The following is a 71,476-nucleotide window of genomic DNA, read 5'->3' on the forward strand; positions in this document are numbered from 1 at the left end:
TGTTTTTCCATCAGTTCCAGTTGGATAAGAGTGCATTCACATCAGGATAGTCCACGGGACTCGGCTCAGTCGGTGCAGACCGAGACCGTGTTCACGCTGCTCTTTGGTCAAACCAGCCAAACCATCAGAATAATATATCCCCATTCCCACCAGAGGTGGCGCTGCACTAGTATTTAGCAGAAGAGAGGACCAGACCGGCGTGAAGAAGAAAACTCCACCTGCCAGTTAAACATGGAGACCAAACTATGGCTGTTTTGGGTTTTTATTGTGTCTTATGCAAGTATCCTGCAGAAATCCACTGCAACAATGGACGCAGTATGAACACCAGACGAGGCAGAGGACCCTTAACGCCATCGCTATGGATTTACCCACAATGCAACGCTACGCCACATGCAGGAAGGGACTTTTCCATGGTCCACTTCCTTTTTTTGGTCTGCTTAAAGTGGACTGAGACTTGTGTTTGTAGGCGGACCGAGTCCGCTTCTTTGATCCGAATCAGAATTTCTTTGGTGCGTTCACGTTTCCCTAAACAAAGTGGACTTTCCGAGAAGCGGAATCGGATTCGGAACAAAACGGCTGGTGTGAATGTGTCCTAAGAGCCAGTAAATACTTGTGACTCAGCAGATTTTTGTTAGTTATTTTGTTGTTACTGTTTACTTTCAGCAGTGTAAAAAGAGCTTTTGAAGGATAAATACATAATCAGTGTGTGTTTTTGTGCATCTACCATTTTTTACATTGAGTTTGTTAAAGCAACATTGTGTGCAGGTAAAGCTAAGTCAGGTCAAGCTGTGAAATAAACCTCTGTAGAAACCCTTGATTTGTGCTTCTGTCTGTTTTTTTTTAACCACAAACAAAAACAAACACAAATATAAACTGAAAATGAGAAATAATTGAACTTTTCAGTAGTGATACTGATGTTGCTGCATGATTGTAAACAGAGAAATGAGTGTATTTCATATGTCCCATGACAGCATGATGAGGCGTTTCCAGCTGTTTTTCATGTTAACAAGTGGAAAAAGAACAAACAAAAACAAATAAGCAAAGCAGCTCTTTCTTTTGCAACAGGAGACAAATGCCCGTTTGTATTCCACCCCGTCCTCTGCAAACGGCCTCTTCAGTAATTCGACCCTGTATCTACCTTCCAGCAATAAGAATCATCTTTTTAACAAATGAGCTGACTTTTCTTCACTTTAGTTTATGTCTGGCCACTTCTGACATTTCTGCTTCTGCCAGCTGTTTTCTTTGCTGAAGTAAATCTCTATAAATCAATGGGAGTTAATCTGCTGAGAAGATTGTGTGCTCACCCTGGCTATGGGGGCACTCGATCCCCATTGGTTACAGAGCATCCATCAAGCGCTCAATGAAGGCTCTATGGCGTACTAACACCCCCAGTCCCATCTAACCCCTTCACCCTAACACACCCTTCACTCCACCTTCCACTTCTTCATATTCTTTCTGGGGAAATTAGAAAATAAAACTGGTTTTCTTTCTGGAGAGATAAAGCGTGAGCCCCTAGAAGACATGTAGCGGTAGTTTGATTCCTTGTTGATCCTCTCCCTCCTGAGCTGCTTCATCTTTATCTGGATGTCCTTTTGGCCTTGCTGTGTTACATTTCTTTCTCCAGCTCTGTCTCGGGGGCAGCAGTGCCTCGGAGCATCGGAAAGCTGATCTAGTCTCCCAGTCATTCATCATGTAACTTTAACTCCAGGGACACGGTGCAGTGGAGTTAAAACTTCTTTCCAGGGACATAAAGTCGGGGCTGGACCGGCGCAAATCATCTTCATACTCATTGTAGAAGAAGATGGGATTTGAAATGCCACACTTCTGTCCTGGGTGGATGGATCTCACCTGGCGTATTGCTTTCAGCAACACATGCACAATATTATCAAAGGCAGATCCAATTCTGCAGGGTTGCTGTAATAGAATTGTTTCGCAGAGGAAAAGACAGAAGCCAAGAGGTCAAAAGGGTCTCAAAGCAATTTTAAAGGTGTTCAACAAATAGAAGAAGCCGAATAACAAAGAGGAGTGAGGTGTTTCTATAGAAATCCAGGGTATGAACCCCAAATGACCCTGTTGTGTTTATCCTAGTTGTCCTTCCCACTCCAACCAGGACCTCCATCAGGCTTTTGTCGTCAAGAAAAATAACGGAGAAAATAAATGACAAATGCTAACAGAATACACCCAGATCCCTCCACACAAAGGCGGACTGAGACTTTGTGGAGTCGTTGCATGCATCAAGCAGGACCGCATGTATGAAAATAACATGTTGATACTGACGAGTTGGAAAATAAGTGCTGCTCCATATAAACCAACTGACACTGAAGCCGCAAACTGGTGCAACTGGATCCAAACAAAGTACTGGTGCTAATTCTGACAGTTTTATTGTCATTTAACTGTCATTTAGTTTTAGTCATGATGGCCTCAGGCCAAGGCAGAAGTCATATGTCTGACGATAGCTTGTCTGTCTGTCTGTTAGCAACAAAACTCCAACAGCTATGAGCAGATTTGGATGAAGTTTTCAGGATGTCTCAGAAATGGGACAAGGAAGAAGTGATTAGCTTTTGGGGGCATATCCAGATGACAGGGAGAGGTCTGCAACCTCTGAGTGCTTCTACTTCAATCTTCAGTTCTAGCCTAGACTTCGTCAGTATTACCTTAAAATGTCAGATTAATGCTTCAGCAACGTCTCAGACCATTAGCATTAACATAACATCAGCCTCTTTGTTTTTGCAGCCTTGTAGAATGCTCCAGGCCCCAGGTTCATGATGTAACATTAGCTTTGGCATGGGTTTCAATGACCGGCTTGCAAATGTTGCTTTAAATTTAGTGTTTTCAGTTAAAATTGTTGTTCCAGACTATGTGAAAAGCGTTTAAAAATGTGTCTTTATGTCTGCTTTTCTCTTTCTCCCAGGCGAGGACACCCAGTTGAGACACATGAGAGTACATGAGTGCTAAATGCAGCATCTTCCCTGAGATGAATCAGATTTGTGTTCCTTCCTCTTTACTACACACAGTTATGAACTCTAACCGGATCCCATCGCCCCTCGTCCCAACTTTCCATACAACCAAACAGGTCTGATTGGATCTCTGCAACTGGATGTCTTGTTTATCATATAGTCATTTTTATCCTCATGCTTTTATACAGTAATCATGTTTTCATCAGTAAAACTTTGGGCGTATACTATGATGACAACCATTAGTCAACAGAATGAACACTAACTGGATGGAAGGTAAAATAAATTTAACAGATTAGAAATGAGTTATGGACAGACTAGTTCATCTGATGTCACACATGGCCATTTGCTTGGATTCAATGTGCATCAGATAGAAAAGTTACGTTTGTTCTATCAAAAAATAGTAATTGGATTTTGGCATCTTTGATGTGAACTCTTGGAACTCAAGTCTTTATGAATACTGAAAATGATAAAAAATGGTAAAAGTGAGCCATTGTTTCCTCTGGAACCTAAAAGATTCTATTCTTTTATTCTACAGTCATTTAGCAGACGCTTTTATCCAAAGCGACTTACATATGAGTGAGAACAACACAAGTAATTAGTAGAGGACATCGTAGGAAGATGCTAGTGGACTGTCCACTTGGATGCAGATCCTTGCATGAAGTGCTACAGGCTTTTTTTTTTTTGTTTTGTTTACTCCCTTCCCACCATATAATGTCACCGATGTTACAATACAAAGAATTAATATCATAAAGTTTGTTGCAAAGAACTGGGCTAAGTTCTCCAACTTTCCAATAAATACAGCTATACTAAGTGTTGAAGATGGTGCTGGAAAGCTTAAAGAATGAGCAGATGAATGCATTGATTGTTCCTGCTACATAGGAATGTTGCATTTGGAAGATTTGTGACGACAATGTGGAAGATTGCGAAAGCCTTCTGCCAGTTTTTGTTGTAGAGAAAACACGAGCGGCTCCAAGACGTGCAAACGTGCAACTGAGCAGTTTTATTTTTTAAAGACAAGATGAGTTGGAAATAAAGTTGAGCAGATTACTCGGAAAACAGCGAATGAACAAAGAAGCCTGATGTTACCACCAAGCAAAAGCAACGATCTGGCAGACTGGAGATCAAACTGAACTGAAGGGGTTGATAAAGGGGTTGATGGGATGATGACCGCCAGCTGTGCCTGATCCTGCAGCCAGTCCATGACTCCGCCTGTAAAAAACGCACACCTACAGACACCTGTAGAGCCGTGACAGCTTTAAATCTGCAAATAGAAGATGGACTTTTTCCCAGCATATCATTTTAAAGTTTGTCGCACTGCTGGAATAATTTCCTGATTTAAAGATGAAGAGAAAGATGGGGGCAACAGGTGAAACTGGGCTGAACATGCCTGAGATTTAAGCTTGTTAATGCCCACCCCAAGTGTGATGGCCAGACCAATGGCCACACATAAAGGTGGTAAAAGCACCACATTGTCAGTTAGTTTTCTTTATATTTAAACTTAGTTTAAATGCTTTGGTTTCTTTTTTGTTAGCGCGCACATTTAAGGAGCCATTGCATTTTCAACTATTTGTGTTTTAACCTTGTTTCTTTTTTTTTACTACTGCTGAAGGATCTAGTCTGGGCATTGGGGGGGCAGGAGTGTGCACAGGTGGGAAGCCAGTGAGCAGGAAGAGCCAGAGGCCTTTGGGAAGACCTCAGCCTCAGAGGGGGAGATTAAAAGTTTAGTTTAGTTTCTTTAAATGTTTGTTCATTTTCTTTCCCACTTTTGAGTAGTTTGGGTTTACCTTTTGTTAGTAGTTTTGTTAATAATGAAGCTAACAGTTAGGTTCTGTTTGTCTAGTTTGTTAGCATGTTTATTGTGTTACTCCATATGTTTTGTAACTGGTCTGATCAGCCAGTATTTAAGTTCTCCTTTGTTTGTCAGGTCAGTATGTTGGTTTTTTTTTGTGTGTCATGTCGATTATGTTCCCTAATCTGTTAGTTTAGTTATTTTCAGACTTTGATTTAGGTTTTTCTTAGTTGACCTCTTTTAAAGGCCTAATTCATTTATATTGTTTGGGCAAATAAAACCCTTTTGAAGCCACCTGTGTTCCTCTTCCTTTGCCAGCTTGGTCCCTCACACCAAGCATTGGATTGAGATAGTTATCTCACGTTTCTGCAGACAAAGTAGTTGTCTCCCTTTCGGCTTGTCCCTCTGAAGGGGTGGCCACAGCCAAGCATCGCACAGTTGAATTGGAACATGTTTTACTCTGGATACCCTTCCTGACACAACCCTCTGCATCAATCTGGGGTCGGGACCAATCATTACCACCTCAGGGCTGCAGCAAATTTCTGCAGACAAAGAATATGCATAATTTCTGGAATAAATAAGATGTAATGGGAATATTTGAAAAAGAGAGCCAGTAATGTGAGTGTATTGGAAGAGGTAGGAGCCTTCAACCCTGTGAAATGTTAAAATCTTTCCATTACCTGGTTTGATGCAAATAAAAGAGGTATCAGATGGCATATTAAGGGTGTCCAAGTCGGTCCTCAAGGGTCGATGTCCTGCAGGTTTTCTATGTGTCCCTGTTCCAACACATCTCTCTTACATCAAATTGATCCAAAGGCCTATGAACATTTACACAATGATGGATTCATTTGACTCAGGTTTGTTGCAGCAGGGATACATGGAAATCAAGGGATTGTGGCTCTTTAGGAACAAAGCTGAACACCCCTGGGGCACATGCATATGGCATACTAAGCACTGAACACAACAGCGAAGAGCTCATTTATGAAAAAAAAAACACAAAAGAAAGATAAGTTCTAGCTTCATTGTGGAAATAATCATTCATTCCCTGTGTTTGTGTGGGCACTACTGCGGTTACCAGATGCTTCCACTAGGGGGCACGTCAGCAAATTTAGACCAAACAAGATTCCAACTGTAAAAAGAAGGCAGGAAACATACATAATCTGTGTCCCTTATTCAGACTTTGCACACCATGAAGTGCAGATTAGTCAGCTACATACGTCATAACACGTCCTAATTTTGCCCAATTCAAAGGCTCCTTCAAATCCACCCTTCAAATCTGCACATCGTTTGGCTCCAGATTAGCTTAAAACGAAGCGTTGCATCCTTCACAGCCTCTTTTCTCCCAGAATTCATTGCTTGCCTGATAGAAAAGAACGAGCAGAAGAGTCCACATACATATATTTGTCCCAGCAGGCTGCATGGCGATGTAGTGGTCAGCACTGTGGCCTCACAGCAAGGAAGTCCCTGGTTCCAGCCTCATCTGGGGGGAGGCTAGACCGGTGGTCTAACTGTATGGAGTTTGCATGTTCTCCCTGTGTATGTTCTCTCCAGGTTCTTCTTCCTCCCACCATACAGAGACATGCATGTTGCGTGCTTGTAAGGCGGCGCCGGTAAAACTGGCTGCCGGGCCTAAGCTTCAGTTCGGTTCTGTATGAGCTGGTTTTGTTTCTGTCTCTCCAGACTGCGCCATCTAGAGGCACAGTCCGGAGGTACATGTTGGTTTTTCCCTCGACCCCCTATGTCAAACCTTGGACGGGCTGGCTTGAACCTTGAATTTCCCCTGGGGATGAAAAAAGTATCTTTGATTTGATGTTGGGTTTACTGGTTACTCTATTGTTCCTGGGAGTGGGTGTGAGTGTGAATGGTTGTGTCTCTGTGTGGCCCTGCGATGGACTGGTGACCTGTCCAGGCGTACAGGCCTAGGTCCAGGTGTACCCCGCCTCTTGCCTAATGATGGCTGGGATAGACTCCAGCTTCCCTGTGACCCTTAATTGGACTAAGCAGTTCAGAATATGACTGACTGATGACTATTTGTCTCAGCAGACAAACTGGGACAACAGCAGCATTGTGTCCAATAACCTTAAATGAATTTGATTACATGTGTCTGTTAACGCCAGCTTGACAGGATGAGCTGTCAGCCAGAGGAGAGCTTGTCCGGGCCGCCTCCTCCTCATGTTGCTTATTTAGACACACAGGTAAATGAAAATAAATAATAATCAATTTACCGCCACCATTTTGTCTTTTTAATAAACATTTTCGTGTCTTTTATAAAAAGAATGGGATCACTAATTAGATAAACTTGGCATATGTAGTTGCTAAGCAACAGAATACAGGAGCGCTATGAGTAATTCTCGTCCACTAGGTTGACCCTCTCATTTCCTAACCGTAAGCACACTGGAGTGTGCAGACGCCTAGCACGCTAACAGCACATAAAGAGACTGCTGCATCATGACAACTGGGATATGAGGCCCTTAAAACACATTCATTAACGAGTCACCTTGCTTTGTAAATGCCCTCATCAGTCCCCTTTCATTTCAACTCACCCACCACCAAGCTGGGGGGGGGGGGGGGGGGGTATGCATCTGACACTCAAAGCAGGAGAAGTGAGAAAAAACATTAAAACATGAAAACATGCACAGTATAGCTTTTGGCCTGATGGACTTCATGTAGTTTGCAACCATTGAATAAGCATATTGGAGGCATTGAATTGTGCGATACGTGTCTGTTTCCTTTTTTCACTCATTAATTGTTTCAGACGTAAAACGACCAAAACGCCTTTTTATGAGAATAACAGGAGCCTGTTTCCATGCACACCAAAAATCCAATCATTATCTGATTTTCTGGAGTTATTATTTAAGCCATCTTGTAAACATGACAACCTGACAGGGCTTGTCAGATAATGGAGAGAATATGGGGAATCGGATTATGTAAGAAAAGGTTTTTTCAGACGAAGCGGTCAAAGAAATGAGAATAACAGAGTGGAAGTATGTGCAGAGTAGAGGGTGACACAGGGGTGGAAATTCATTCCTGTTCCATCCCACTCCCACAGAAAAAATCTGGTTCCATCCCAATCCTGGACCAAAGCAAAATATAGAGACCCGTCCCATTCCAATCCTGATAAAATTACTCCCAGTCCCACCCCAGTCAAATCACAATGATTTCTTCTCCCATTTTTTAAAAAGTCTTCATGCAATACGTTGAATTTGATTAAATTATTAAATCGTCAATACATGTAATCATTTTTTGCCATTTGGGTTTCTCTGCTTCTCCATTCCTCTTCCTATTTTAATTCGGACGGGGAAGCAGCGTTGGCTTCTGGGTAGTTCATTTTTTACTTTTATTAAACTAAAACCACAACATTTTTTCTTCTTTACTTTTGTTGGTTGTTGGATTGTTCCCACTCCCATCTGCTCCCGTTAACTTTTTATCCTGTAGCGTCCCCCCCCTCCACATTTCCCCAGCTAAAAGCAGGACTACTGAGTCTTTGGAAAATAACAGGAAAACTGAGAGTCTTGCATCATTACGTACACATGTTCTACAAAAGAAAGCTGATATTGGACTGGAAAATGCAAACCCAGTTCGCAGCTTTTGATGGTCATGTAAACTGATATTGATAACTAGTGGAGAGAAAATACTCTTAAATCCAGTGTCATGATTGAAGACTTTTATGTAATTGTTCATACTTTGAGGCGAGCTAATCTGCTGGTTAATCACAGCCTTTTTCAGAGCAAACTACTAATCAGTGCATTATTCAAACATTTTCTCCTGATTGTCTTCTGTTTCGGCTGCGTGCTCGTCAGCCAACAAAGTGTGTCACTGTATTTCAATTTTCCAGTTCTTTACTGTGATGGCGCTCCCATCGTGGTAATTGTGACATTCCCAGTCCCGTAATGACATGTCAGCATGGACACTGTCTATGAACTTTGCTGCTCTTTCTTCCTGATGGTTGAATTTGAAGTTAAAACACATGATTGAAGTCAGAAGGCTTCATTGTTATGGACTACAGTGTAAAACTCAGGCCTTAGTCAGTCAGACTGAATGAATCGTCCACGTGGAACCTGTTTAATGATAGATATGACATTGCTGGGTTATGTGTCACCGTGCAGCGATGATGGTTTGTTTAGCTGCAGGCGAGATCAGCCTCTGCTAGGCTGAGCTTCTTTATTCCAGTCCCCACCTCTCCCCTGAGTCAGGAGGCAGTTTGTGAAAGCAGTCCAGAGGGGACCACACGGGGAGAAGGAATCAAGGAAAACATGTTTGACAAACACAACCAACAACCTCCGACGTCGCCTCTCATCTGCCGCGGGCCAGGACAGAGTAGGTGGGTGGAGCACATGTGGAGTTACTCATTTGCTTGGTGACTGGACTAAACCGTGACTACAGGAGTGAATTTAAGGAGTTAATAATCCTCTGGAGTGAGCAAAGCGGATCGGTCCCGGGTGGCCGAGGGGAAAAAGGAGGAATTCTGAGTTTGAGATGACTCCATTCATTTCTGCTGTTCATCATTCCAGTCGTCTTCGTTCCGTTAGAGAAAAGATGAGCCAGATCTCAAACATGGACTGCTCATTCACAAAGAATGTCCAAAAGAGCTCAGGGGTCTCCGTCATCAGGGCTTCGGTCCTAAAACAATGTCAGCAATCTTGCAGGTGGGGGGGGGGGGTCAGACATAGAAAGTAAAACCGGTTTAATTCCCAGACATACTGCCTAACAGAAGTTTAAAGTTTCAGTTTATGTTTAGATAATCTGACTGGAAGCCAGAGGATGGGTTGGCCTCAATGGTCTGGAGATAAGCTCTGTGATCAGTTAGGCTCTGGTGATTAGCTGGAGGGAGGGGGTCGCAGATGAACCCAGGGCAGAGCAAGGTTTCAGCTCCCCGCTGGCATAAACTGTGGGTGGCAGGGAGATAAAACAGAAGGCAGACACGCAGCGTTGTTTGTGCTGCCTGTTTGTGGTCTGCATCCATGCAGAGGGTGTGTGTGCAGCCCTTCGGTCCCTGCAACGTAGCATGGGGACACTGAAACCTCCTACGCAGAGACGTAGATGTAATAACACACATTAAAAATATGTAGATTTATATAAAAAAGAGGTTCTGGGCTCAGAAAACTAATTTAGCCTAAACAAATATCAATTTGCATTAAAAAAAGGATGATTTTCTATCTAATGAACCATGCCAGGACACAGGAGTAAGTGTTCCCTACTGGAGGTCCATGATTAAGTATGGGGGGTCCCGCCCCACCTGTCCTCCTTCCCCTCGCACCCAGGGTCAGTAACCAGAGAGGTGGTCCTGCCTGGCTCCATCTACACCACAAGCCCACCCTATCAAGGCTAAACAGTGTGAAACAACACATTAACTAACAGCCTGTCCAAATGTCAGGCAGGACAAGTGCTTGCTTTAAAAAAGACCACCACACTTCCAGTTGTCTAGCTGTGTGGTCTCCAACTCCTGTCGTTAGATTTTTGTTGTTGTGTTGCTGCTTTAACCTGCATTTCAGTCGCCTGAAAGGCTGCAGATGAGAAACGGGGAGAGGATCTGTGGAGCGGATGTTCAGCTTGTATTGTAAAGAGAGTTTATTATCTTTTTACTGAATCTTTTATCTCTGATTTCTGTTTTTTGTTGGAAAGGTTCCAGGATGATCCTGGAGAAATGGGATTAAAAACGCTTGAATTTATCACTGAAGTCATCAGAAATAAAACTGTTAGATTATGTGGAGAGGTGGGAAAAACTAGCTGCACTTCAGCAAAGCGGGTAACAAAGTCGTAGCCAACTTCAGCATGTGGAGGGACTGGGAATCAAACCATCAATGTTCTGCTTGATTCTCGTCAAGCTGTTCTTGTTAGCTTCAGCTAGAAAAACTGGGAAAACACTGCAGACACTTCAGTCTGGTGAGGAAAATGTCCGTAATTTGGTGCAGTCTTGCATTGAACTGTGTGATTAAGCTGAAGAAGAGGACGGTACCAGTGGAAGTGATTGGGTCTGATCAGCGCACCATATCATCTCATTGCTTGCTCCGTATTGAGGCAGAATCCTGATTGGATAAATGGGATGTTATTAAGATCAAACATGTGATTCCCAGCCCTGAAAAAAAAGACTGATGATTGTATAACTTTATCTCAGTGGTTCTCAGCCTGTTTTCCCCGAGGACCCCCTTCGTGCATCGTGGACCCTCTCTCCCACCTGGTGCTGAAAGCCAGTTTCTCACCATGAATAAAAAATAATGTCTGAGTTCTGTCCTTCCAGAAATCCAACATTTAATTAACAACATATATCCTTACTTTTATTTCTTTAAATAGGGACACTGTGAGGACAATAATGGCTCAAAACCTCAGGGACCCCTGTGTTCTTTGGGGACCCCCTTTGGACAACAGGGTGAGAACCAGCGAATGTTTGTCCTATTGAAGATTTGATGTGACATAACGGCAAAACTGATGAAGCCCACCACCCGTTGGGATGCATGAAGATGTAAATAAGAAACTGACAGTGCACGGCGAGCTTGGTCTTGAATTTAATGCTATGAATGAAGGAACATGTAACACAAATGTACACACAGGTTACCAAACGCAGACCAACATTTAGTTTTTAGTCGTCACAGGGATAACCTGGGTAAAAAAACATGCTGAACTTGTGTATTATAAAGAGTTTTAGGAACCTGTGCAGGTTCCAGTATTTTATTTTGTCATTTGTTTTCTTGCATTTGATGGATGGAAGCACCTTTTGCTGTTTTCTAAGTATATGTTTACAATATAGACGAAAATCTGTCAGTAGAAATGAGATAAAACAGAAGCTGAAGGAATGTTTATTATCCGTCTGAATCTAAAAGACGTCTCAGTTTGTCTCTCGTGTATCACTGCAACATTTTCCTTCCTCATCAGTTTGATTCTGGTTTGATAAATGTACTTTTGCAACTTTTGTTTGAGTAAGAGGAACCTCTGTGCAATTTGCAACATTTTTACGCTTTGTTCATTAAAAAGCAGAGAAACAGTTAAAAATGATGCATTTCTTGCATAAATGAACTGAATTCTGATTTATAAACATCAATGAAAACTCTAAAATGGACCCAAACTATGATACTCTGGCATGTTTGGCATTACAAGTTCAATTCTGCAGGGGATTAGTATCGCGACACTTTGGTGGTATTGTGCAACCCAAACCTTCACTACTGTTCCACACATAAAACTCAGAGAGCGTGACTAACCCGGCGGTAACAGGAGCCGGGGGCTGGCGGTCCCCGCGGACTCTGGACTAGCATGTCAGTGTTTCAAACCACTCTGCAGCAAGAAGCAGCCCCAGAATCTCCCCGGGCCTCCGGAGACCCTGTAAAACCAAACAGTGAGGTCAGCTTTGGGCTCCTATCTCACAGTGAGGATTACACAGACTCACTTGCACACACAAAGAGCCCAGACCGCTGAGGCTGAACTTGGATTAAGTCATTACGGGTAACCATTCCCGAAAACCTCAGCCAGGGACTTTCTCTGGAAAAGATCTCTTTTCTCACAGCATCTGATCTTCCGTCTGTGAGCCGAGCTGGCGGGCCAGTCCGGACCTTTGTTTTGGTTGGAGAATTAGTTCCTACAGCGGCTTATGACTCACTACATCCTCCGTTTACCGTCATTTTAGCCAAATATTCAGGTTTTCTCCTAATATGAGACAATGAAATGAACAGTTGTGAAGTGCAGACTGATGCCCTTCTGTCATTAATACACCCTTTTGAGTATTTCCCTGCATACACCTGCACTGCTATTACACACACACACACACACACACACAATGAAACACAATCTCCAATAACTTTCACAACAGTAATGCAAGATGTTTTATTGTATCAAACAGGTGGCGATGATCTTCAGGGCCGGTGAAATGCATGCTCTCTGTATGTGTGTGTGTGTGTGTGTGTGTGTGTGTGTGTGTGCACATACAAGCATGTTGATCCCGTCTCACAATTCTTTTTCCAGCCTTATGAGGCAGACCTGCAGTCAACAACATCAGTGCATGTCCAGAATGACAGGATAACGCTGCATCATCCTGCATCATTCGCACAAACACTCCGACCCCTAATGCGTCTGACTGCAGCGCCCCGTTACCGTCGCCTTTGTTTGCACAGTAATGCAAATCCAAAAGGTTTTAAGTGTGGAGAAGAAACCTGTTGAGAATAATTCATACGAGTGTCAGAAGAGAGAATCTCAGGATTCTCTTACATTTTCAGGCCCTCACGCGTATAGATGGACCCCATTAGTCAACATTTTAGGGATCAGTTGCTAATCCTGTTTCATTTATTGTTTTTTAGCCAAGTCAGAGAATCATAAATAATCAGGTTGAAGGGGTTGTAGGGGATTTGGGTTGTTTACAGATGATGCGAAACATAATTGGAATCAAAACTGAATTTGATTAATTCATGGAAAAAAAAGAAACAAAATTAAGATGCTCATTTTAAATTCCAGAAAAATATATTCTCATTTCTGTGTCCGATCAATGAGTCAACTTTAAAATTTTAAAGCAGCTTTTCTTGTTTTAAAAGCTAAATATTTTCCTATTGGCAGGCTGGAAGCCTCCTGTTAGGGGTGTTTATCACTTTCATCATGATATGGTATTATAGATTTAATGGACAGCAATTCAATTGGATTTAAGATCCACCGACTGGTATGAAACAATATCTCAAGTAATTAAAGTCATTTTCATTCATGTCAATATTACAAAAAGCAACTAGAATATAGTTTTATATTTTTATTACTGATCTCAGATATTTATATGAATTATTTTAAATGAAAATCTGTCCTTATAAGAAAGACAGACTAGTTAGAAAGGGAAAAGTGTGCCAGGGGAAGTTAAAATACAGCTATTTTCAAAATAGAAGTGTTTGATTAATGGTTGCATCAATTTTTTTTTAACCATTTTTGCTTTTTGGATAAATTTCACTGGCCCACTGATCACATGATCGATATATCTATGTAGATTGATGTGTTGTAACATCCGTACCTCCTTTGCCTATCTATATATTTGCATATTGCACCAAATGTGTGGCACAAGTACGGTTCAATCAGGTCAGTTTAACAGGTCCATGATTTGGTTTCCATCCATCCATCCATCCATCCATTTTCTGCTGCTTATCCGGGGTCGGGTCGCGAGGCAGCAGCCTAAGCAGGGATGCCAGCTACGTTCACCAGCTCATCCTGGGTTTTCCAAGACGTTCCCAGGCCGGCCATCCCTCCAGCATATCCTAAATTTATCCCAGGTTCTCCTCCAGGTGGAATGTGCCTGGAACCCCCCACTAGGGACGCGTCCAGGAGGCCTCCTAACCAGATGTCCTAGTCACCTCAACTGGCTCCTCTTGAACTGTCACGGTTTCATTAACCTTTAAGGACATCGCACAACATTTGACCTCTGACGATACTGGGCCATATTTTTGTTTCTCCAGTAGCTTTTCTTTTATATTTAAACAATCATATTTACTGTTTTAGAGAATATCCTCTTGAACGCTGTTATAGAGCTATGTTAGGATGGCTTTCTTTATTTTTATTGGAATAAATATCTAAAAAACATTTAACAGGGGTTGTTGTGTAGAAATCAATATAATAGTGAATCATGTAGAGCAGTTGACTGCCTTGAATGTCATTTTTAGGGGTGGGACTAACGCATATATTACAATTACTTGATTACAGAGACAACTTTTGTCGCTGTCGTGAGGCTCTGCAACCTGTCAGCGAGGGTTTTATTAATTGTTCAGGTAGAACGTGAAGTTTTCTGGATCTGACATCAAACAATGTTAACTTGTTTTTAAAATAGGAAGAACTCTGATTTTTTTTTCTTCTGTAAAGTAGCAAGATTAACAGCAAGCATTAACTAAACAGCAAGATTTTTTGAGCAAAATCTACTGATTCATCAGTCGTCACGCTTTATCTGTCACATACTGCAGTGAAAATGATAAAATGCCTTCCAATGTTGTAACCAATCCCATTTCTTGGAGACAAGTGATCTGAGAGTGTGATGTGCAACTCTGCTGCCGCCGCTGCTGTTTGTCGTGTCGCATAGGTTGGGTTTCACCTGGGTGGTGATCAGTTTCACCATTTGCCTCGTATGTCAAGCCCATCAGACTGGCTAAAGGTAGTGAATTTATAGGATGTGAAACAAAACTGTAAACATGGCAACAAGAGAGGAGGTTAGTGTTTGGTTCATTTTACGATAATGGCAGGAGAAGCAACTGCAGCAGAATCGTAGGTTGTATGTGAGGAACCTAAACCAAGAAACTTGTGTCTTTTGTGTCACATTGATCGCTGTCAACCCTGTGACCAAAAGGATTAAAGCAACCCTGTTTAACACTGTCTGGCCCTGCGATGGACTGGCGACCTGTCGGATGTACCCCGTCTCTCACCTAAAGACTGCTGGGATAGGCTCCAGCTTGACCCTTAATCGGAATAAGTGGTTCGGACAATGAATGAATGTTTAACAACACTGGGATAACCAGGGATAGTTGAGCATCCATCTTGCATCCTTTCTCATCTCTGAGATTTGTCTCCAGTTTGTAAAAGTCAACCCAATTTGGACTGCTGTCTTTCTCTCTTTTCCCATCTTCCTCCTATTTTATTCTTTTGCATTTCTTTTATAAATGAACAATGATGCTTGTCCAAAATGGCCGATGCGATATCTGGGCTGAAGAAGCTCCAAAACTTTATTTTGCACATCAGAGTTAGGAGAAATGTCATTAAAAGTTTGTACATTATACATTTTATTTTTTATTTGTTTTGGGACAACAGAGAAACTCTTCGTTGTTCCTTCAGTGTTTGATGACTGAAGCCTTTCACCTCCATTAAAAGCTTCTTCTGTTGTTTTAATGATAGACCCCCATTTAACCAATTATACGGCACAGCAGTGCCCCTCTCCTCGCTCGTCAACACTGACATTCATCAATATCCTGTTAGTTACTCTTGGAGCCAGGAACTTTATCCCCTACACCCCACCCTAAAAGCAAAAGTCTGCTGTTGATGTTATTCAAGTGTCTGATTTTCATTGTAACAGAACTCGCTTTGTTCTGGGCTCAGCCACTTCACAAAAAAACTAATATTGGTGGATCATTGTCACAGGGGTTACCATGGCGACAGTCACACTTGGCGATGATTGAATTCATTGGCTGTTATCACTGGCTACATCCCCGACTCCCAGAGGCAGCTTGATGCTCATGATAGCGATGTTCCATCGTATCGCTTACAGGCGGCAACATGAAAGCTCACACACACACACACACACACACACACACGCTCATCTTCAGATGTGGATTCAGTTTCCATCTTTAAGCAAGGCGCTTCTTTTAAACAAAGAAATCACATGACGTTAGCTTCATGGCATAACTAAAATTCACACTTTAAGGTTTTATGGTAAACAATGCAGTCAGTCAGCGACAACAGGAACGTTCAGTTAGACTGTTATAATTAAGCTAGAATATCAGTTAGGAGTTGTGCGATGAAGCTAACGGTAAGTTAAGAGCCTAAATGGAGGCCAGACAGATGCAGGGCACTGAGGTCAACATCTCATCTCACTGGCCAGACAAGAGATCTGTCGTCTGTTGTTGGGTCAAGGCCAATGCCCCCTTTAAGTCCCCCATCAGTGAGTCCGCCTGGCAGAGAATACACACTGATTGAGTGGCAAGAGGCTAATCCATCACTCTCCCAAATGAGGACAGAATCAGTCAGGAGGGGCCTTCAGATCACTCCAAGCTAAATTACCATTAGATGTCAAACGATAATCTAGGAAAGGTCAGCGTTGGTGTTTATTACGACGGAGGCCTGTTGAAACAACGGCCGACCAGGAACAGCTGTTAAAAATCTTGCCATATTTCGTCGTTTTCAGAATACTAAACACACAGCTATTATTATTCTTTACATCCATTTGCAGGAGAAACCCTTTAAGCCAGTCAGTCACTACCAGTCCATTTGCAAGGAGCTTTTAGCATTCCCTGACCAGCATGCAACCCTCCCATCGTAATGCTGTAAGGTCGTACTGAGCTGGCTGGCAAGTTAGCGAGCCGTTTCCCTCGCTAACGGATGCACGTCAGCCGCTGCGCCTTTGAACAGAATCCCTGCATCGTCCACCAGAGAGAAGGCAGATGCCATCAGTGTTCCCTCCCTTTCAGCCTTTGAAACCCAAGCCCCCCGTCTAAACCACAGCTCAAGGCACGAGTGAGAGGACCCGTCTGTTAGCTTAGCTCAGGAGACAGTTTCTCTCTGCTTTATTTGCCCACCATTGAGTCTGTGCTGGGAGTTAGAGGGAGCCAGGGCGAACAGATCAGGGCGATGGTGTCACGGAGGCAGCGGGACCTGCGGCCTTGTCTCAAAGTTCCTGTTTGTCCGAGGAGAGGAGTCGCTGTTTGTTCAAGACTTGAGCCATGTCTGGCACCCTTCCAGGCAGAGAGGCCCTCATGGGATTCCCAGCATACGCATTTGTGCATTTCAACCTTGGCTTTTATTAAACACAGTTTTAAGCTTTTGTGATGTTTGCATTCAGATAAACTCAGACATTTTCTCCCTGAAGAAACCTGAGGAAGAAACTGCAGAAATAGTTTGACGTGAAATTGCTAATTGGCTCCCTTCTGTACGAGGCACAGCTGTTTCCTCGCAGAGGTTTGGGAAACTGTCACAAAATGTAATCTTTTGATTTATGTCTCGGGACTCCACTTTGCATGTAAAAAAAAAAAAAAAAAAAAAAAAAAAAAAAAGCTTATGTGAAGAGAAAGCTTTTGCTGGAAGAAGAATTAGACAATGCTCCGGTGAGGAAGGTTTTTTTTAGTTACAAATAACCAGGAGATGTGATCAGATCTCTTACAAGATCCTCCACTTTCCACTCTCTCTAGTTGTCAGTCATTCTTTCTTTGATTTCACCGTTATTCTCCTTAATACTGGAATAATTTAGCATCTGTAGTTATTTAAACACCATTGTAAACACCCCAAATAGCATTTAAGTGTGTTTTATGAAATTAAATGAAATGAAATAAAAATTAATTTATATCAGTAAAGTTTGATCGCTGACAAGATGTGCTGATTAAATACTTAACCATATCCTTCTATCTCAAAACCACTAAGCCAAATATTTTAAATTCATGATCAATATGCCATTTTAGGGAATTAATTGGCCTCTATTTTCACATTTAACCACGATTTTGATTTTTCTAGTTCAGAATGGAAGTTTTCTTACATCCCCATGAACAAAAAAAGCTAGGTTCAAAATGTAAAAGCAAAATGCAAAGCTCTTCAAATTTATTTGTATGGCATGTTTAAAGAAACAACGAAGCAAACAAAATACCAGTAAAGTATTGACAAAAAACAACAAACAAAACCAAACAAACCCAGATGGAGTAAAAAAGGTTTTAAAAAGATAAATAACGCCCAGTAGACACGACCGTCTTCCAGCTCCGAACTCATACCTTTCTAAAGTAGAACTAATCTTCTGCCTACAGGTGATTTAGTCTTTTTAATTTTTTGCTTGGTTTAATTATTTAAGCCATTAACAGTTTAGTTGAATGCTCACATTGCCTCTGAAAACCACTAAAGTAGGTAGAAAGTAAGAAACTGAGACCAGTGTGAGTAAACGTGACGTTGTAGCTGTTCTAGCAGACGACAGACCAGCACTTCTCTCTGAGCTCCAGATGCATTTCCAAGAATTTACCGATAAGTTGGACGTCCAACTGGAGTCCAACAAGCGTTCTGCCACCACAACAGACGTTGTCACTAGAAGAAAATGCTAGTGCTGTTCTATAGACCATATATGAAAGATGGACGGAGCCTTCAGCAGTAAATAAAAGTGAAGCCTCTGCAGAAGTGCATAAAACTGCAGTTCCCCCTTCATCCACTAGGGGCTGCAAAACAGAGCAAATCCCCATAGACTCCCATGTTAAAAAGACCAACTTCACAGCAGAAACAAACATGTTTACAGCAGAAATAAACATGTTTACAGCAGAAATAAACATGTTTACAGCCTGGTTCCTTTTTGGTTTAATAGGTCAGGTTTACCTTCATGACAACTGTGGGGGGAGTGAATTTTTTTCTAACTTGCCCCTTTAAAAGTAATTTAATCACGTAGTTCGGCATATTTAGGGGCGTGTCCTTTTGATTGACAGGTACCCAAACTTCCGCTTCAAGTAAGAAGAACGTAGAACAACCGCGGTTTTTAGCCAGTTAACAACGTGACTTAGCTTTAGCCTGCTTACCTCCGTTAGCTGGTTAGCTCCTATTATCTCCGGGTTAGCTCGGTTAGCTCTTAGCTACAGAAAGCTCAGAGTTCGCTCGATGTCAATCATCCACCATGACATCCACAGTCCCCCTCTCAACTCCACCTCTTTGACCATATTTGTATTTTCCGGGCGAGACGACACACATGCTCCTGCCAAAATGGTGATGGTAGGAACCGCCCACCGAGCTTCAGTTCAGCTCTTCAGAAACCTATCGGTGACATCATGGAGGCTCCGCCCATCTTTTTATATACAGTCTATGTGCTGTTCACCAGTGGCTGCAGGAGGTAGAAACTTCATGCAATCAGATTCAAACTGATAACAGAAGTTACAGTCTAAAGCCGGTTGGCGTGAAACTTTTCTCTTGTTTTCGAGGCTCCAAGTACAAAATGACGTCATTTTGTTCTCGCAGATGTAGATGAAAGCAGGTTCTGACACATCAGGCTGGCAGAACTTTCTTATTGAAGGGCTCCCTTCATCGCACATAAAAGGTAAAAGTCACACCCTGCTTGCATAAAGAAGCAAAAAGCCTCAAATTCACTCATTATCATAACCGCTTAACCCAATGAAGGGTTGCGGGGAAGCTGGAGCCTATCCCAGCAGTGTTTGGGCGAAAGGCAGGGTACACCCTGGACAGGTCGCCAGTTTGTCACAGGGCCACACAGGGACAAACAAACACTCACACTTTCGGGCCATTTAGAGTAACCGGTCAACCTAACATGCATGTCTTTGGATGGCGGGAGGAAGCTGGAGTATCCGGAGAGAACCCACGGATACACGGGGACAACATGCAAACTCCACACAGAAAGACCACTGACCAAACCTCACCTCAAATTAGAGATATTAAAGGTACATTTTTCCTTCTCTTTGTGAAATCATGCACACTGTGCTGTTTTCTGTTTAAAATGAAATGACTTGTGGGGCATGGTGGTCTTTGTCTTTATGTTCAGTGGAAAATGCCGCAGTTAAAATAAGTCGGAGGATCACAAGCTGCTCAGAAAAAACACAGCGGTTGCTATGGCGATTGGTGCGTTTAAGGCACCGGGACGTTTCTTACCACTGGTCCATAGACGTGAAGAGATGATGGGTATTTCCACCTTCAGTTCGTGCTCGTGACCTCATGATCTGTTCTCACACACCAGTATTCTGGAAGTTTCTGAGTGTTTTAATTAAAAGAAATAGTTTAATATATTAAGTGTTTTTATTTCCCGCCTGCTCCACAGGCCTGCAGGTTGTCTATCCATGTTTTTATCTGTTTGGGGTTTGACTTTGCTGGTTTATAATGTATGCAGTGAGAGAGAGAGATAAAGGTTTTATAATATTACTGGTAAGTATTAAAACTACTTTCACCCCTGGAGTTAAGGTAGATCTGAATGAACAAGAGGTCCAGTCTGCTACTGGGAAGGTTGGTTTAACAGCCACGTTGCAACGCTGGTGTGATATCTGAAGCACCTCTGGGATGTTTCCTTCTTTCTGTTCCCCAAACAACAGGGAGAACCTGTTGCCAATTATCCAGATTAGTCGTGGGATGTTCCACCAGGAGTGTTTATGTTTTATTTATTCATTTTACAGCCCTTCAAATCTTTTAGTTTTATTTTCAAGTCTTTTTTTAGGCCTTGCAGTTTTATTTTGTTCATTCATCTTTTAAATGTATTATTTATCTATTTAATAACAATTTATTATTGATCTATTATTTATTAACTATTTGTCTTTTTTTTTAAATTCAACCTAATAACTTTTGGTATTTTACGTTACTTTTCATAACAGGTGTCACAACATTTTATTTGCAGTTAGGATGTCATGCGGAAGATTATCAGAAATTAAATAGTTGTTCCTGGGAACACCACCTGCAAGCCCGCTTTACATTTGTCCAGATGGGTTTCAGCTTTCTTGCAAACCACGAAGACGCAATCGGAAGTGTAGCAAGCTGAACGCTGTGGCATAAAATGAACCATCTGTTTGATGTTCTCACTTCACCCCGGGAAGGCTGAGGAAGGTGAACGGATGTCGCTGCTCTTAATGAAACTCTGTGTGACTGCTATTACATGTCCAGTTCTGGATCATTTCTTACCTAAATAATTAGGTGAAAGAAAACACAAGAAAAGGAAGAGATTCCACAAATAATTTACTTACAAATCTCTAATTTCTTCTTTGCATGACTTATAACTTTATTGAGATATGATCTGCTTTCTGCAGGCCTCTCTTCACAGCCTGAGTCAGAGGACTGCTGACCCTGCGAGTCAAAAGGTTGTGGTCTCAGGTTAAGCATTGTCATCGAGCCCATGACCAGAGTACTTAACCCCTGATTGGCTAATTCATATCCCAGGTGTGGAGCTGGGTTATATGCTGTGTGTCCGTCATGGTGCTCAGCATTTCCTCTCAAAGAGCACAACGAGTGTGCAGCCTGTCTGAGGCGGGAGGTGCGGCTAAGACAGGAAGAGGTGGGGGCAGGCGGTGTTCATGTTAATTATCAGCTCTGTTTCTGACCCCCATGTCAACGCTGGTCCTAACTGGATCTTTCTTCCAACACCCCATGATGGAGAAAAAGAAGTCACATGGATGTGACATGTGAGTGGAAGCTTTTAACTGTAGGCGAACACGATAAGCGTGAAGGATCGGGCTTCTTAAGACCGAGAAGTTGAGAAGTGTTGAAGAGAGAGGCATAACGATTCAAGAAAGGTTGTAAAAACGAATAAAAACAGATTTATCTGCAAATTTTGTGATCTGTTTTTTATTCAGGATAGAGCATAAACATGAAACATTTTACTGGAACATAATTAATCTGGAATATAATCAGAGACGGCTGGAGAAAATAGGAAGAGATGGAGGAACATGAGTGTTATCAGGTTGCAAACCAGAACTTTTCCAGATTTCCGCAGTTCAGAAGCACCACCATCCTATCAGCGACAGAAACACTGAAATGACCCGATGCAAACTTGTCCTGTTCTGTGTAGACAGCATGGACGGCGTGTCCTGCAGACTAAAGAGGAGAGGGAGCATCCAGCTTGTTATCAGCCTGCATCTCTGATGGGATGGGGTTGCATTAGTGCCGATGGCGTGGGCAGCTTCCACATCTGGGAAGCTCCATCAATGCTGAAACATCTGCTCCCATCCAGACAACGTCTCTTTCAGGGAAGACCTTGCAGGTTCCACCATGCTGGACCACATCCTGATGGTGGAACAGGAGAACTGGTCCAGCAGGACCACATCCTGATGGTGGAACAGGAGAACTGGTCTGCTGCAGTCCAGTTTCACCAGTACAAAACATCTGGAGCATCATGGATCCTTCTTCGCTTCAGAAAAGGACAAAGTTCCTCTTCCAGAAGTCCAGCAGCTGGTTTCCTCCTTTCCCAGACGTTTACAGGCTGTTGTTGAGAAGCGATGATACAACGTGGATTCTTTTTTCAAAAAATCAAGATAAGCTTGTATCTTCCATGAAATAGTAAAATGTCTCCCTTTCAGTGTTTAATGTGCTCTCTCTGCTTTCTGGTAAATATTTCAGAGGTTTATTTTATCACACATTTACTTTACTTTATTTGTAGTTTAGGTTTAATGCTGAGGGAGGTGGGGCGTTGATTACTGACTGACATCGTTTACAATGGACGAATCATTGAGTTTATTCATAATTAACCAATTTATAACAATATGTCCCAAATATCTACATCTAATTAAGTTAAAAAGAGCAATTAAAAAAAAGTTTTGGGCTTCATCATTAACTTTCAGTGATTACACCACATGCAAACTCTATTTGTCTAAACTAGACAATAACTACTTAGATCTGTGTCATTATTTAGCTTTTACCTAATATCAGTGCAAGCAGTTGAGCTATAAAAGAAATGATGAACTTTGTGTTTTTATTTTATTATCTTTGTTTTCTTTGATTCTTCTTGGCTGATCAATCCTCCAAAAAAAATTGAATTTTATAATAAATTACAGGAGGAGAGACTTACTGACTTTATGGCTGTGATACCTGTGGGAGTTGCATTTAGATGTAAATGAAGCAGGTAACTGTGTCAGGCTAATGTTGTGGTGAATTGAGACGGAAGCAAGGGATTGTCCACATGACTGCAACGTTACTATAAACACACCCAGAAAAATCTTCCCTTTGGGTTTCATTGTAATATTGTTGGTTTTCTGAATCTATTTATAGTTCCCTCACACATGCTCTTAACTATCCAAGAAGGTCAGAAAGCTTTGATGCTGTTCTCAACAGAGAGTCGTCTTCACCAGAAAAAGCTGGACAACGCCAGAGTTGTTGTATGTTTTATTGTTCTAGTCGAAGAGGAGAAAAGTCATGTAGACAGGGGAGTTAGGACATGTAACGGCTGATCAAGTGACCGATATACTCAGTTTTATTAAACAAAAAGGCCAGAAACGTGCCAGGCCACCAGGAAAAGGGCCGGTATGCCAGATGTCCAGTCTGTCCTGTATGGGGTGAAATGGGCAATTTTTTTTCTGTAGGCTACGGCTATCGGCCTTTCATCCACATCGAAGGATAGAAACAGATTTTTAGTCTGTTACCTTCATAAAAAGCCAAGGCTACATACATGGAGTTGCAGGTCTCTGACATCCCCGCTAAAGTCTGCTGAGAGCCCCCATCCAAAGCCTGGAAGGCAAGGTGGGCTGGTTTAGCCCACAAATTAAGATTAAAGATGTTTTAGAGGTTTCTTGGGCAGGTTAGAATATTCATTCATTCATTTTCTAAACCGCTTCATCCAATTCAGGGTTGTGGGGAAGCTGGAGCCTATCCTAGCAGCCATTGGGCAACAGGCAGGGTACACCCTGGACAGCTCACCAGTCCATCGCAGGGCCACACGGAGACAAACAACCACTCACACACACTCCTAGGGGCAATTTAGTAACCAATGAACCTATCATGCATGTCTTTGGACGGTGGGAGGAAGCTGGAGTACCTGGAGAGAACCCACAGATACACGGGGAGAACATGCAAACTCCACACAGAAAGGCCAAATCTTGCTCTGATGCAAGGATTGAACCAGTGGCCTTCTTCCTGTGAGGCCACAGTGCTAACCACTATTCCACCGTGCAGGTTAGAATAATCTTTGACAGTCTCTAATAATTCCCTTTTTTCTTGCTTCTATCAGATCTGCTTTTCAATTCAGTTCAGCTTAATGTGTGTACCGCCAGAATGCAGTGACGACACCAAATTTTGTTGAAGGGCACAGTGAACTGAATTTCCCTTTGGGGATTAATAAAGTATTTTCATTTCATTTCATGCACATCAGCCTTTTTGATCCACATCCAAGTCCGTTTGCTTGGAAAGTCGCTTCCTTTGGAAAAACATGAATGTACCAAATGAATTCTGATTCGGACCAAAGAAGCAGACTTGGTCTGCCTACAAACGCAGGTCTCCATCCGTTCGAAGCAGACCAAATACAGGAAGCAGACTATAAAAAAAGTCTCTTCCTGTATGTGGCGTAGCATTGCATTGTGGGTAAATCCATAGCGATGGCGTTAAGGGTCCTCTGCCTCGTCTGGTGTTCATACTGCGTCCATTGTTGCAGTGGATTTCTGCAGGATACTTGCATAAGACACAATAAAAACCCAAAACAGCCATAGTTTGGTCTCCATGTTTAACTGGCAGGTGGAGGAAACAGAGTTTTCTTCTTCACACAGGTCTGGTCCTCTCTTCTGCTAAACACTAGTGCAGCGCCACCTCTGGTGGGATTTGGTGGCAATATAATTCTGTATATAGAAACATTATTGATTGTCTGACATCCATCTTTGGCAGCTTCTAGGCATCCCCTACAGGTGATAATAAGGCCATTCTCCCCATCTTCAGTCCTTCTGGCTCTTTCAATGATTTTCTCCTAAAGTTCACTGCTAGTTATTCCCCTGTGAACTGAATAACCAGTGGAAAACCAGTCCTCCTTTTATTATTCTCTTTGACACCTTCCAGGTTTCCCTTTAACATCTGTGGGTTTTTTTTGTTTTAGCTGAAAGTGAACTCTCAGATTGTAATATGCTATAGCTATCACTACTCTCACTATGCCGACAGGCTAGTCTTGTGTCGCGTTCAAACAACCACATCTTACTTCAAACATTTACCCTTAATATGTGCTGACATAATCCAGTTTATTCCTTAAATAACTCAGGGATATTTTCAGTAACAGGATGATTCTGTATTTTAAAGGATGGTTGAATATCTAGCAGCTTGCTTTGAGCAAAGCTATGCTAAGCTTAAGTTAGCTAAGTTAATGACCGTCCAGTTTCGGTTTGATTTTTAGGGAACATAATAGAAAATAAAAATAGCTTCATTTCTCAAAGACTGTGCTGTTTTGTATCTACTTTTCTTTTCCTTTAGCATGGGAAAACCACCTGAGGACCCCATATTTCATGTGGACGCCTGAAACACAATCACTGTGTCAGTGTTGTACTCTTGAATTTTGCCGGTAATTATTCAGGCTGCAGAGCTGCTGACTCCAGTCCTCTCTGGACTCCAGACAGATTTACACTTCCAGTCCATCCCGACTCCACCTCCTTCCCTGGGAGGCCGGGTTCTGCAGTCAGAGTTTTTCCGGCCACGCCATGATTCTGCTTGACAGCTGAAGCATCAACCCCTTGACACTGACAGGAATTTATGGAACAGGAACACCAGCGAAACAATACACGATCGGGACACGACTCCATCTACGCTCACAGCTCATTTCAACACACTGAAGGCAAACTATAGTCTGAATGTTAATCTGTTAGCTATCACTCTTCTTTATACATGACAAACTTTATTTTACTAACATAACTGCCCCTGAAAATAACAAAGACCATATATTTTTGATTAATTTGGCTTATTTTTAAGTTTCTATTAGATTTGAATTTAAAAGAAAAAAAAAAACATTATTCATGTAAGTGTAACTAAAAAATACTTTTTTGACATAAATACACATATTATCAGCTGTATGTGAGTTTGCTGATTTAAAGATGGTGTTTTTTTCTTGTTGTAGTGTTTCAGATTAATTATGACAGGCATGCCACACATAAACGAAGTTCCCATTATTTCTCCAAGCTGAGGTCCATCTACATTTGACTGGCTGGAATAGTAGAAAAAAGAAGAAAGCAGCCGGGACTCTGCAGCCTCTAAAGCTTTTTCTCTGTCTGAAGCTACTGCTGGGTTTCGCTTTAAGTCATCACACAAGGTCATGCTGCTGTACAAAAATAGGAATCCCTCACATTCCTGCCTGTGAAGTCTCCAATCGTGTCCCTTTTAGGTAACAGCAAAAATGCAGCTGGCCGTATATCACCTCCTTGCAGGCTTTTATCTCTTTTCTGAATCTGAAATGAATGAGGCACGTTTCTATTTATACTAGCGTTGTGCATGCATTTCGCAAAGCTGTTTTTGACTCTGCAGATTCCAGGCTATTTATGTAGAGAAGTTACAGTTGGTCATTTCTAATCTCATTGGCTAAAATGGACTCAACATATATGGCGTAATTATTTACTGTGAAATGCAGTGCAACCGATAGCAACGTGTTTGAGGTGTGTGCTTTTGACTTTTTGTACTTTTTCTCAGGGGATATAACTCCTGTTTTGCCAAACAGAAAGTAATCTAAGTAGTAGATGATGGTTCATCCACCATAATTATAATAATTAAAATAAACTGATCTTGTTCTGTAGCCTGTAAACTTCTAACATTAACATGTAAACACACTTTGACAAGATGACATCCAGTTTATGTGTCTTGCTACTGTTTATTGGCCACAAATATTAATAAGGAAGGTGCAAATTGTGGGCCGACTAGCTAGTAACTAGCCAGTAACTGTTTGCATTTTGTATTTGAAAGCAACAAGTTGCCAGTTTGATGTCCTGTCATGCACAATGCATTCAGCTGTTAAGTGTAATTTTTTACATTGACTCCCAGCTGCTTGTTTCTACTGACAAATGGTTCGACTACGTTGTTAAAGATGCACCTTTTTGCCTGTTTTACAGTGCTTTTCTTCTGCTTACACATATTTCTATTGATACTTTGCCGCATAGATTATCTCTGGATAAATCGGACTCTGGATTGCGGTCTTTCCCTTAATGACCTGCAATACAATCTAAGAAAGAAGCTCTTCAAGCTCTTAAACATGAGTACAGTCCAGACAAAGAATGAATGAGAAATCTTTACTTCTAATTGGTTTAACATAAGTTAAGGTCCACAGATAGCTGCTTTTGTTTGATATGCAAAGTATCCCATTACTGTGTTCAGTGGATTCACCACGACCCTTTTAACCAGTCATGAAAACGTACAACCACTGCAAACCTACCACTGCTTGAAAAGGAAGAAATATCCCTTAAACTGACGTTTGTCACTGCAAGCAGGCAGAGTATTTTCTAGTGAGGCAGCTAATAAGCATAACAGGCTAGCTATGTACATGTGGATAAAGGAACAACAGATACTGAGTTCACTTCTTAGCCTGAGTCAGTGTGAGGCCTTTCAGTCATTTTAAATAAAGCTGGTTTACATGTTAACTTGAGCTCTGAACTGTTCTGGAGACATCCTGGTATGCTTGCATGTGAGATCACGTTTGTGATGCTAGCACCAGACTTTCCATCCAGCTCTCTTGTAAAATCTTCATCAGCAAATGAGACTGTAGCTGTGTTTCCATTACATTTTGTCGCTAAATAAAAGCAATATTTGTACGTTTCGACAAACTACAATTGTGACAAAAAAAAACCCTTAACAGCTATTCTCATTGTGTAATAATGGCAGAATTTCTGCTTCTCTTATCTCCAGCCAGGACAGTCCTAACCCTCTAACCCTGGCAAAGAAACTATTTTACAGCTCACAATCATGAACTGTGGCTCGGATTGTTAAAAACAAGTGGATAAACATACACATTTCATGTTATCCAAGTATCCCTGGATAACAGGCAGCTTCAGATAAAAGCCTCTGCCAAATGAATCACTATAACGGCACATTTTCTGCTGAGACTGAGTCACCTCGTAAGTTAAAAACCTAAGAGAAAAACACGGTGTCGTGCTAAAATAAGAGGCTTTAACTCTAAACATGTGCAAAATAGGTTCCTGTAACTATGTTTGCTACGACATACTGGATCGCTTCACTTTGTTACGATGTTAACTCACTCACCGCCCGTCACGGAGCACATCGGATCAAGCCACCTTGCAACTTTCTGATAGGATAAGCCAGTAGGTGGATACTCAGATTATAGTTTACTTTTCATCCAGAACCAGTTTGAAGCCCTGGTTTGTGAGCTTGTGCGAATGCCTTATGCAAGGTTTTACTATGTCATATAGTAGCACATCTGACTTTATGCTACGCTGCTGCAGACTGCAGTACACAGCATGTTTCCTCTCACTTCTCTTTACTCTCCATGTAGAAATGTTTGACAGTGTTGTCTTTAATTTGTGCTTTTCTTTTAGGTATTCCTGGTTTAAAGCGTTTACTTACACTGATGCAAATAAACTAAACAAATTGTAACAAACATGCACATCAAGTGCGATGCGAAGTTTCGAATAAGTGATGAAGATTTTCTAAAAAAAAAAAAAAAAAAACCCACACACCTCACAAGGTGGGCGGCTGTAGCTCCAGAGGAGAGCAGTTGACTTGACTTGCTCCTCCAGACTATGTGCCAAAGTGTCCCTGGGCAAGACACTGAACCCTGAGTTGCCCCCCGATGTGCCTATCGGGCTATGAGCGTGTATGTAAGTCGCTCTGGATAAGAGCATCTGCTAAATGACTAGAATAGGTGTTAAAAAAAAAACAAAAAACTATTGATTCCACATGAGGAGAGGAGAGAAGAGGAAAACTCTGGGAGTTAAGTTGTTTGTTCCAGGAGCTGAAGGTCGACCATGACAGCTCCAAGACTGTTCTTGTTGTGGGTGAGGGGCTAGTAGGATCCAAAGAGCGGACACTTTCTGAGTACAGAGAGAGGTTTATTGATTTCCCACAGATTCCTGTGAATTCTTCCAGCGGAACTTTCAGAGACTGGCGAGCATCAGGAGGCAGGCAGGGGAGCAAGCGAACGAGCAGGCAGGCTTTCACTGGCAGGAGGAAGACAGGACAGGTTACAAATCAAGGTCAAGCACAAGCAACGTAAGCTGAGGCCAAGAGCTGTTTTACCGCAGGGCAATCAACAATCTGGCGCTGGATAGCAGGCAGATTGCTGAAATGTGGATCAGCTGTGCCTCCAGTTCCCAGCTGACCACGCCCACCAGGGAACAGGAATCACCACCCCCCCCAATGGGAGCCACCCGGCGACCGGAACTTCTCGGGATGGGCCTGACGGAAATCCCTGACCAGGGAAGGATCAAGGATGAAAGAGCGGGGGACCCAAGCCCGCTCCTCAGGGCCATAACCCCCCCAGTCAACCAGAAACTGGAAGCCCCGGCCGCAACGGCGCACATCCAGAAGACGTCGGACGGTGTACGCCGGGCGACCAGCCACAAGCCGGGCGGGAGGAGGGGGCCTGGAAGGAGGGACCAGAGGACTGGAAGACACAGGCTTCAACTGGGAGACATGGGGATGAATCCGCATAGATCAGGGGAGCTGCAGGCGAACCACTGTGGGATTGATGACCCACTGGACTTCAAAAGGTCCCAGGTAGCGGGGAGCCAACTTCTTGGCGTCAGTTCGCAAGGGAATGTTCTTTGAAGACAACCAGACCTTCTGACCAGGAGCGTATTTGGGCCCAGCTGTGCGATGGCGATCGGCCTGGCGTCAACTCCGTTCCCCAGCCCGAAGCAGAGCAGTCCGAGTCGTCCTCCAGGCCCGACGACAACGGCGGATGTGGTGCTGAACTGATGGAACAGCTACTTCAACCTCTTGGACAGGGAACAGGGGCGGCTGGTACCCAAGAGAGCATTCAAAAGGAGATAAACCAGAAGCTGAGGATGTGAGGGAGTTGTGTGAGTACTCAACCCAGTCCAGATGGTCGCTCCATGATGAAGGGTTGGATTCAGCCACACAACGAAGGACGGTCTCCAGGTCCTGGTTTGCCCTCTCTGCTTGACCGTTAGTCTGGGGGTGGAAACCGGAGGACAAACTGACTGTGGCACCGATGGATAGACAAAAGGCTTTCCACACCTGTGAAGTGAACTGGGGTCCTCGGTCAGATACTATGTCAGTGGGCAATCCATGGAGTCGGAAGACATGGTGCACCAACAGGTCGGCAGTCTCCTTGGCTGAGGGAAGTTTGGGGAGAGCGACGAAACGCACAGCCTTGGAAAAACGGTCCACAATAGTCAGGATGGTGTCTTTACCTTTGGAAACAGGTAGGCCGGTAACAAAATCCACTGCAATGTGCGACCAGGGTCTGCTAGGGACAGGCAGAGGACGTAGAAGTCCAGCCGGGGGTCGATGCAATGCCTTACTCCTAGCACAAGTGGTGCAGGCAGCCACGAACTGTTGCGCATCCCTCTCCATGGTAGGCCACCAAAACCTGCGTCTGATAAGGGAGAGAGTGCGTGAGGAACCAGGACGACAAGCCAAACGGGAGGAGTGAGCATCAGGAGGCAGGCAGGGGAGCAAGCGAACGAGCAGGCAGGCAGGCTGGCTTTCTCTGGCAGGAGGAAGACAGGACAGGTTACAAATCAAGCACAAGCACAAGCACAAGCACAAGCACAAGCACAAGCACAAGCACAAGCACAAGCACAAGCACAAGCACAAGCACAAGCACAAGCACAAGCACAAGCACAAGCACAAGCACAAGCACAAGCACAAGCAACGTAAGCTGAGGCCGAGAGCTGTTTTACCGCAGGGCAATCAACAATCTGGCACTGGATAGCAGGCAGAGCTGGTCTTAAATAGGTGGTTCGTTGATTGCTGAAATGTGGATCAGCTGTGCCTCCAGTTCCCAGCTGACCACGCCCACCAGGGAACAGGAATCACCACAGTTCTGGTGGAACAGCTAGCTTCAACAGCTAGCTGCTAGCTTGAAGAGAAAAATAAGACAATAAGACGCTGGTGATACAAAGTTTTAATAAAGTAGCAGATAAAGTGACACCTTTTTAGTCCTTGTGACAATGTCAACACCTCTGGTACATTGTGTATCTGTTGGATGTGAATATCAGGAAAACATCTAATTAAGTTAGATAAATTAACTCAGAAAATCGTTTAAAAGAATTTTGTCTCTGATGAACGTTTCCCCTGACCTCCGTTGATTAGATATAAACTATTGTTGTGTGAATTATTCAGACTAAACATTTGGAGTAGGTGTGTAATGGCTTTTGATCCCTCTTTTTAGGTCCCTCCACCCCACCTGGACTGGTTGGTAGTGGCTCATTTCTGGTCTGGTTCTGATGGACTTTTTCCTCCTCACCTCCTTCTCCATCAACTCGAGATGCAGGAATGAATCAAGGAGAACATTTGATGCAATCTGTTGGTGTCCTCATCTCAGTAATTATTTTTATTAATTAGTCATGTGAACACAGTTATTAGAAAACTGGACGTAAATTTGTTGAATCAGATTTGAGCTGCGATAAACTATGTTGTAGCCATTTTTCTTTTATTGGTATTTGATCTTCAGCTATCATAGCCTTGTGATATTTTATGTTTAAATGTTGAAGTTCTGTGTTGCAGAAAAATGACTGGTGACACGCAGGTTGCTTAATTAGGATTGGGTGTTAGACTCAGTCTATAATAAACAAAGAGAAAAGAAGATCAGAAGCCACTGGACCTTGGAGCAACACAGTCTTTTGACATAGATTGCTTTCAGTTTCGCTTGTAGAAAGGTCTGGATTCAAGTGTCTGTGTAATTTTTGGTTTTGTTTTTTTACCATTAAAACAACCAAAAGTAAAACTGGTTTCTGGACTTTTGCTTCCTGAAGAGCGTGTGTTGAGTACAAAAGAACCCTGAGGTCCAACAACTGGAAGTTGTGAACTGGCACTATATATTTCTACGAAGCTAAATTAAGTTAAATCCAGATGGACTGTACTGATATGACAGAACCATTCTGTTTTTTATTCATAAAAAGTCATTTTGTTCACCTTTAATCCAAAAGTTGCTACTAAGGGGAATACTGAACAGCCGTAAGGTTTATCCGCAGGAAATACCACCCAGCAGCCACAGTCTCTGCATGTAGAAAAAACACCTGAAGTGCGTTTTTAATAGACTTTGAAGGCTTTAATGTATATTTATTCTCTACACATAGTCAGTGCTTCAGTGAGGACCCATTGAAAAAAAAGACGCTTGTTGCAGTGTGTGACAGCCAGCGTTGGATAGAGTTTCACATTCTATATATAAGCCTGTTGACTGTGTCCCCGCTGCTCTATTTAAATGTCAGAGTTCCACTGTCAAAACAGAGAGAGGGACGCAACAATATGATGGACCTTTTTGAGACCAACACTTATCTTTTCAGTGATTTGCGCTACTTGGAGGAAGGGGATCATGGACCACTGCAGCACTTGGACATGCCAGGGGTGTCTCCGCTGTACAACGGCAACGACAGCTCCCTGTCCGGTCAGGACAATGTTCCATCTGAGACGGGGGGCGAAAGCAGTGGAGAGGAGCATGTGCTTGCCCCTCCGGGTCTCCAGGCACACTGCGAGGGCCAGTGCCTCATGTGGGCTTGTAAAATCTGCAAGAGAAAGTCGGCGCCGACGGATAGACGCAAGGCCGCGACGCTGAGAGAGAGGAGGAGGCTCAAGAAGATCAACGAGGCCTTCGACGCTCTGAAGAGGAAGACCGTGGCCAATCCCAACCAGAGACTACCCAAGGTGGAGATTTTACGCAGCGCCATCAGTTACATTGAGAGGCTACAAGATCTGCTTCAGAACCTGGATGAGCAGGAAAAAATGCAGAATGGATCCTCTTTTAGCTCTAAAGAACACAATGTAAGCTTTACAGCCAATAATACTCTTCATGGTATTCATATGTTTACCATCAGGTCTTAGATAACTTTAAAACAGCATCTCATTTGGATTTGAAGTGTTTGTGGCACTTGGTGTGTTTGTTGGGTGTCAATTGCTCTGATACTCCAGCTCAGACTAACATCTATTTATTTTATTATCATATCCAATGTTCTTTGTTTTATTAAAAACAACACTGTTGTATCCATTTGGCTTTGTCCCAACAGAAAAGCATGCATAGATAATGTGTATTTCTGGTTCCTACAGGCGACCAGTGATGAATACCACTGGAAGAAGTCCTCTGAGACCTGGCCGAGCTCTGCTGATCATTCCACCGCAGCGATGAACCAGAGAGAAGGTAGACCTGCCAGCCATCGCCTGCAATTAACCATTAATAAAGACAATGCAGCTACCTCTGGCAGTGGATGGGTTCTAATCGGTTTCAGGCTTGAAAAAGCTGCACCGTGTGCATGCACAATGAGATGGGAAGGAAGTCTCCTCTGAGTTTTCCATGAAAAGCTTTTCATCCTAAACCTCACACTGAAAATGTTGTTGGTGAGCAAAGATATTGATACAGCAAAACTCAGCTAAAAGTTAATGATTAATCATCATCTGACCTAAAAACATTGTTCCCCCTCATCACGCATTTAGAAATGCATCTGCATAAACTACCAGTCAAAAGTTTGTACACACTTTCCTATTGGATTTACCAGAAAAGTGTGTCCAAACTTATGACAGGTAGTGTATAATTTCAGGTCATGGTGCTGGGGTTCATGTGGCTCGGTGGTTTTTACATATAGCAAGGCATGAAATGGAAAATAATGATGATATTTCCACATGTACCAGGAAATTCAGATATTGGCTCACACTGAAAAGACTTTTACACACATCGGGACTGATGAGAATAAGGGACACAAAATGGTGAATCATTAGTGAGGTTAAATATTGACATTGTTTCTATGCATGCATGTGTAACAAAACATTGGGAATAAATGATGAAGACTAAAGCAAACTCACAAAGTGGCAAAAACAAACATGGATTCCACATCCAGCGACGACGATATCGTGCTGATAATAAAGCATAAAAGAGCAGTGACTACACCTAGACGAGAGAGGAGACCTTCTGGAGTTTAAGGGAGCGTTCACATCAGGACAGTCCGCTAGACTCAGTCCGATGGGGGACTTGGCTCAGCTGAAGGGGGGTGTATCCATGCGGACTGAGATCGTGTTCACGCTGCAATTTAGTCAAACCAGCCAAACCATAAGAATAATATATCCCCATTCCCACCAGAGGTGGCGCTGCACTGGTATTTAGCAAAAGAGGGGACAAGACCGGCGTGAAGAAGAAACTCGTTCAGTGATATTTTTCCTCTGACCATGTGTCTGTTATTACATTTACTTTATTGCTCCACAACCACGAGCCATTTCTAGATGCTCACATGCATTGTTATAGCATTTATCTAGAATGCCCACGTTTACCCACAATGCAACACTATGCCAAATGCAAGAAGTGGTTTTTGTTTGTGACTTTGTAGTCCACTTCCTGTATTTGGTCCTCTTAAAATGGACTGAGATCTGCGTCCGAGATCTGAAGCCAGACCACAACCGCTTTAGGATGGACTTTAGGACATCCTAATGACAGTTTGGGGATCTGTTTAGCAGCTAGCTGCTAGCTTGAAGAAGCAAAGAAAAACACATCAATAAGATGCTCGACCAAAGTGACATAAAGTCAGAATGAAGAACTGACAAAATGACACCTGAAGGCTGGTGATCTGCTCTGGTGACGCTTTAAACATGCTGTCTCTGATTGGACGATTGTGTATCTGTAGCATGTGAATATTAACAAAGATTCACCTCACTTGTGATGTGTAATTGTAAGCCCTTCATAAAGATTTCCTGCCAAGCTTCACCCAGTTTTCACAATAGTGATCAAATTTCTAGGCCTGAAATGCCAATTTAAAACCATTCAATACCCAAGTTTGCTTGATGTAAATACAGAAGACTAACATAGTCCAGACTGGATGTAGAGAACTGAAATTGTGGTTAAAATTTGATGATAAACAAGCTTAGGACGCAAAGCATGATATTCTACCTCATCTTGAGCTGGTTTTATACATTTGTCACAATTTGAAAAAGTTTTGTGTTATTTAAAAAGAAAAATATCTAACAAACTGGTTTTATGAAACAAAGCAAAATAACCAAGAAGTCATCCAGGTTTCTTTGTTTTCAGGAACCAGCGAATCCTCTGCATCCTCCAGCCTCCTGCGTCTGTCCTCCATCGTGGACAGCATCACAAACAACGAGAAGCTCAACTTCCCTGCAGACGTCTTTGAACACTGAAACTGTAGTGAGAAAATTAACGATTATTTAAATATTTCAAATTTCCATGCTATATCTCTAAATTCTTTCCATGAAATTCAACCATTCTGGCTTCTGTTATGAAGTCTTCATTTGTACAGTGAGAGCAATGAATTTGTACATATTTTATATTATGTGATGCTTAGGTGTATGTATTTTGTTTTTGAAAGCCAACAAATTCTTGCTGAAAACTGACATTTTGTTTGAATATTTGTAAATAAAACTGACCAACAAATAAAGATTTTTGTGATTTTGCAGTCAAACATTGTAGTTTTGATTGAGTAAGGACATACATTGAACCTTTCTGCACTGTGATGATAATGTTACCTCATGAATGTGTTTATTGCTAGTTGAAGATGAACATATCAGATGATAAAACTGAGACATTTTATCATTTTATGGAAAATATGAGTTGACTGTGAATCTGATGCTGTAACACATTTTGGAAAAGTTGGAACAGAGAAATAAAAGTCTGGAACAGTAACTGGTACAAATCAGAAACAGCTAGAGGAACATTTGATAAGTAATCAGGTTAATTGGCGGCAGGTCAGTAACATGACTGGATGTAAAAGGAGCATTTCAAAGAGACAGAGACTCAGATGTAAAAATGAGCAAAGTTTCCCCAATCAGAGAAAAACTGGGTCTAAATATTGTGGAGAAAATTGAGAAAAATGCTCCTTGATGTACTGAAAGGGTTGAGTATGGAGCCAAATCAGGGACTGATGATTTTATTCATTTAAAAAGTATTTGAAATAGAAAAAATATAAGATGAAAATGAAGGTCATATTTTTATTGTGAACTTTGAAAACAAATAATTGAATAAAAAAATACAAAATGTGTAAAATTTAGAAAGTATTTTTCATTGAATTAATTCATTTTACCAATTTAATTTTTTTTTTTTTTTTTTTTTAAAATACTTTTTTATTTTGTTTTTTGGGATCATTTTTGCGTTTAGTTTCAGATTATTATTTCACCTTCAGAATCTTTCAAATTTCTGTTTTTCTGTTTCAAACTTTTGGCCGTGACCTGATGTAGTGGGCGTGGTTACAGAAGATAGGTGGATTTATACTGAAAATTATATAAATATACTGAAAATTTTATAATTCATGTTTATTTAGAAAACACATAAAAAAAATTATCCAATTCAAATTTATAAATTGTTTTGTTTAGTTTAACACCATTTTTGTCAAAGTTCACAATAAAAACTGTGACTTTAGTTTTCAACTTACTTTTGTTCTAATTAATTTTTTACTTTTAAATGAACAAACATTGTGGCTCTCACATGGCTCCATAGCATAATATCTCAGTTTTTTCATCTTATATGCTTTTTTATGTGATATTGGGAATGAAATGTGGTTTTATTCAGGTTTTATTTACATTTTTTACAACTTCCCAACATTTTGGAACTGGGATTTTACCATCACTGCATCCTGAAATACTAGTATGTTGAACAAAAACACTCGACTAGGATTGACACATCAGCATTCATGTCTGTTAGACGTCCATAAAGGGGATACACGGCCTTGGTGCAGTTTGTTGCTGGCTGTTTGTCACCAGCAGTAACTGGAGTCTCCTCCAATCCCAGCGTGCCTCCAGTCTCTTCCCATATCACATGTTGGGGACATGGAAACTTGGGTTGCAGGCATGAGAGCAAAGCCCAGTGGGATAATAACGTTATCGAAGCCATTAAGTCTTAATTAATCATCACTCGGGTCGTCATCACATGGCCAAGCGTTTACATAAAATGTGTGACACGAAGCCAGTGGCGTGGAAATCCATCGAGTCCTGTCATGCATTGACATGACAAGGGGGGCTGCTTGTTGAGGTGTTTGATGTGGCGTATGGCGCTCGCTCTGATCTCTGCAGACGACACAAAGAGCTGTTTGACCTTTAAGACTCTGCGTCATCTTTCAGGCGTCCATAAAGGCACATGCAATGTGTCGCTGTTTGGCTGTTTAGGTGTGTGTGCGAAGTGTTGCTGGCTGGTTAATAGTGCCAAGAAGCTCCGAGGAACGGTTTAGAGGAATTGTTTTTGTGTTTTATATCTTAATAACTTTTTTTAATCTCATTGCTTTCCAGTTAGTGTGAGAGTTTTTGTGTTTTAGAAGTGTGTTCCTGTCAAACTTGTGTATCTTTCATTGTTTGTCAGCTTGCCGTGGCAACAAGCTTCTTTTTTATGAGGACGTTTTAGTTAAACCAACGGTTATGGTTTAGATGGTGAAAGTGGAAACAGAAACATGAAATCAAACAAAAAACATTTAACAAAGCAAAATATTTTTTCTGCATTTCTGAAATGTTTGTTTGCTTAATGATTTCCTACTTTGAGTCAAATTATCATGTTGGATGTTTTATGGCATTTAAGTTGCCACATTCTGTGTTTTGTTGTGTTTTTACCTCCATCAGGAAGGCGGTGGAGGTTATGTTGTTCCCAACGGCTGTCTGTCAACAACTTTATGCAAAAACTCCTGAAGGGATCTTCATGATGAGTTTCTGAGAATGAGTCTAATTTAGACTCCATTAAATGTCGGGAGTGATCCAGATCAGCATCTTTCTCATTGTGAGATAGAACCCTGTTCAGTATATCTGCATGTAACGCCACTATAAATGGTGAGAAATCTAGGAGAAGTTCCCAACAGGTTTTCCAAGATTTCAAAGATAGATGTGGATCGTTCTGAATACTACCATCCAGAACAGGAACAACATCCTGGATACTACCATCCAGAACAGGAACAACATCCTGGATACTACCATCCAGAACAGGAATAACATCCTGGATACTACCATCCAGAACAGGAACAACATTCTGGATTCTACCATCCAGAACAGGAACAACATTCTGGATACTACCATCCAGAACAGGAACAACCTTCTGGATACTACCATCCAGAACAGGAACAACATTCTGAATACTACCATCCAGAACAGGAATAACATCCTGGATACTACCATCCAGAACAGGAACAACATCCTGGATACTACCATCCAGAACAGGAATAACATCCTGGATACTACCATCCAGAACAGGAACAACATCCTGGATACTACCATCCAGAACAGGAACAACATCCTGGATACTACCATCCAGAACAGGAACAACATTCTGGATACTACCATCCAGAACAGGAACAACATCCTGGATACTACCATCCAGAACAGGAACAACATTCTGGATACTACCATCCAGAACAGGAACAACATTCTGGATACCACCATCCAGAAAAGGAACAACATCCTGGATACTACCATCCAGAACAGGAACAACATTCTGGATACTACCATCCAGAACAGGAACAACATCCTGGATACTACCATCCAGAACAGGAACAACATCCTGGATACTACCATCCAGAACAGGAACAACATTCTGGATACTACCATCCAGAACAGGAACAACATCCTGGATACTACCATCCAGAACAGGAACAACATCCTGGATACTACCATCCAGAACAGGAACAACATTCTGGATACTACCATCCAGAACAGGAACAACATTCTGGATACTACCATCCAGAACAGGAACAACATCCTGGATACTACCATCCAGAACAGGAACACATTCTGGATACTACCATCCAGAACAGGAACAGCATTCTGGATACTACCATCCAGAACAGGAACAACCTTCTGGATACTACCATCCAGAACAGGAATAACATCCTGGATCCTACCATCCAGAACAGGAACAACCTTCTGGATACTACCATCCAGAACAGGAACAGCATTCTGGATACTACCATCCAGAACAGGAACAACCTTCTGGATACTACCATCCAGAACGGGAACAACCTTCTGGATACTACCATCCAGAACAGGAACAACCTTCTGGATACTACCATCCAGAACAGGAATAACATCCTGGATCCTACCATCCAGAACAGGAACAACCTTCTGGATACTACCATCCAGAACAGGAATAACCTTCTGGATACTACCATCCAAAACAGGAACAACATTCTGGATACTACCATCCAGAACAGGAACAACCTTCTGGATACTACCATCCAGAACAGGAATAACCTTCTGGATACTGCCATCCAGAACAGGAACAACATCCTGGATACTACCATCCAAAACAGGAACAACATTCTGGATACTACCATCCAGAACAGGAACAACCTTCTGGATACTACCATCCAGAACAGGAATAACATCTTGGATACTACCATCCAGAACAGGAACAACCTTCTGGATACTACCATCCAGAACAGGAACAACCTTCTGGATACTACCATCCAGAACAGGAACAACCTTCTGGATACTACCATCCAGAACAGGAACACATTCTGGATACTACCATCCAAAACAGGAACAACATTCTGGATACTACCATCCAGAACAGGAACAACCTTCTGGATACTACCATCCAGAACAGGAACAACATTCTGGATACTACCATCCAGAACAGGAACACCTTTTCATCACTGCAAGAGAACAAACATGCAACAAACACCACAATGTAGTGAAGACATTGTGGATTCATTATCGATGGATCTGGAATCTGATGGTGGATCCATTTAAGACAAGGCAAGTTAAATTCTACAGCACATTCATGTACAAAACAATTCAAAGTGTTTTACATAAAAACATTACAGCAGGAGCAGAAATACACAAGAAAAGTAAAAAAAAAAAAAAAGATTGAATAAAAATGCTTTGTATAAAAACGACAGTGTGAGGAATCAACAGTTACTTTGATAAAATATAGAAGTTTTTAATCTTGATTTAAAGCAGCAGAGAGTTTCAGCAGACCTGCAGGTTTCTAAGAGTTTGTTCCACAAAGAAGGAGCAGAAAAACTGAACGCTGCCTCCATGTTTGGTTCTGGCTCTGGAACAGAAAGTAGAACTGGTCCTGAGGGCCTGATGGATCTGGTTGGGTCACAACAAACCAGAAGATCCTGAATGCATTTAGGTCTGAAGCCAGTCAGTGTTTTATGAACTAACATGAGGATGTGAGGTCAGTTCTCTGGCGGACAGGAAGCCAGTGTAAAGACTGGACTCATATCATCCACCTTGCTGGTCTTAGTGAGGACTGGATCAGCAGCGTTCTGGACTACCTGCAGCGGTCTGATGCAGGTTTGAGGGAGACCTGTAAGACAGTGTTACAGTACTCTGGTCTTTTAGTTTGTTAAGACATCAGCCCTTTAATCCTCCAGATGTTATTTAAGTGATAAAAGTGAATAAAAACCTTCACATCTGTCTTACTGCGATGCTGAAGTTCAGGTCTGAGTCCAGAACTAGACCCAGGTTGTCATTTATTTCTAACGTCGCTCTCTGAAGCTGATTACTGACTTTTAATCTTTCTTCTTTGGTTCCGAAGACATTTAATTCAGTGTTGTCTTCATTTGACTGAAGGAAGTTCTGGCACATCTGCTCTTTAATCTGATCGATGCATTTGATCAGTTTGGATCGGGCTGCAGCCTCCTGGTGACATGGTTGTGTAGATGTGTGTGTCATCAGCGTAACTATGGCGACATGTTTTGTTGTTTTCCATAACCTGAGTGAGTGGGTGCACGTAGATGTCGCCACAGGTTATTTTAGTTTGCTCAGAACTGTAGTTACCTACAGACACCTTTAAATAAGACTCGAACCACTTCATAGCCGTCGAGTCCTACACAGCTTTTCTGCCGGTCCAGTAAGGTGTTGTGTCGGCCGTGTCTAATGCAGCTCTGAGATCCAGCAGCACAATGTTGTCGCTATCTGTGCTGAAGCGGATGTCATTTAACACACTGTGGTGTTCTGGTTCTGAGATGAATGTAGGACCTGAACATCTGCTGGAAATGAGCTGCTGGCTGGAGGTCTGAGCTCAGAGTGATTTTATAGTTCTGAAATGTTTGATTTTATTGTTACAGGGTTTGAGATAAAATTTATCTCCATCTTTAAAGGCCTTCATCTTTTTGCATAGTTTGTTGTACGTTTCCGTTTGGTTTTTCTCATTGTTATAAATCTTCTGAACTCTTATTTTAGTTAAATGTGTCTTTGTGTTTTTTTTAGTGCCTTTCTGTTTTTTTGCTTTTATTTTTTTAAGCCTTTCTTATTCTTATTCTTATTCTGCTTTTGTGTTTCATGCAGTGTTTTCACATTGTGGTGTTTTAATGTGCTAAAATAATATCAATAAATTTTCTGTAAATGAGCTAAATTAGATGCTGAAAATGAAACCAAGTCATGACACAATGCTGTTCAGCAGAATTATCTCCTGTTTTCTGCAGAAAGCAGACAGAAATCTGATATGTAGAAACAGTAATGGGATTTTAATGAGCTCCCGCTCACTCAGTCTGACTGCAGTTTTCCTCCATTTGCAGCACTTTGTGTAACTGCAGCTCAACGTCTGCAACAAGCTTCACTGTGGCTTCTTATGAACACATCAACCTGCTCTTTATTTTCCCTCTGCTCCATCAGACTTCCATCTTTCCCCTGCTGGGCTTTGCAGGGCCTTTCTGCCTTGCTGATGACACCATATAACCCTCATTTGTCTGTAACGGAGGTGTTTAAAAGTTGAAGCTGCTGAAAGGCAGGCTGCTACGGGAGGATCTGGACATTTATCCAGACTGTCCTGCGATGAGGACTCTGCAGGGCTGGCAGAGTACCTCTGCAGATCCCTGCCAAACAAATGGTGTTGCCACTCAACTCTATCCCCCTCCTTTGTTTCTGTAATTCTTGTGGGGGATGTAAAATAAACTTTATGCAGAGAAAAGCCACTGAGCAGCACAAGCATGAAACCAGGAAGGTCTTGTTTGGTCTTAAATGCAGACATGAAATCTTTTTATTTATTTTTTTTAAAGACATTTACATAATCTAACCTTCTGAAAGTCCAACAGCAGTTAGGAGTGACATGTTAGGTTTGGGGAGTGGGTTAAAGTGAAGGAGGTTTGAGCTGCAGCAGCAGAGTCAGAGCATTTCAGAAGAAATCAGCTGTGAGGGGGGAGAACATAAAAGGTCACCTCCTGCCCTTCACTTAACTCTGTCTCTGACCCCTGAGAACAACAGAAAAGCAACCTGGAAGAGTTCCCAGGAGACCGGCTGCGGACGCGAATCCCATCAGCGGTCTGTGCGCAGTCTTTGCGCCAAAGCAGCCATGTGCCGCACCTATCTGCGCCATGGCTGGACAGGTTTGCGCTGGATGGCAGGTTTTCTCATCGTCTGCGTGGTTCTCAGCCTCAAACGGCCTTTGATCTCCTCGCGCTCAGGCGGGCCGATGTGTTCTTCAGCTGTGCGCAATCCAACCTCCGCGGAGCGGCTGTTTTCTTAGGTGCGCGCGGTTCCCAGAGGACAGGAGCCGCCAAACGTTTTGACACATTGTGAGAAATATCCGCATTGTATCCTTGTGAGCTGTCACCAACACAGTTACCTGAAGTAGTCCCTCAGCACAGACCTAATCAGGCGGAGGGATACAGCAAGCCACTCAGACTGTAGGCCTAAAACATTACATGATGATTTACTGCAAATGTACTGTAATATGTACTCTTAACTAACTCTATGGGACCCGAAATGACATGTAAATATACTGTACTGACTATATATAAGTATATTCCTTCAAATAAACTTCAAATGGTTGATGTCAACTTCAAACCTTAAAATATTAAAGTTATTAGTATTGATACAGCACAGAAACAGGTCATGTATTCACATTTAGTGGACTTTATAATCAATTTCAGGTCAATTTTCAGGTCATTCAAAGTCTAAAAGACTTAAGTTTGTGAGTTGTGACTTCTTTTGTTAGATAAGCTGACATGGAGATATCCTGACCATTCCTCCTCGCTGCTCCTGCGTTGAAGGAAAGCTTTTGGCCCATCATGGCCATCTGCTGAGAGCCCAGTCCAAGCGATCGAGCCGTCTCAGTAACTTTTGATGGTTAAAATTTGGTGCGTGGAGAGGAGCTGGTGTGCGTAGTGAATTGCACAGTGGTGTCGTTTGTTGTAATGACTGTTTTTAATGAGTCTCTGCAAACAGGGATCAGCTCCTCGCAGAGCCTTAAATGATGAGCTGGGGTGTTTAGAGGGGGCTTACCGCTGTTATGTGAAATTCACGGGGCTTGAAATGTTACACCTTCCCTTGCAGCTGGGCTGCATCTGCAACGCTGTTGTCTCCACCGTAAAAATCGGCCTGCATACTCCTGCATGTGGTCATTTCTGCACAGTTTGAGCAGACAAATGACGCCCTCTGCCATGTCTGTGTTCATCTGTACGACTGATTAAGTCAACTAACACAGTGATGGTTGTTTTTCCGTAAAGGTTGGAGTTTCCTGAACCGTTCCCAAACAGAGCGTTCTTCATGGCCCTGCAGAAGAAGAGATAAGTTGGAAAACACCAGTCAGTGCAGATGTGGGAAACTCTGCAGGGTTCTGGGGGGTGAGAAGACGTAGGGATGGGGCAGGGAGGGAACTGATCTAACTCCAGCCTGCCTTCTGGCTGGGCCAATGGGCCATGGTAATTAGATCTGGCCAATGTGGGCCCTGGGCTTCGGCCTGGGGGCATATAAGGGGGGCCTGGGGCAACAGACCCCTCATATCACTCAGAGGTCTCCTCGCTTTCACCCAACTTTTTTTTTTAGCCTCCTTCTTTCCTCTGCGCCCATCTCAACATCCACTCAGACTCTTTCTCCACCAAGCCATGGATGTCTTCTCGGCCTCCCAGGTCTACTACGACCGAGCGTGTTCTTCCTCCCCAGACAGCCTGGAGTTCGGCCCCGGCATGGAGCTCGCTGGGTCCGAGGAGGACGAGCATGTCCGGGTTCCTGGTGCGCCTCACCAGCCGGGACATTGCCTCCAGTGGGCCTGCAAAGCCTGCAAACGCAAGTCCAGCTTTGTGGACCGCCGACGGGCCGCCACCATGCGGGAGCGCCGGCGCCTGAAGAAAGTCAACCATGCTTTTGAGGCTCTTCGGCGCTGCACCTCGGCCAACCCCAGCCAGCGCCTGCCCAAAGTGGAAATCCTGCGCAATGCCATCCAGTACATAGAGAGCCTGCAGGAGCTGCTACGAGAGCAGGTGGAGAACTTTTATGGCCTACCTGGAGAGAGCGGCTCAGAGCCGGGGAGCCCGCAGTCCAGCTGCTCCGATGGCATGGTAAGACCTCCCATCCATGTGTGTCACATCTTCATGCAAACTGCTGGAGGGTCAAAGTCTGGAGGGTCACAGATTTCTGGGCTGAAAGGCCCAAATATTTAAAAAAGGTTTATTGCTGACCGAAGCATCAAGACTTCACCTCTGCAAGATCTTTTACCTGCAGTTCTTCATTTAAATGTGGATTTCCCCGTTTAGAAACATCAGAAGAAGCAAACTTTGCTCCAAGAACTCAATTACCTCCATGTTCCTCCATGCATGTTGCACTTTCTTATAATCCCACCACACAAACATCTAACTTTGTCTTCCCTTTTTAATGCTAATTGGTAACCCGTTAGCTTGTTAGCTTTGCTGTCTGAAGGTGAACTGGTAATGCTGGGAGTACTAATGACTTTCCCACCACCAAACACTTTATAGCCCCTAATAAAGCAACCTAAATCCACCTTACTGAAGTCTGGCAGGAAGAACTGGGTGCCTTTCTGCATTCCTTCCTGACTGCATGTTCTGCACCGCTGCCAGGATTTTCTGCAGATTTACTTGGAGAAAGTGTCATCTTGCAAAAACTGGTGTTGCTTCCACTGATACAATCGATTCGCCACACTGGGAGTCGGGCTGGGGAGGGGGCGAACCCAGTCGCTTTGACTTTAAGGTGGATGTGAAATAAAGAAGCCAATAACTGTGGAATTCAGGATTTATTAGCCTGTCCAGAATATCATGCAGGGAACTGGGTGTTTTTCTGCCTCTTCTTATCAGACCGTTAAACTGTAACATATCTTTTTTCTTTTAACGTTCCTTTCCTTTTTGCATGACGTGAAGGGTAAAGTTGATTGCTTGTGTCCTTCCAGGCTCAAAGCAACAGTCCAGTGTGGCAACAGCTGAACGCAAACTACAGCAACAGCTATTCATATGCAAAGAATGGTGAGACCTTTTCCAGCCACATGAATGCCACATGCATTTCTCCCAGACAAAACATATCACAACATATAAACAACATATAAACATACATTTTCATATGTAAAGAAATTCTCTTTTGCACAAATTTAGTTTCTGTTTTTGTTACTTAACTATATAATGTCTTCATGTTGGAGGAACTTGGTTAATCTGAGCGACTCTTTATCCTTGTCAGAGTGTTTGGATGACAAACCAGCCGGGGCCTCCAGCCTGGAGTGCCTGTCCAGCATCGTGGACCGCCTGTCTTCGGTGGAGTCCAGCTGTGGGCCGGCTGCTCTGAGAGACATGGCCACCTTCTCGCCTGGCAGCTCTGACTCGCAGCCCTGCACACCAGAGAGCCCGGGATCCCGGCCCGTCTACCACGTCCTGTAAAGGAAACCTCGCGCTCATGTGGATTTATTGCCACAGACAGGTTCCGTTCTCTCCGCCTTGCAACCAGATTTAAGAACTAATTTCATGCAAAGTGGAGGAGGACTGCAGACTCAGAGGACCTGCAGCGACCAGCTTTTATTCTGTACATGAGACTGTAGATATGTAACATAATTCCCATTTATTCAACATGGTTGTACCGCCTAATAAAACATATTTAAAGTAATGCTGCATTATTCAGTTATTAAATGATATTTAACTTTTTACATGCCATGTTTTTGTTGCCATTAAATATTTTGCATAAAAATGTGATTGGTCTGAGTTTTTCTCTGTGGATCGTGTCCTCAGATGTCACAGTGTCTCCATTCGGACAGGAGCTTCACTGCTTTTACAGTCAAATCAGACAAATCATGAAGAAAACTAGTTAAATGACTGATTTAAGACTCATTTGCATAATGATAAAAGGAATCTAACATGGTGCATATGAATCATAAGGGGCATGGTATTTATTATGCCCTGCACAGAGGAGTCCTGATTGTCTTGACTGTCTCCAGATAACAAGATGAAGGGATCACATTAGAGGTCGACTGAGTCTCTCATCATTTCCCACTGCTGTAATCAGTCGTGTGGCTTATTACACATCAATAATACAGCCATATGTTTTATTTGATGCGTTTTAGAGGATGTAGGTGAGCATGGAAAGAAGCTGTGTTTGCACCGGTGGAGGAAAAGCAACAAATAAAAACGCTGAAGTGATTTGGGATCTCTGCATCTCTTAGGACTTTTGATGTTCCTGTGTAGACGGGGGTCTTGGGGGGAGGCAGCACTGTGTACCTGTTTGTTCTTTCCTACCAAATGCTAGTCGTCAGTAACACCCCTGATTATACCGTCAACACGAGAGTGGAGAGCAGATGGCCTGTAATGGTGCTTATTGTGTGAGAGAAGAAGAGGGGATTACGTGTGTCGTACAGCCTCGTGTCTTTGATCACGCCGTGTTTTTAACTCTGCAGACTGCAGAGAGATGAAAGATGAAATCTTCTTTACACTCTGAAAGTGTTATTTTCTTTCTGACTTTTTCTTCTGAACATAAAGCAGGAGAAGCTCCGACATCTTAAACAACCACTGACACCATCATGGAGGCTGCGGTGTCTGCTCCTTCGCTCTGATTGTTCCCGACACGTCCAATCTAGTCTTCACTAAGGCTTTCAGCAGAGCTGCATGTTTTAAGCAGGAAAAGATAAAAGTATCGCAGCTAACCAGCAGCTAACCAGCAGCTAACTAGCAGCTAACCAGCAGCTAACCAGGAAGGAAAACCTCCATAAGAACCAGAACCAGAAAGGAAAACCTCCATCAGGACCAGAACCAGGAAGGAAAACCTCCATAAGAACCAGAACCAGGAAGGAAAACCTCCATCAGGACCAGAACCAGGAAGTAAAACCTCCATCAGGACCAGAACCAGGAAGGAAAACCTCCATCAGGACCAGAGCCAGGAAGGAAAACCTCCATCAGAACCAGAACCAGGACAGAAAACCTCCATCAGGACCAGAACCAGGGAGGAAGAGAAACTTTAATCCAAACCAGAACCAGGGAGGAAGAGTCCGCCTGGACTGAATTATCATTTTCCTTTTGAGTTTTATTTTCACTACCAGTCATAAGTTTAGACACACTTTCCAATTGGATTTTAATTGATTTAGTTCTTTATTAATTATTTAGATTCATGCTTTATGTCTTTATGTCTTTATTTAGTTTAAGTTATATTTTACATGCATTCAACCAGGAAAACAACAAAAAGCAACAAAATATGAAATATGAGGAATGATCTTCTGTATCTTTCAGTCTTACATCGGACCTGAAGAAGCCTCTCACTGAACACACTTTGTTGTTTCATCACTGTGTTGTGGAGAGGGTGTGAAGAATCCTCCATCATCTTCATCAGCTTGTGCAGCATTCTTCTTTGGACAATCAGCTCCAGCGGCTCCAGAGTTACTCCAAGCACAGAAGCAGCTTTCTGGATCAGTTTGTTGATTCTCTTCAAGTCTCTGGTTCTGATGCTACTACCCCAGCAGATGCTGCAAAGCTGACTGCACTCTCCACAACAGACTTATAGAAGATATGCAACATCTTGGTGCAGACGTTAAACCATCTCAGCTTCCTTAAGAAGTACAGTCTGCTCTGACCTTTCTTGTAGATGTAGTCAGTGTTGCATTTCCAGTCCAGTTTGTTGTCCAGCTGAACTCCAAGATACTTGTATTCCTCCACCACTTCCACCTCCTCTCCCAGGATGGAAACAGTGCTTTGTTTATTCTTCTTCCTCCTGAAGTCAACAATCATCTCTTTTGTTTTGCTGCTATTTAATATGAGATGATTGTCACCGCACCATTTAACAAACTGACTGACCAGTTCTCTGTACTCTGCTTCTTGTCCATCCCTGATACACCCCACAACTGCAGAGTCATCAGAGTATTTCTGCAGATGACAGGACTCAGAGTTGTACTGGAAGTCTGAGGTGTACAGAGTGAAGAGGAATGGCCAGAGTACAGTTCCTTGTGGTGCACCAGTGCTGCTGACCTCCATCTCAGACACACAACCTTTCAGTCTCACAAACTGGGGTCTGTTTGTGAGGTAGTCATAGATCCAGGTGGTTGTGGAGGTATCCACCTGGAATTTATGGAGCTTCTCACATAACAAAGCAGGCTGAATGGTATTAAAAGCACTGAGAAATGAAAGAACATGACCCTCAGAGTGCTGCCTGGATATGGAGGAAAACACCAATTTAAACATCTTGTAAAAACACCTGGTTGTTTCTTTTGCTGCATTTTTCTTTTGTGAACATAAACACATCTAATCAGGATCTTTCAGCAAGCTTTAAAATGTCGATGTGACAGAAAAACATGAATGGATCAATCACACGGAGGAGCGGAGACGGTTAACAAGACGGAGGATTCACATCTTTACCCCTCTGCTGCTTTATTGACAAAAATGTTAAGCCATAAAGGTTGCAGAGATCGAGTCAGACGGCGGGTTTTAAGTCATAATTAGAAGGATTAAGTCTCTGGAGAAGAAATGATCCTCTGATTTGCTGAGATGATATCAGAGATCATCATGCAAGATAGAGTCTGTAAAAAGGAGGAACTGGAAAAGGAAAACAAGAATTGAATATGAAATATACCACAGTCATCCTGCAAGGAGAAGGTTGTCGATTTTATCCTCACCTTGCCTCCGTGTGCTCGTCCGTGTGTGACTGTAGGGAATGAAAGGCATATGAATCAAAAGAAATTCTTTATGAGCAGATGGAAAGGTTTTTTATTCCCTGAAAAAGGTCAAAAAGTCTTTTCATAATTCATCCTTTATCTTCCAATCATGGATAATTACAACAAAGGTCATGTTTTAATATCATACTTCCAAATAATTCAATGTGAAATCAGCATCTTTGTTTGTTTTGTTTTTTTTTTATCAAAAACGACTATTTACTGATAAATATTGCATCTAATAAAATTTGAGCTGATTTGCAACATGTATTACTGTGCTGGAGATTTCTGACTGTGTCAGTGAAGATGTTGATGTGTGCTCACTGAAGAGCCTCCTCGGCTTCCGACTGAGCACGTTTCTGTTTATTTCTGACACGATGAAGTAATCTAAGAAGTTGAGATACGTGGAGAGCAGCGACACACACAAGCAGCTTAACGTCAAACCGTGTCTGGTACATTGCTGTGCAACATTCCAGCAGGGGTTTGTATTTCACTAACCTCCACGGCTGCATGCACGCCCAGAGTGTGTGCTGTAAAACACGCCGTGGCAGCACCTGAGTGTGGAAAAGAAGGGAGTTTCTGCATGTTGACGTTTGGTTTTTTATCATATGAGCTCGTTTCTATCAGACTAAATGCTCTGAGTCATGTTTCTGTCAGGTTGTTTCTGTAGTTCTGTGTGACACCAGCAGAGAGAGGTGTTCCCTCCCCATCCTGCTGGACAACATGTCGCTCCTGCTGCTGGCTGGAAGGAGAAATATCTGTAATACTTTACAATTATGGTACAAATCATAAGTAATGTGTAACTGATGGTGAACTAATGCATTCATTTATGAAAGACTGTATCATGAATTCCTGTTGCTCATCATGAAGTAATGATGATCTCAATGTTGATTCATGTGATTATACAATACAATAATACAATACAACTTTATTTATAAGGCACTTTAAAAACAACAATGTTGGCCACAAAAAAAAAACCAGAATAAACAACATACATTAGGACAACTTAAAAAAAAATCCAGACATCTAAAAACAAAACAAAACAAAAAAAATAAATAAAAGCAATCAAATTGAAACAATCAAAATAAAATCAGATTTATTTAAAATCAGACTTATTGTGAAGAAAGCCAGCTGAAACAAATGGGTCCCCTCTGAGCTTCTGTTTCATCCTCGGTACTGACAGAAGTAGTCGGTCAGCTGACCTGAGAGACCGAGGGGGTGTGTAAGGATGGAGGAGCTCAGAGAGGCACCGCGGGGCAGCACCATTCAGACATTTAAAAACAGATAAAAGGCTTAAAATGGATCCTAAAGTGCACGAGCAGCCAGTGAAGAGATGATAAAACCGGGGGGATGTGCTCATATTTGCGTGTGCCAGTTGCATTTTGTACCAGCTGCAGTCCAGATAAAATGACCCCTAACTGATCATCAATTGATGAAAATTAGTTCACTGTTAATTCATTAATATGTCAACAAATTTGCCAGTTTAGATACAAATATATCATTTAATTTCCTGCTACTTTTTTATTTTTATTTAAAGCAAGACACACTGAAAGAAGTTCACTTGAGTAACATGGGTATGTAAAAGCACTTTGAGTGATTAGTAGGGCTTTAATATCAATAATTAATGCCATACATTTAATAAAGATAAGACACTGGTATATTAAGGAAATGCTTTATATCAAATACATAGCTGCCTACTAATAACAAAACAACAAAAAAAAACCTATAATAAACCTTTATTAATAGTCACTCAGAGTGTTTTTACTTCCATGTTTACCCAAATAAACTTCTTTGAGTATTTCTTGCTTTAAATAAAAATTTAAATAAAATCAGTAGCAAGGAATTAAATATGTTTCTATTTAAACTGGCAAATATGTCATCATATTGATGAATTAACAGTGAACTAATGTTCATTAACTGATTATCAATTAAGGATCAAGTGAACATGAATGAACATTGTGATCATTAGTTCATGATGAACAAAACGCTTCATTAATAAATACATTAGTTCATCATGAGTCACACATTACTTATGTAAATGATATGTACCATTATTGTAAAGTGTCACCATAATATTAAAGGTCATATCTGGATTTATGGTTTCTTCACACACTCCCATGTTTCATGCTCATAGTGAACATTTAGGTGGGGTCTGTGGGGTTTAATCTGCCCACAGGCTGCATCCTGCTGCTGCTGTTTGACCTGCAGGAGCTGAGACAGAAGATGAGATGATGCAGGTGGAAACACTGGAACACACATCATGTTTCAACACATCTGAACTCGATATCAGAGCTTCATATAAAATATGAAGTATTGATGAGATGTGAGAGATAACTTGTGATCGTGTTTTTGTTTGTCTGAATATAACTGGAGTCAGTTCTGAGGGGAGAAAGTGAGACATGTTGTGTTCTTTTATGTTCAAAATCATGAACAAATCCTTGTTTTTTATCTTTTCTGTGTTCATTACAGCTTTTATTCTGAATCGTTGTATAAACTGTCAACACGTATCTTCTGGATGTAGGAGCTTTATTATGTCCATTTGTTTCTCTAGATGGGACTTCTTCTCGGGGTCTCTCTCTGTTCAGCAGAGCAGACCAGCAGAACCAGTCTTCCCAACCTGCATGACATGTACAGCAAACGTTGCAGAAAGAAGCTCCTCAGACAACATTGCCACCTCAGACTTCTCCCTGCTACGTCACGCTACGTCACGCTACGTCATGCTACGTCATGCTACGTCATGCTACGTCACGCTACGTCATGCTACGTCACGCTACGTCATGCTACGTCACGCTACGACCAAGACTGAGAGGTAGAGGAGGAGCCATCTGTCTGCTGGACTCTGCTGATGCACCGTCCTGCAGCTGCACTTTTTAGCATGCAGGACGCAAAATGTTCCATCTAGAATATAACAAATACGTCTGATTTTATTTTAGAACTTCAGATGTACTTATTTTGATCTTGTGTACAACGATGTGCAGTTTCTGCTTTTTTACGACTTAATATTTGATATACCTGCAGGGACAAAACACTTTCCACTGTGCATTGTACAGTGAAGTTATTTTCCTGGAAGAATATCCAAATTAAGTTTGATTTGACCAAACTGTAATCCTGTTGTGTAGGATGTTTTACTGTCTTTTATTTCAGAGTTCACCAGTTTGTTCTGTGTGTGTTTGAAACTCTTTCCCCACTTTTACTAAGCAATTATTTACTCCAACAAAGTATATACTTCAGAAGATTTGATTATATATTTAATTAAACATGATAAGACATTTCATTATGAGGGACAATATAAAGTTAACCCAATATTTTACATCTATCATTCTTCTGTTTCTTCTTACTTTAAACAACTCTGTTTCTTTGAGACTGTTAACATGTTAAACTTGTGTAGCTTGGCGAATTTGTTTAGAGCTATTTGACAGTATGGAAGGTTAAAATGGAAATTATGAGTTAAAGTTGAAGTAAAACATGTTATTTTGTGGTTTCTGCCTAAAACTCTGAGGAATCTGAGCTGAGCCTTTTGCTACTGAAGTTACTTTACAATGCTGAGAACATTACGCTGCTTCGCACCGCAGCACAGTGGTGAGAGACTTGTCACCTTCTTTATTCTCACCTGCACCTCCAGCTTTGTCACTTCGACTCGGGTGATTAGCTGGAATACACAAGTTTGGTAGATCATTAGGATGAAATAAAAAGTTATCCAGTTCTTGGCTGGAAGGAAGTTTAAAGTTTTATGTTGTTAGTATCTGTTGTGATATGACACCACAGTTAACTTTACCAGTTCCACCTCATCATGATGAGAATCTCCCGTTCCACCTCATCACCATGAGAATCTCCCGTTCCACCTCATCATGATGAGAATCTCCCGTTCCACCTCATCATGATGAGAATCTCCCGTTCCACCTCATCACCATGAGAATCTCCCGTTCCACCACATCATGATGAGAATCTCCCATTCCACCTCATCATGATGAGAATCTCCCGTTCCACCTCATCACCATGAGAATCTCCCGTTCCACCTCATCACCATGAGAATCTCCCGTTCCACCACATCATGATGAGAATCTCCCGTTCCACCTCATCATGATGAGAATCTCCCGTTCCACCACATCATGATGAGAATCTCCCGTTCCACCTCATCATGATGAGAATCTCCCGTTCCACCTCATCACCATGAGAATCTCCCGTTCCACCTCATCACTATGAGAATCTCCCGTTCCACCTCATCACTATGAGAATCTCCCGTTCCACCTCATCACTATGAGAATCTCCCGTTCCGCCACATCACTATGAGAATCTCCCGTTCCACCTCATCATGATGAGAATCTCCCGTTCCACCTCATCACTATGAGAATCTCCCGTTCCACCTCATCACTATGAGAATCTCCCGTTCCACCTCATCACCATGAGAATCTCCCGTTCCACCTCATCACCATGAGAATCTCCCGTTCCACCTCATCACCATGAGAATCCCCCGTTCCACCTCATCATGATGAGAATCTCCCGTTCCACCTCATCATGATGAGAATCTCCCGTTCCACCTCATCGCTATAAGAATCTCCCGTTCCACCTCATCACCATGAGAATCTCTCGTTCCACCTCATCATGATGAGAATCTCCCGTTCCACCTCATCACTATGAGAATCTCCCGTTCCACCTCATCACCATGAAAATCTCCCGTTCCACCTCATCATGATGAGAATCTCCTGTTCCACCTCATCACCATGAGAATCTCCCGTTCCACCTCATCACCATGAGAATCTCCCGTTCCACCTCATCGCTATAAGAATCTCCCGTTCCACCTCATCACTATGAGAATCTCCCGTTCCACCTCATCACCATGAGAATCTCCCGTTCCACCACATCATGATGAGAATCTCCCGTTCCACCTCATCACTATGAGAATCTCCCGTTCCACCTCATCACCATGAGAATCTCCCGTTCCACCTCATCATGATGAGAATCTCCCGTTCCACCTCATCACTATGAGAATCTCCTGTTCCACCTCATCACCATGAGAATCTCCCGTTCCACCTCATCACTATGAGAATCTCCCGTTCCACCTCATCACTATGAGAATCTCCCGTTCCACCTCATCATGATGAGAATCTCCCGTTCCACCTCATCACTATGAGAATCTCCCGTTCCACCTCATCACCATGAGAATCTCCCATTCCACCTCATCACTATGAGAATCTCCCGTTCCACCTCATCACCATGAGAATCTCCCATTCCACCTCATCACCATGAGAATCTCCCGTTCCACCTCATCACCATGAGAATCTCCCGTTCCACCTCATCATGATGAGAATCTCCCGTTCCACCTCATCACCATGAGAATCTCCCGTTCCACCTCATCACCATGAGAATCTCCCGTTCCACCTCATCATGATGAGAATCTCCCGTTCCACCTCATCACCATGAGAATCTCCCGTTCCACCTCATCACCATGAGAATCTCCCGTTCCACCTCATCATGATGAGAATCTCCCGTTCCACCACATCATGATGAGAATCTCCCGTTCCACCTCATCATGATGAGAATCTCCCGTTCCACCTCATCACCATGAGAATCTGCCGTTCCACCTCATCACCATGAGAATCTCCCGTTCCACCTCATCACCATGAGAATCTCCCGTTCCACCTCATCATGATGAGAATCTCCTGAAATCTCATCAAACTTAAAAGATGAATACTGAGACACTGCCAATACTTGACAAGAACTAAGACCTCAACCTGATAAATGTCCACAGTTCTGTTCTTTTCCTCTGTATTAAATTTTAATTTATTTTGTTTTAATACAAGGGTTGATGCTGTGACATCATGCTATTACCAGGCTGACACATCCATCTCTGTTCATCTTAAACTCTCTACCAGGTAAAAGCAACAGATATTTGTGGTTAGGTATCAAACTGCACCAAAGGTCGCGTCCAGCAGCATCCTGAAGTGGTTTGATGCTCAGTGTGAACTTCATATTGACCGTGTAAACATGACTAAACATGTGACTGGCTGGTCAGATATGTGTGTTAATAAGTGATACGATGAGTGCATCAAGCTGCTCTTTTTTCTGTACATCTCTTGAAGTTTTAAAGAGTACAACACACACAGAATAATCAATAAGAAATCACTAGAAGAAGAAAACAATAAATATTGATGAAAGAGAAACACAGAAAACAAACAGCAACAGAAAACAGTTGAGTAGAAACTCAGCTGCTCTGCGTGCTGACGTCGTCTTTAGACCTGAAAAGCTAATGAAAACACTGTCCAGCTATGGAAACCATGCTGGTTTCCAGACTGGGAGACGTCCCATGGGCTCCTCTCTGCTCCCTTTACTCACCATGTAGAAACATCAGATGTTATTCAGGAATTTCTTTTCTTTCGCTTCAGCAGGATCCCTGGATGAGAGTTATACTGCATGTTTTACCTCCTGGTTCTGGTTCTGGTCCTGGTCCTGATGGTTTTTCTCTTCCTGGTTCTGGTTCTGGTTCTGGTCCTGAGGAAAGTTTTTCTCTTCCTGGTTCTGGTTCTGGTCCTGGTCCTGATGAAGGTTTTTCTCTTCCTGGTTCTGGTTCTGGTCCTGGTCCTGATGAAGGTTTTTCTCTTCCTGGTTCTGGTTCTGGTCCTGGTCCTGATGGTTTTTCTCTTCCTGGTTCTGGTTCTGGTTCTGGTCCTGATGAAGGTTTTTCTCTTCCTGATTATGGTTCTGGTTCTGGGGAAAGTTTCTCTTCCTGGTTCTGGTTCTGGTCCTGATGAAGTTTTTTCTCTTCCTGGTTCTGGTTCTGGTTCTGGTCCTGAGGAAAGTTTTTCTCTTCCTGATTCTGGTCCTGGTCCTGATGAAGGTTTTTCTCTTCCTGGTTCTGGTTCTGGTCCTGGTCCTGATGAAGGTTTTTCTCTTCCTGGTTCTGGTTCTGGTCCTGGTCCTGATGAAGGTTTTTCTCTTCCTGGTTCTGCTTCTGGTCCTGGTCCTGAGGAAAGTTTCTCTTCCTGGTTCTGGTTCTGGTTCTGGTCCTGAGGAAAGTTTCTCTTCCTGGTTCTGGTTCTGGTTCTGGTCCTGATGAAGGTTTTTCTCTTCCTGGTTCTGGTTCTGGTCCTGGTCCTGATGAAGGTTTTTCTCTTCCTGGTTCTGGTTCTGGTCCTTGTCCTGAGGAAAGTTTCTCTTCCTGGTTCTGGTTCTGGTTCTGGTCCTGAGGAAAGTTTCTCTTCCTGGTTCTGGTTCTGGTTCTGGTCCTGATGAAGGTTTTTCTCTTCCTGGTTCTGGTTCTGGTCCTGGTCCTGATGAAGGTTTTTCTCTTCCTGGTTCTGGTTCTGGTTCTGGTCCTGAGGAAAGTTTTTCTCTTCCTGGTTCTGGTTCTGGTCCTGGTCCTGATGAAGGTTTTTCTCTTCCTGGTTCTGGTTCTGGTCCTGGTCCTGATGAAGGTTTTTCTCTTCCTGGTTCTGGTTCTGGTTCTGGTTCTGAGGAAAGTTTCTCTTCCTGGTTCTGGTTCTGGTTCTGGTCCTGAGGAAAGTTTTTCTCTTCCTGGTTCTGGTTCTGGTCCTGGTCCTGATGAAGGTTTTTCTCTTCCTGGTTCTGGTTCTGGTCCTGAGGAAAGTTTCTCTTCCTGGTTCTGGTTCTGGTTCTGGTCCTGAGGAAAGTTTCTCTTCCTGGTTCTGGTTCTGGTTCTGGTCCTGAGGAAAGTTTTTCTCTTCCTGGTTCTGGTTCTGGTCCTGGTCCTGATGAAGGTTTTTCTCTTCCTGGTTCTGGTTCTGGTCCTGGTCCTGATGAAGGTTTTTCTCTTCCTGGTTCTGGTTCTGGTCCTGGTCCTGATGAAGGTTTTTCTCTTCCTGGTTCTGGTCCTGGTCCTGGTCCTGATGAAGGTTTTTCTCTTCCTGGTTCTGGTTCTGGTCCTGAGGAAAGTTTCTCTTCCTGGTTCTGGTTCTGGTTCTGGTCCTGAGGAAAGTTTCTCTTCCTGGTTCTGGTTCTGGTTCTGGTCCTGAGGAAAGTTTCTCTTCCTGGTTCTGGTTCTGGTTCTGGTCCTGAGGAAAGTTTCTCTTCCTGGTTCTGGTTCTGGTTCTGGTCCTGAGGAAAGTTTTTCTCTTCCTGGTTCTGGTTCTGGTCCTGGTCCTGATGAAGGTTTTTCTCTTCCTGGTTCTGGTTCTGGTCCTGATGAAGGTTTTTCTCTTCCTGGTTCTGGTTCTGGTTCTGGTCCTGAGGAAAGTTTTTCTCTTCCTGGTTCTGGTCCTGAGGAAAGTTTCTCTTCCTGGTTCTGGTTCTGGTTCTGGTCCTGAGGAAAGTTTCTCTTCCTGGTTCTGGTTCTGGTTCTGGTCCTGAGGAAAGTTTCTCTTCCTGGTTCTGGTTCTGGTTCTGGTCCTGAGGAAAGTTTCTCTTCCTGGTTCTGGTTCTGGTTCTGGTCCTGAGGAAAGTTTTTCTCTTCCTGGTTCTGGTTCTGGTTCTGGTCCTGATGAAGGTTTTTCTCTTCCTGGTTCTGGTTCTGGTCCTGGTCCTGATGAAGGTTTTTCTCTTCCTGGTTCTGGTTCTGGTTCTGGTTCTGAGGAAAGTTTCTCTTCCTGGTTCTGGTTCTGGTTCTGGTCCTGAGGAAAGTTTCTCTTCCTGGTTCTGGTTCTGGTTCTGGTCCTGAGGAAAGTTTCTCTTCCTGGTTCTGGTTCTGGTTCTGGTCCTGAGGAAAGTTTTTCTCTTCCTGGTTCTGGTTCTGGTCCTGGTCCTGATGAAGGTTTTTCTCTTCCTGGTTCTGGTTCTGGTCCTGGTCCTGATGAAGGTTTTTCTCTTCCTGGTTCTGGTTCTGGTCCTGGTCCTGATGAAGGTTTTTCTCTTCCTGGTTCTGGTTCTGGTCCTGGTCCTGATGAAGGTTTTTCTCTTCCTGGTTCTGGTTCTGGTTCTGGTCCTGAGGAAAGTTTTTCTCTTCCTGGTTCTGGTTCTGGTCCTGGTCCTGAGGAAAGTTTCTCTTCCTGGTTCTGGTTCTGGTTCTGGTCCTGAGGAAAGTTTCTCTTCCTGGTTCTGGTTCTGGTTCTGGTCCTGAGGAAAGTTTTTCTCTTCCTGGTTCTGGTTCTGGTCCTGGTCCTGATGAAGGTTTTTCTCTTCCTGGTTCTGCTTCTGGTCCTGGTCCTGATGAAGGTTTTTCTCTTCCTGGTTCTGCTTCTGGTCCTGGTCCTGATGAAGGTTTTTCTCTTCCTGGTTCTGGTTCTGGTCCTTGTCCTGAGGAAAGTTTCTCTTCCTGGTTCTGGTTCTGGTTCTGGTCCTGAGAAAAGTTTCTCTTCCTGGTTCTGGTTCTGGTTCTGGTCCTGAGGAAAGTTTCTCTTCCTGGTTCTGGTTCTGGTTCTGGTCCTGATGAAGGTTTTTCTCTTCCTGGTTCTGGTTCTGGTCCTGGTCCTGATGAAGGTTTTTCTCTTCCTGGTTCTGGTTCTGGTTCTGGTTCTGGTCCTGAGGAAAGTTTTTCTCTTCCTGGTTCTGGTTCTGGTCCTGGTCCTGATGAAGGTTTTTCTCTTCCTGGTTCTGGTTCTGGTCCTGGTCCTGATGAAGGTTTTTCTCTTCCTGGTTCTGGTTCTGGTTCTGGTTCTGAGGAAAGTTTCTCTTCCTGGTTCTGGTTCTGGTTCTGGTCCTGAGGAAAGTTTTTCTCTTCCTGGTTCTGGTTCTGGTCCTGGTCCTGATGAAGGTTTTTCTCTTCCTGGTTCTGGTTCTGGTCCTGGTCCTGATGAAGGTTTTTCTCTTCCTGGTTCTGGTTCTGGTCCTGGTCCTGATGAAGGTTTTTCTCTTCCTGGTTCTGGTCCTGGTCCTGGTCCTGATGAAGGTTTTTCTCTTCCTGGTTCTGGTTCTGGTCCTGGTCCTGAGGAAAGTTTCTCTTCCTGGTTCTGGTTCTGGTTCTGGTCCTGAGGAAAGTTTCTCTTTCTGGTTCTGGTTCTGGTTCTGGTCCTGAGGAAAGTTTTTCTCTTCCTGGTTCTGGTTCTGGTCCTGGTCCTGATGAAGGTTTTTCTCTTCCTGGTTCTGGTTCTGGTCCTGATGAAGGTTTTTCTCTTCCTGGTTCTGGTTCTGGTTCTGGTCCTGAGGAAAGTTTTTCTCTTCCTGGTTCTGGTCCTGGTCCTGATGAAGGTTTTTCTCTTCCTGGTTCTGGTTCTGGTCCTGGTCCTGATGAAGGTTTTTCTCTTCCTGGTTCTGGTTCTGGTCCTGGTCCTGATGAAGGTTTTTCTCTTCCTGGTTCTGGTTCTGGTCCTGGTCCTGAGGAAAGTTTTTCTCTTCCTGGTTCTGGTTCTGGTTCTGGTCCTGATGAAGGTTTTTCTCTTCCTGGTTCTGGTTCTGGTCCTGGTCCTGATGAAGGTTTTTCTCTTCCTGGTTCTGGTTCTGGTTCTGGTTCTGAGGAAAGTTTCTCTTCCTTTTTCTGGTTCTGGTTCTGGTCCTGAGGAAAGTTTCTCTTCCTGGTTCTGGTTCTGGTTCTGGTCCTGAGGAAAGTTTCTCTTCCTGGTTCTGGTTCTGGTTCTGGTCCTGAGGAAAGTTTTTCTCTTCCTGGTTCTGGTTCTGGTCCTGGTCCTGATGAAGGTTTTTCTCTTCCTGATTCTGGTTCTGGTCCTGGTCCTGATGAAGGTTTTTCTCTTCCTGGTTCTGGTTCTGGTCCTGGTCCTGATGAAGGTTTTTCTCTTCCTGGTTCTGGTTCTGGTCCTGGTCCTGATGAAGGTTTTTCTCTTCCTGGTTCTGGTTCTGGTCCTGGTCCTGAGGAAAGTTTTTCTCTTCCTGGTTCTGGTTCTGGTCCTGGTCCTGATGAAGGTTTTTCTCTTCCTGGTTCTGGTTCTGGTCCTGATGAAGGTTTTTCTCTTCCTGGTTCTGGTTCTGGTTCTGGTCCTGAGGAAAGTTTTTCTCTTCCTGGTTCTGGTCCTGGTCCTGATGAAGGTTTTTCTCTTCCTGGTTCTGGTTCTGGTCCTGGTCCTGATGAAGGTTTTTCTCTTCCTGGTTCTGGTTCTGGTCCTGGTCCTGGTCCTGATGAAGGTTTTTCTCTTCCTGGTTCTGGTTCTGGTTCTGGTTCTGAGGAAAGTTTCTCTTCCTGGTTCTGGTTCTGGTTCTGGTCCTGAGGAAAGTTTCTCTTCCTGGTTCTGGTTCTGGTTCTGGTCCTGAGGAAAGTTTCTCTTCCTGGTTCTGGTTCTGGTTCTGGTCCTGAGGAAAGTTTCTCTTCCTGGTTCTGGTTCTGGTTCTGGTTCTGGTCCTGAGGAAAGTTTTTCTCTTCCTGGTTCTGGTCCTGGTCCTGGTCCTGAGGAAAGTTTTTCTCTTCCTGGTTCTGGTTCTGGTCCTGATGAAGGTTTTTCTCTTCCTGGTTCTGGTTCTGGTCCTGGTCCTGATGAAGGTTTTTCTCTTCCTGGTTCTGGTTCTGGTTCTGGTCCTGAGGAAAGTTTTTCTCTTCCTGGTTCTGGTCCTGGTCCTGATGAAGGTTTTTCTCTTCCTGGTTCTGGTTCTGGTCCTGGTCCTGATGAAGGTTTTTCTCTTCCTGGTTCTGGTTCTGGTCCTGGTCCTGATGAAGGTTTTTCTCTTCCTGGTTCTGGTTCTGGTCCTGGTCCTGATGAAGGTTTTTCTCTTCCTGGTTCTGGTTCTGGTCCTGGTCCTGATGAAGGTTTTTCTCTTCCTGGTTCTGGTTCTGGTCCTGGTCCTGATGAAGGTTTTTCTCTTCCTGGTTCTGGTTCTGGTCCTGGTCCTGAGGAAAGTTTCTCTTCCTGGTTCTGGTTCTGGTTCTGGTCCTGAGGAAAGTTTTTCTCTTCCTGGTTCTGGTTCTGGTCCTGGTCCTGATGAAGGTTTTTCTCTTCCTGGTTCTGGTTCTGGTCCTGATGAAGGTTTTTCTCTTCCTGGTTCTGGTTCTGGTCCTGAGGAAAGTTTTTCTCTTCCTGGTTCTGGTCCTGGTCCTGATGAAGGTTTTTCTCTTCCTGGTTCTGGTTCTGGTCCTGGTCCTGATGAAGGTTTTTCTCTTCCTGGTTCTGGTTCTGGTCCTGGTCCTGGTCCTGATGAAGGTTTTTCTCTTCCTGGTTCTGGTTCTGGTTCTGGTTCTGAGGAAAGTTTCTCTTCCTGGTTCTGGTTCTGGTTCTGGTCCTGAGGAAAGTTTCTCTTCCTGGTTCTGGTTCTGGTTCTGGTCCTGAGGAAAGTTTCTCTTCCTGGTTCTGGTTCTGGTTCTGGTCCTGAGGAAAGTTTCTCTTCCTGGTTCTGGTTCTGGTTCTGGTTCTGGTCCTGAGGAAAGTTTTTCTCTTCCTGGTTCTGGTCCTGGTCCTGGTCCTGATGAAGGTTTTTCTCTTCCTGGTTCTGGTTCTGGTCCTGGTCCTGATGAAGGTTTTTCTCTTCCTGGTTCTGGTTCTGGTCCTGGTCCTGATGAAGGTTTTTCTCTTCCTGGTTCTGGTTCTGGTTCTGGTCCTGAGGAAAGTTTTTCTCTTCCTGGTTCTGGTCCTGGTCCTGATGAAGGTTTTTCTCTTCCTGGTTCTGGTTCTGGTCCTGGTCCTGATGAAGGTTTTTCTCTTCCTGGTTCTGGTTCTGGTCCTGGTCCTGATGAAGGTTTTTCTCTTCCTGGTTCTGGTTCTGGTCCTGGTCCTGATGAAGGTTTTTCTCTTCCTGGTTCTGGTTCTGGTCCTGGTCCTGATGAAGGTTTTTCTCTTCCTGGTTCTGGTTCTGGTCCTGGTCCTGATGAAGGTTTTTCTCTTCCTGGTTCTGGTTCTGGTCCTGGTCCTGAGGAAAGTTTCTCTTCCTGGTTCTGGTTCTGGTTCTGGTCCTGAGGAAAGTTTTTCTCTTCCTGGTTCTGGTTCTGGTCCTGGTCCTGATGAAGGTTTTTCTCTTCCTGGTTCTGGTTCTGGTCCTGATGAAGGTTTTTCTCTTCCTGGTTCTGGTTCTGGTCCTGAGGAAAGTTTTTCTCTTCCTGGTTCTGGTCCTGGTCCTGATGAAGGTTTTTCTCTTCCTGGTTCTGGTTCTGGTCCTGGTCCTGATGAAGGTTTTTCTCTTCCTGGTTCTGGTTCTGGTCCTGGTCCTGGTCCTGATGAAGGTTTTTCTCTTCCTGGTTCTGGTTCTGGTTCTGGTTCTGAGGAAAGTTTCTCTTCCTGGTTCTGGTTCTGGTTCTGGTCCTGAGGAAAGTTTCTCTTCCTGGTTCTGGTTCTGGTTCTGGTCCTGAGGAAAGTTTCTCTTCCTGGTTCTGGTTCTGGTTCTGGTCCTGAGGAAAGTTTCTCTTCCTGGTTCTGGTTCTGGTTCTGGTCCTGAGGAAAGTTTTTCTCTTCCTGGTTCTGGTCCTGGTCCTGGTCCTGATGAAGGTTTTTCTCTTCCTGGTTCTGGTTCTGGTCCTGGTCCTGATGAAGGTTTTTCTCTTCCTGGTTCTGGTTCTGGTCCTGGTCCTGATGAAGGTTTTTCTCTTCCTGGTTCTGGTTCTGATCACAGTTTTTTTCTGCACTGCCTCGTCATGCAGCTCAGGATGGAGAATAGAATCAAAAAGATGCTGGTTTCTACTGGTTTCTTTATATCTATTTTTTTTAACTCCATAGAAATAATTACATTTTTAAATTTTGTTATAAAAAATTAGATTTATTTTTATTGCTTTGATAATGTTTTTATCCTCTTAAAACCCAACATGACATATTTGATACCTTTTATTTAAACATTTTGTACTTTCTGGCAAAAACTTTGCTTAAATCTTCTTCAACACGATGTGATATTTGACTTCTGTCCTCTGACAGATACCAGGAAGCAGAGGATTACACTGTAAAACTTCTAATTTGGGGATAAATATTTCCCAAACTGACTTCATTTATGTGTTATATTTTGTTAAATAAAGATTTTTTTTATTTTTATTTTTATTTATTTTTTTTAAAAAGGCTTTATGCCATTTTCTTTGGGTTTGGCCTTAAAGGGTTAAAAGCTATTTTACAAATTAGGCTGCATTAAGTTCAGTGAGAAAAACAAAACAGAACATTGTTTAGGATATAATGAAAGAGTCAACCAAACAATCACTGTACACAAGCACATAGATTTATTTATACAAATATAATATGTATAACAATTGCATATCAAGAGTTTGTTGCTTTTTTTTATTTTTTCATCTTTACGGTAAATACAGGACTGTCAGCTTCAAAAAATGCAAGTCAATTAAGAAAGAGTACTTGTGAGTTAAAGATACAAAAATGGTCTTTTTGGGATGGAATGAGGGGTAAAAATGTATGAAGAGCATAAAATCTGAGCATTCGGGTCATTTCAACGCTAACAGTTTGGGAATGAGCTTGTTGTGTTTAGCAGTGTTGCAAACTGACTTCTGGAAGAAAATAATTATTACACTGAGAATTTGAGAGAAATTAACTCCAATTCTTCATTAAAATTCAACTTTGATATTCCACACTGGTTGTGTTTTTTATGTTTTAAATTAGCTTGTAACTACAAAGTTAAAAAAAAAAAAAACCAAGAGAAACAAACAGAAAAAGCATTGCTTAGCACCAAAAAATGGACAAAATTAGGGCGCCTGTGGGGGGGGGGGGGGGGGGGGGGGGGGGGGGTTATCACTTAACTCAGAAGTTCAGGTACTTCATGGATTGCAAAAACAGATTTCTCTTACAGATACAGAAAGGAAAGGCCAAACACGCCACTCGGCCTCAACACCTCACAACAATCATCAAAACAAAAATGCAATAACGAACAAATTCACATGAACTATGCTAAAATCCAGCTGTTGCACAAAGAACAGAGAAGAAGAAATAATCTGCATGTTTTAGGAACATAAACGCTTAAACGAACAATAAAAACTTCATGTTAAAACTAAATATTCTGAAAATAAACATAACTCTATCATATTTTCATGTAACTTCCAGAAAAAGAATCCAGATGACATTCTGCTTATCTGTCGGGGGAATGATGAGTGGAATCAATCTCTTTGTAAAGTATATTATATATATATATTATATATATGTATATAGATAGATAATCTAGTTCAATTTAAATTGGGATTACCAAATAAAGTCTTTTAATTGTCACAGTTATTGCACTTTGTTTTAATACATGCTGCCTGTAAATCAGTAATCTCTTCATGTGGCACAGCGATTTGGACTTAGAAGCTGCCTTACAGTGCACGAGACCGGGTCGGCTTACATCAGCAAATAAGCTTTACATAAAACTTAGTAGAAAAAGTGAAGAAATGCATTCATGTGTGATCATTTCTACCCTTTACTTACCCAGTTGTTACTGTTTTATACATGTCTGGACGGCCGGATTGGTCAGCTTTACAAGCAGGTAGAACTGGTCAGGATCAAGCTTCTGTGGAATGAAAAACACATCTAGATGTGTGTGTGTGTGTGTGTGTGTGTGTGTGTGTTGCCCACACATTTATACTCCTGTTGGTGTTCCACAGAAGCTAAAACCTTTCCAACCTTAAAACTCTGCATTTCAGATGTGTTTGATGACACAGTGACGTCTATCATGTGCATTTCTGGAGCCGCTGCTGCCCAGCAGCGTCCTGAGGCTGAGAAACACAACTTTTACATCCGGGACGCCGCGTGACGTTTCACTTCACGGCGTGACGGGAAAATGGTAAAAGTTCTGCAGTGTGTCTCCTCAGGCTTTGCAGTGATGTCGAATACAACAGCAGCTGGGATTATTAAAGCGAGAAATAACCCACCTAAACAATCATTCCCTTTCCTTTTGTGCTAAGTTTATGTTTTCTGTCATGAATTTAGTGGCAAAATGTAAAAACTGAGGAATGCCTGTTATTGCTAAATCTACAATACAAAATCTTGTTCTTGCTACAGTATAGAAGGTAAAAAAGAGTTTATCCGAAACAGGACAAGAAATCAACGGTCATTCGTACAGAGACACAAGCACCGGTCGGATGAATAGAAACACCACTGTACAAATGATATCTATGGTAAAAACGGCAACGTTTCCACGGCGCAGGAGGATGGAAGCGGTCAACGTGGATAACTGAAAACAAACAAACAAAAAAACAACAAACACAAGAAAGGGAGCTTCAGCATAGAGTCACAACTGGGGGAAACAACTTAGAAAAGGGAATAAAAAGTTACACTCAGTTACTTTCACTGTCTCCCACACTTGTTTTTTTTTTTTTTTAAAGCACCAAATTCAGGAAAACCTCTCAGTCCTTGCTCAGGTATCTGCGGGACACTGGAAGGGACAAATAGGATGTAAAAATGTCAAAGAGTCTTCTACTTTTTGGTTTCCTCCTCGACAGAAAGTTTCCTTTGGGATCCTTATCCTTTTCCTTACTTCTTCTTCTTCTGGAACAACCTGTAGATCAAGCAGAAGAAGAAGAACAAGCTGAGAGCAGTGGCTTCGTACTGGCACATGGCGCCGGTCCTAACTCTACAAACCAGAGGCTTATGTTGCAAGCTCCGCCTGCCCGAGCGCCTCGCTTGCTCGCCGTCTTCTTGGCAGCCAGAGCAGATCTCTGCGGTCTGCATGCCAGCTTTGATAAAACCAGCTTCGCTGTCTGTAGCTGCACTGCAACATACTGTTCCCGGCTCCCCAACACCTTCCTAAGCTGCACTGCGCCAAGCGCAACACAACAGATAAGCTTGGGGGGATTTAGTATCAAAAAAGCGATGCTTTCCAGGAGCACACATATCCTGGACACATGCCTGCCTTCCATATGAGGCGGAAACACTTGAAGAGTCTGAGAAGTCTGCGGAGAACCACTGCAGGCATCATCTGAGACACAGTTGACTGCTTTAAAGTTTTGACATCTTTAATCAGCGAAAGTGTCCGTTTGCTTTGGCTTGAGCTAAAAGGAACACGAGAGGCTGCACCTCCCGACGGCCATACCTGCAGAGCTGGAACCACATGTGATTAGATTCAGCTTGAATAATTTACAACCCTTAGAATAGATTCACACAGGGAGTGGTGGGGTTTGCACAAAGGATACTGACAAGTCGGTTTGCAAAGAATACCTCAGAGATTTCAGGCTTTGTGCTGGGATGTGCCGCACATGTGTGCAACTCGCACACAAAGGAATAAAAGTGCTTGCATGACAAAACAGAGCAGAGTGAATTAAACTCCAAAAGAAAGACCCAAACATTGTTTACTTTTCTCCATTGGTGGATTTTTCTGGATTTATTTGCTAAAAGGACACTTTTACACCTTCATACACACTGCGTTTATGAAAATAGAAGAATGTAAACGAAAATACAAACACAACAAAAATCTCTTGAATAAGCTTTTATCATATAAATAGATATTAATACTGTTAATAACACCAAACTGGACACGACGCCTTTGTTGTAGAGTTTCGGTCATTGAGTTGAAGCGAAGTTTGTTTTGAGAAGGCAGATATGCTTCTTTTCTGACCCCTAAAGGTAATCAGTGGTATTACATGTTGGCTTCATCTTTCTTTTATTTACAGTCAGACCCCTTCGTCAGGTCAGCATGTTCTAAACATAAAAATCTAATCAACCAACATCATCCAGTCATGTAGACGTGAGGAAGATGTGGGATTTTCACATTTTCACAATAAAAAAAAAACCTGGATTCAGACTGCATGATGGTTGTTTAAGCAGATTGGACCTTTAAAGGGGTTTTAATACAGTCTCTTCTTAGGTCATGAAAATTACAAGTTAAATAGTTTTGTGTTTGGGGAAATACCTGTTTTATGTTGGACGTTACTGTAGAAGGGACATTTTAGGTCATACCTGTGCATCAGGCAGCCTTTTCCTGTCGGGGTTTTTCCACTGCATGGCACCACTCAGCTTAATTTCATTCTGCAGATACTGCTTTCTCCAGAGGTGTGATTATCTGATTGTTAGTATGATACAAAGAGTTCCTCCTGCACCTGTGGACGGGACAGCTTCTCTGCTCAGAGCACAGATCTGTGGGATTAATCTGGGAAAACGGAGCTGAGGATGGTGACACATCCAACTTGAACACCTTTCAGTGGGGCTTCTTCACTGAACATGACAGCTGATGTTGGCAAAATCAGTTTACAGCAAAGTATTTTAAACATACAAGAGAAAAGATCATGCCAATATGATTATAAATAAACGTTTACATGAGCAAATGATTCATCAGACCTATAATGAACACGGTTCAGTGGAAACATCTTTCCATTATTTGCACAGGGACATAATCTCTTCCAGAACTATGCAGCTGAATGTCACTATTTTCCTCATTAAAACTCCACTTCATCTAAAGCTCTCTTGCGGAATTGTCTTCTACATGAAATGTGAAATGCAAATAAACCCGCCTCACCTTGCCTTTAATGTCCTACGCTGCTATCTAGTAGAGGAAATTGTAAATATAATAGATTTTATGTAAAAGCTGTAGAACTAAACTTGCCACTTGGTCTGGGTATTTAATTTAAAAAGACAACTTTGGTTCTTGTTATTCTGTTCCAAGTGGGGAAAAACATCTCATGTAAACTTTAAAAGGTTAAATTAGACTTTAAACCAGCTGTCAATCACCAGAGGCGACACCTGGGATGTCCAGCCATATTTCAGAGGTGGCTCGTGCCACCCTGGCCCCCCCTCTAGCTCCACCCCTGTTGTAGTTCAAACAAAAATCTAAAGTGAAAGGCAGACTTTGGTTTTTGAAGTTGGACTTGCGTTCCTTCAGCTCTACAGTTCAGGTTACTTACAACCTTGGCCCACTTGAGCTATACCATGCAATGGAAAAATACCTTTGGTGTTCCTGGCGACCACCCCCCCGATCCCACCCCTCACCCGTAATGTAATGAAGCGCCTCACCTACGACATGTGATTCTGCTGAGAGGACATGTTCTGCTGCTGCTGCTGCATCAAGAGCTGCTGCTGCTGGCGCCGCCGGGCCGTGCGGAGCTTCTCGAAGCGAGCCTCCATCTCCTCGAGCACCTTGGGGGTGTAGCGAACCACCAGCTTCACGCTGTCCTTGGCTGCCTTCAGCAGCTCCACCGCTTTCTCGTGATGTTCTCCTTCGACGCTCTGCAAGATCGTTGGAGACGGAAAAGGAGTGGAACGTTGAAGCAAGTTTATGTTCATGTCTTGCTACACTGTAAAAACTGAAATCTAAGATTAAAAATCTTAAATTGAGTACACATATGCTTATTTTTTAAAGGTAGGATAATTCTTAGTTTCTATGCCAGATGATTCCTCTGAGTATTTTTACTTGTTTTGGGAAGTCTTGACAAGCCAAATTTTCTTGTTCTGTTGGCAGATAAATGTTGCTTAAAATAAGATAAATCACCTCATTTTTGTATATTTTTTTCTTGTTTTTTAAGGCTGAGTTTTTGCAGTGAAGAAATAGCAACGCCTCAATGATGAAACGAACATTTGTAGGACTACGTGATGGGGTGGAATCAGCATGTTATAAAGACAGGATTTCTGTAGCTGCTTGACAAGTTTCAGTTTCTGACTAAAGATGTTTGCAACATTTTGACCTCAACAGGACCCCTGACTGATGACTCACATGCTAAATCAGCGAAGAAGCTGCTCAAAATTCCTCATTTCTGGATTGAAGTAGAGCTAGCTGAGAGTCCATCCACCCTCTGCCCTCTATGCTGCATTATAATGTAAGCTGAGTTAGACCTACCACGCCGTTGACAGACAGGAGCTGATCCCCTCGCTTTAGGCCACCGTGCCTCTCAGCCACGCCCCCGGGAATGATGCGAGAGATGTATATCGGTGAGTTCTGCTCCTTGCCGCCCATCACATTGAAGCCCAGCCCTTCCTCTGTCTTGGGAAGCTCTACCACTCGAGGGTGAGAGTGACCTTCGCTGGCTGCAAAAGCGGCGACTGTGGCCTGAAGAGGAAGAAGAAAGGTAAGCTTGTGCTTAATGAGGAAGTGCAGCTGGTAAACAAGGCAGGGATGAAGGGAAACACATCCAGTGACAAAGATGCATGTTTTTCATTAACCTATATGATGCTAGGCAAACAGTTTGGTCGTGTTAGCATGGTTCTTCTTCTCTTCACTGCTTGCAAAATGAATGCAGAAGAAGAAGTAAAGTCAGAGGCGTTTCCAAGTGATTGCTAAGCAGGGTGTGCACCATCCCATCCCAGTAAGAAGAGCCATAACAAAGCAACAGGATTAAGTCAGGGCTGAGGATTAACACTCCATGTGAGAAGTTTTCAGGCTTTTTCTGAGCGCATGAACGAACACATGGAAGTCCAGGAAAGAAGAGAGACCAGACACCGTCTCTGTGTCTCCACCAGCTGCAGGGCTCCTTCAAACCACAAGCCGTTCGTATTCAGAAGAAAGCGCTCAGCAGCTTGTTAGCTGAGCTCAGGGAAGCTAATGGCAGACAAGACTGAGAAAGACACTCCGTTCCCACTGATCCACACACGCACCGCCACAGGTGATTGGCTGTCAAGCTGGCATCAGCATGTCGGGAGACAGACCGAGAGAAGGCTCAGGAAAAAGTAGAGCAGTGTTTGAAAGTCTTGCAGAAGTGCAGAGAAATTCCCAGTAGCAGCTAGAAAACTGTCACTCCCTCCGAGCTGCATCTCCATCACAACTTTCTTCTCTGTTTACACGAAACTTCAATCTTCAGATTATTTTCAGCTCAAACTGTGTTTCTCCCACTTTTCTCTCCTCTCTCATCATCATTTGTTCTTTTCAAACTAAATGATTGTGTTGCTTCAACTGATCCGTCTACTTTCCTTTCTCTGTTTACCCAGCCTTCCTCTGACGCTCCATCCACCCCTCGTTCATAATGTCGCTTCCCGGCTTCACAGCACATCGACCTTCACAACTTTATCTGTGTTTCTGCAAACAAACACAATCTGGGAAATGGATGGCACCTCTTCGACACAGGTGGGATTCTCCAGCTTGCTGCAGGATATTTGGTGAAGTACACCCGCCGAACACACAAACAGGACTTAGAGTGTCCAGTCGCCTCATCATTTTTCTATAAATGGGCCTCAGTAATGAACGGATCAAACAAATCTGACGAACAGAGAGCAGGTTGTGCAGGTGGAACCAGCCTGAACTAACAGGATACCTGACCTCTCACCTGAGTCGCAGATGGACTAAAAAAAAAAACCAATCCACTGCAAAACATCTGAACAGACATCACTGACAGCCCACAGCTGAGCCAGTTAGACCATCAGCTGCTCATTTAATCAAATTCAACTTTATTTATAAAGAACGTTTCTACAAAAGCAGCTCAAAGTGCTTATCATCAAAACAAATTATGTTTATATACGTATAAAACCTTCCCTCAACATTAGAGTTCAATAACACACATCTGATCATGTTTCTCACACCTACACAGAGCTCATACACCCCCCCCCCCTTTACACAAACATAATCTTTAACTTGCAGTTTCTGTCTTTTTACCTGAACCAACAATGTAAAAACAGAACTGGTAGGACTGTGACGATACGCTTTTGTCCCAATTCGATTCAATTCCGATTTTTGGGGTGCCGATTTGATTTAAATTACATTTCTCACAATTCTTCAATATTGCTGATTTTTGTAGATTAAAAACAGAATAAATGTATAAAGCTTATTTTTTGCTCATCATTTTTCTTGTTTTCAATGAGGGAAAAACAATACAGCAGCTAGACCATCATTTTGCTGCTATAATGCCCAAGAAGACAAGTAAAAAGATCAATAAAAACAATAAAAAGACAAAAAGTTTAGAATGGATTATTTTTGTTTGAAAAAAGAAAATAATTTTTTGACAAAAAAAATCAATTTTAAAATTGTGGCACAAAAAAATCCAGATTTTTTATTTTTCGTTTTGATTTTCCCACCCCTGACATCTGGAGACAAAACATCTGGCTTGACCCTGACGTGAGGTCAGGAAACAATGGAAACATCCACACCAGGAACCGGAACTCGTCACCACGGAAACCGCCCAGATCAGGGCAGGCAGGAGTCCACACCACAACCAGGGCTGCAGTGCAGGACCCCACCAACCACGCCAAGCAGGACAATCTCCATGGCAACGATCCAGCAGGCCGAGTAGGCATAGCTCCCCATGAGGAAAACACTGGAACTAACAAGTAGAAACCACATCTAAATAAACCTAAAAACAATAAAGACAAATAAGAACAATAAAAATGAATAAAGAGGAATGAGAACATGAATTTAATTTAATTTAAAAATCATTCTCTTCTTTTGGGTTGATGAGATTACCTCTCGGCTCTAACGTGCTTCTGGACTCAGACATTAACTTCCTCTGAAAAGGAAAGAGGTTAAAAACTAAGTATCAGTTCATCCACATGTGGAAACGCCGCGAACCGCTCTGTGCTTCATGCCGTTTAAATTCAACATGAATGTAAATGTTAGTGGAGCATCGAACTCACACACACTCCTCTTTGTATCTGACATCCTCTCGTAGTCGCATCCTCCACACACTTACCATGATACACTGAAGAGGAGGAAAATCAGCTGAACTAATGAGGAACACAGAGCACAAGGGCTCTTCTCGCCTCTCTTCCTCGCATTTCATCATCCTCTTCCTCCTCTTCACACCAAAGAGCCTCGTCTCTTTCTCGTCATTCTTTAAGCATCTTGCAGGTGAAGGTGTAGAAGAGCTCTGATGGAATCTCATCTCTTGGATTGGACAATCTGCTGCTGTTTGGGTTTTGTGCTTTATTAGGTGAAGGACGTTGGGTTCAGTTAACTCTGTGGCTGTAAGAGCAGGTTTATAATCAAACACGGCGACTGCTGAAGGAAGTTCGATCTGTTCGGCACGCAGCTCATTACTGGAAAGGGAGATTCCTAATAAAGCACTGATTACTAATTGGTTTAAGTGATGCATGTAATAAGTGCAGTTCAGATAAAACTATTTTCAGTGTGAAGCAGAATAATTTGACAGTAAAATGGCAG

General features: G+C 42.7%; 3 protein-coding genes across 6 annotated transcripts in view; 2 read left to right on the plus strand and 1 right to left on the minus strand.

Annotated features, from left to right (window-relative positions):
• Positions 1-32,205: 32,205 nt before the first annotated feature.
• myf6 (myogenic factor 6) lies at positions 32,206-35,833 on the plus strand. Of its 3 annotated transcripts, none has more exons than XR_013771809.1 (3): positions 32,206-32,748; positions 33,031-33,318; positions 34,994-35,087. XR_013771809.1 is itself a non-coding variant. In XM_079263543.1 (3 exons), the coding sequence occupies exons 1-3, from the start codon at positions 32,236-32,238 to the stop codon at positions 35,101-35,103; spliced, it is 714 nt and encodes a 237-aa protein (XP_079119669.1). In that variant the 5' UTR covers positions 32,206-32,235; the 3' UTR covers positions 35,104-35,833. The 3 variants fall into 3 exon arrangements, 2 of the variants coding, with proteins under 2 accessions (XP_079119669.1, XP_079119668.1); XM_079263543.1 differs by having other exon boundaries at positions 33,031-33,121; positions 34,994-35,833; XM_079263542.1 differs by having other exon boundaries at positions 33,031-35,833.
• Positions 35,834-43,643: 7,810 nt separating this feature from the next.
• Positions 43,644-45,696, plus strand: myf5 (myogenic factor 5). Its single transcript, XM_079263494.1, has 3 exons — positions 43,644-44,180; positions 45,023-45,095; positions 45,304-45,696. Exons 1-3 carry the CDS (start codon positions 43,728-43,730, stop codon positions 45,498-45,500), a joined length of 723 nt encoding a protein of 240 aa, XP_079119620.1. The 5' UTR covers positions 43,644-43,727; the 3' UTR covers positions 45,501-45,696.
• Positions 45,697-63,394: 17,698 nt separating this feature from the next.
• The window catches only part of lin7a (lin-7 homolog A (C. elegans)), a 70,880-nt gene continuing 62,798 nt past the window's right edge, over positions 63,395-71,476 (minus strand). The window contains exons 4-6 of one of the 2 annotated variants that reach the window (XM_079263311.1): positions 68,231-68,440; positions 67,415-67,623; positions 63,395-64,963 (exon numbers count right to left, since the gene is read on the minus strand). In XM_079263311.1, coding sequence (XP_079119437.1) covers positions 64,939-64,963; positions 67,415-67,623; positions 68,231-68,440 — 444 coding nt within the window. In that variant the 3' untranslated portion in view covers positions 63,395-64,938. Of the gene's footprint in view, positions 64,964-67,410; positions 67,624-68,230; positions 68,441-71,476 lie in introns of both variants that reach the window. The other variant, XM_079263312.1, reaches the window with a different exon arrangement.

Source organism: Telmatherina bonti, assembly GCF_933228915.1.
Source record: "Telmatherina bonti genome assembly, chromosome: 23".
Taxonomy (NCBI): domain Eukaryota; kingdom Metazoa; phylum Chordata; class Actinopteri; order Atheriniformes; family Telmatherinidae; genus Telmatherina; species Telmatherina bonti.

What these genes read in the sequence shown, in the direction of transcription:
- myf6 (XM_079263542.1), top strand. Translation starts at nt 32,236, where the DNA reads ATGATGGACCTTTTTGAGACCAACACTTATCTTTTCAGTGATTTGCGC. An exon ending in TTAGCTCTAAAGAACACAAT is followed by an intron (nt 32,749 to 33,030) that starts GTAAGCTTTACA and finishes TGGTTCCTACAG; the next exon opens with GCGACCAGTGATGAATACCA.
- myf5 (XM_079263494.1), top strand. Translation starts at nt 43,728, where the DNA reads ATGGATGTCTTCTCGGCCTCCCAGGTCTACTACGACCGAGCGTGTTCT. An exon ending in CCAGCTGCTCCGATGGCATG is followed by an intron (nt 44,181 to 45,022) that starts GTAAGACCTCCC and finishes GTGTCCTTCCAG; the next exon opens with GCTCAAAGCAACAGTCCAGT. An exon ending in CTATTCATATGCAAAGAATG is followed by an intron (nt 45,096 to 45,303) that starts GTGAGACCTTTT and finishes TATCCTTGTCAG; the next exon opens with AGTGTTTGGATGACAAACCA.